The following is a 72,089-nucleotide window of genomic DNA, read 5'->3' as shown; positions in this document are numbered from 1 at the left end:
GCCTCTTTCAGCAAGGGATCTCCCTTAGATCGGGTATATGTCCTTCCTGCTTTGAGGCATTCCTTTCTCAAGGTCTTGCGACTAGGAACATTCTGTCTCTTTCCTCCTTGTGTGTCTCCCATCGAGACTGAGAACTCAATGTACTGGTGGTCACTTGCGGTATATTCCTCAGAGACCCGCCAGTCGCTTATGCGGCTAAATAGTTTAGTTGATGCGATCGTTAGATCTATAATTGATCCGATCGCACCTCGTCTAAACGTCCATGTATTGCCTCGGTTTACAGCCAATAAGTCGTTTCTGGAGATCATTTCTCCAATACAAATTCCTCTCTTGTCGAGTCTCGTCTCACCCCACTCTGGCGACTTTGCGTTAAAATCGCCAGTGATGATGACATCCAGCCTGGATTCTGTGAGGCTCGCTTCTAGGTCTTCGATATTGGCTTCGAAGTTTGTCAGTGGGTCGTTGGGTGAAAAGTAGCAGCTATACATACGTATATTAGCCACCTCTATCCACACGAACCCACTGCTCGTCTCCAGAAACTTGTCAACCCGCAATTCTGGGTTGCACAGCTTTATGGCGGCTCTCTTCGCCTTATCCTGATACCAAGGGGCGAGGTCGCTTCCTTGATACTGCTCACTGCAGAACAAGATATCGACCTCATTTTCCCTTGCTGTTTGCATTAGGAGCAGCTGTGCATCCTTACTTGTATGCAGGTTGACCTGCAAAAATTTTAAGGATTTGCCCTTTTAATCTTTTGCAGTTCTTCCCTGTAAACCGGGCAGGCTCTCTTTCCGGACTCATGATCCGTTTCTGGCTTCCCCAGGTCCAAGCAAGTAAGGCACTTCGGCTTAACGTTACAGCTCTTCGCGAGGTGACCCTCTCCGCCGCATCTCCGACAGTTTTTACTTCTGTCGGGGCCTTTGCAGGATAGGGTTCTTTGTCCGTAACCTAGGCACTTTTGGCACCTAGCTACTTCAACATGCTCGCGAATTGGAGCATTTATCCAGAGGATTTTTATTTTACCAAGCTTTAGCAAAGTGTTACTCTCTGCCTCTGTCAGACGTACCAGAGCAACCTTAGTTCCTCTGTAGCGCGGCAAAAGTCGACACTCCATCGTCAGGTCGGGTTTACACAGCTTTTCTCTCAGTGCTGAAGTCACCTCATCTTCTGTGGTGGCTTCATCCAAATCCCTAATCTCTAGAGACCTTCTATTTACTAGAGGTGTGACCTCAGCCTTGCCATGCAGGGCCGAAGACAGTGCATCTGCAAATTTTAAAGTCTCTCTACCCTTTTTCACTATCACGAGAACCTCCTGTTTAAAAGTTCTCCTGATTTTCCGGATCACGGTACCCGTATCTTCTGGGTTTACCTTTGCTTTTATCAGCGGCAAAATACCCTCATACAACTTTGGGTCTCTTGCCGTGATTTTAACGGCTTCCGTGCTCCTTAGCTTCAAAGGGGGCTTCGGAAACTCTTTTTTCTCACCTGAGGGCTTTTCTTTTGGAGCCCGTTTCTTTTTGTTTTTAACAACTTTGAAGCCGTCCAAATTGTCCGCTCCGTCTTTCATGACTGTCGCAGCATACGACTTGCTAGGACTATTTGAGGGCGCTTCTTTAGTTCCAACTAGCGACTCCGAACCAAGCTGTGGAGCGTCCTTCCGCTTAATTCTTTTCCCGCCTTGAGTCACCCGTTGTGGGCTCGCATCTGGGCTTGCACCTTCCCTGGGGCGTTTATTAACGCCTTTTGCCTTATTAGCGCATGTCGTTGCGCCGTTCAGAGCTGCAGTAGTGCTCTCTGTCTGCTGTGGAGCTCCCTCAGTTGGATGTTGCGGCTCTTGGTCTTTGAAAGGCTGGGGGATAAAACGTAAATTCTTACAGATTATATCGAACGCACTTTCCAAAACCGTCACGCCATCCTGGATGTCACGACTGACGTTTTTCTGGCGCTTGAATCCTTGGCGCAAGCTTTTAAAAATTCCCGGAATAGCCAGGAACTGGTCTGAGACATTTGTCTCATATATTATCGGCTTATTATTGTTTTGGCCCCCCCCAAAATCCGTGGGGCCTGCGGCGGTGTTCGAAGAGACACTGTCGGGAGTATTGTCCCCTTTCGGGGTTCCTCCTTGGGGTAATTCATTGATATTATGATTCATAATCATATTTTTTTTTGGTTTTAGAATCAGGGTACCACCCTGTTGGTTGTCCTTTAGTGAAAAGCCCCGCCACCACGGCAAGGTCTACCGAACATATCCAAGATATAACCAAAAATAAAAATTATAATTTATTAATAAAATATCAAACATTGTATTATTTTTTGAAGAACAATTTTTATTTAACACCTTCAAAATAAAACTGATAAATAGTTAACGCCGTACAGACGTAATGGATCGTAGTGACGCGACGTGGCGGATTTGTTACTGCTCGTTCAAAGTCGGTTAATTCAGGCAAGTCTCATTCGTTCAACTTCGGCAAGTTTCGAAAATTCTCGTCAATCTTTTCTTATCATTTTTCGTGCATTTTCATATGAACTTTATCAAAATTTAAAACTATTACGAACTTAAATAGAATTCTAACTACGGAGTTTGAAATATTTGCTTATAATATTTCTTAACCCTTTAAGGCCCAGCGGTTTCGATTGAAACCACTTGTGTTCGAACATTCATAACTTTGTCTAAAATTAATCAATTTTTCAGTTCTAAACGCCAAAGATCCACAAATTTATATTACTTTAAAAAAAAAAATATAGTGCAATAAATTTACAACAATCTTATAATTATAATTATAATCTTATAATTATTATTTTTATTATCTTATTATTATTATTTTTTATCTTATTATTATTTTATTTTATTCTATTTTTTTTATTATTTTTATTATTATTATCTTTATTATTATTATTATATTTATTTATTATATTATTATTTATTATTATTATTTATTTATTTTTATTTATTCTTTATTATTTTTTTATTATTATCTTTTTTTTTTTTTTTTTATCTTTTTTTCTTTTTTTTTATTATCTTTTTTTTTTATTATTATCTTTATTATTATCTTATTATTATTATTATTATATTATTATTATTATTATTATTATTATTATTATTATTATTATTATTATTATTATTATTATTATTATTATTATTATTATTATTATTATTATTATTATTATTATTATTATTATTATTATTATTATTATTATTATTATTATTATTATTATTATTATTATTATTATTATTATTATTATTATTATTATTATTATTATTATTATTTTATTATATTATTATTATTTATTATCTTATTATTATTATTTCTTATAATTATTAATCTTATTATTATTATTTATTATCTTTTTTTTTTTTGCTTAGGGAATTTTGGGAAATCTGCCTACAGATACCATGGATTCCGCACTCCAAGGTTATGTGGGGTTGGTGTGATAAAACAAAAGGAAATATAAAAAAAAATAAATATATAAAATAGAAAATTTAATAAACTGGCGACCTACTGCCAGCCCGACCCACTAAAACCCGTAACCCTTCTTCTGGAGCCCTTTACCCTCCCTCGGAACTGTCGTAAGACTTTAGCCTTCGAGGGTTGCGCTCCAACTCTGTCGCCAATGCGACTTTTTGCCTTTCTCTGCGGTTATCCTGCGTCTTTAGTTAAAAATTTAAAACTATTTAAATAAATAAAATAAATAATTAAAAATTATTCGCTCCTTTTAATATTCTTTATTTACTTTTAGTCCTTGCGAGAGTCTTCTTCGCCTCCTCAAGGGCCGTCCTGAAGACTCCGCATCCTCCACTTCCTGCAACATGGGTGGTTGACACCTTATTGCCAATCTTTTCCCTGCACAAAAAGCAACTTGAGTTGTTTTTACAGTTGGAGAACCTGTGACCGGCCTCACCGCACTTAAAGCACGCAGCCGATCTGTCCTCCTTCTGGCATTTGGCTCCAATATGGCCGTATCCCAGGCATCGATGACACCGGACGACCATTACTCTTCTTTTGATTGGGCAACACATAAAACCAATTTTTACGTGTCCCAATTTCTCCAGCCTGTTCGCCTCTTCCAGGTTGGTGACCACAACCGCGAGCTTCATCCCTCGGCGGTTGGGTCCTAAGACCGTCACTCTCCTGTTTACTGGCTTACCCATTGCTTCAGACAACACTTGTTGCACCTCAGCTTCTTGTGTAAGGCAATCCAAATCACGGATCTCGAGTGTAACTCTTCGATCCAATGACTGCACCTTACCCATGCTTCCAACCGCCTTGGTGACCTCAGCGGTGAAAACGTCCTTATCGGAGTCTCCTCTGAACTTAATCAGAAGGTCCCCCTTGTTTGTAGCTTTTGCTGCTACTATTCTTGTATGGCTGTCCTCTGGGTTGACCTCTTTGCGAAGCTTACCCAGAACGTCAGCATACGTCAATCCTTCACCGACTCGGATTAGAACTGTGGATCTTTTTGACCCAATTCTTTCCAATTGAGGAATCTTTGCATCTGGTACTTCCGTTTCCATTGGAGGAGCTTCCTCCTTCTTCCTCTTATCGGTTTTGGTTCGAGTCTCTTCTGGACTGTCACCCTCTCTCTTCCGTTTCTGAGCATCTCTTAAGACGCTTTTGAGATTACGCCTATAGAAACGCTCTCTCTCCTTCTTACGGTCCTTGCGGTTGCATTCCGCACCGCTCGCCAGCCCGACCCACTAAAACCCGTAACCCTTCTTCTGGAGCCCTTTACCCTCCCTCGGAACTGTCGTAAGACTTTAGCCTTCGAGGGTGGCGCTCCAACTCTGTCGCTAATGCGACTTTCTGCTTTTCTCTGCGGTTATCCTGCGTTAATAGTTAAAAATTTAAAACTATTTCAATATAAAGCGGAATTAACAGCACAACAATAATTAAAAATAACAAATGTGTAATTAAGTGTAAAAAGTCAGAAGATAAAATTATTTTTTATCTTATTATCTTATAATTATCTTATAATTATATAATCTTATCTTATTATCTTCTTTATCTTATTATTATCTTATTATTATATTATCTTATAATTATATAATTTTTTTATTTTTATTTTTGTTTGTTTGTTTTTTTTTATCTTATAATTATAACTATATTTTTTTAAAAAATTAATTAATTAGCTTAAAAATCGTTACTCGGGAGTTTGTAGGGTCGCTGATTACGAATCCGATGTCAGTTTTTCAAAATTCGATTTTCAAGCCAATTAATTTTTTTTTTTAAATTCGGCTGCCATTCTGGATTCGCTATTTTGAATTTTGAAAAACTAACATCAGATTCGTAATCAGCGACCCCAAAAACCTGCAAGTGGTAATTTTCATGAGCCTAACTCAATTTTCAAATATTTTTATCCGCCATATTGGATCTGCCATTTTGAATTTTGAAAAACTAACATCAAATTCGTAATCAGCGACCACACAAACCCCCGAGTAACGAATTTCAAGTGAATCGGAAGAAATTTTAAAAAAGTCGTCCGCCATATTGGATCCGCCATTTTGAATTTTGAAAAACTAACATCCGATTTGTAATCAGCGACCACATAAACCCCCGAGTAACGAATTTCAAGTGAATCCGGTGAAATTTTAAAAAAGTTGTCCGCCATATTGGATCCGCCATTTTGAATTTTAAAAAACTAACATCAGATTCGTAATCAGCGACCTCAAAAACCCTTAAGTATAGAGTATGACGAAAATCGCATCACTTAAAAAAAGTCGGGCCTTAAAGGGTTAAAGAGCGTATCAGAATTTGACATTTCGAGTTTTAATACAATCATTTTGAATTTTGTGAAAATTATACTAAATTATCTTTTCAAATATATTATATTTCCTTATTTTACTTCTAAGCATTCTTAAAAGTAGTAACGAAAATCCTTACCATACCAAAATGTTCTACACTTGTAACTAAATATACTAAAAAGTGACCCTAAAATATTAAATATTGTAACAAAGTTTCTTTCAGTGTAAAAAGTTAGACTGCTTTAAAAAATATTTTTAAATATAATAGGGAAATATAGTCGAGGTCGGCCCACCTTTTGACTTTTGTTTATAACTTTTTTTTAAAAATGAATTTGGACAATTGAAGTATATTGTTGGAAAGTCCTGTTTAATAGGAACATTTTTTCTGTACAAAGTAAATTGATTGGTTTTAAAATGAAAAAGTTATAAAGATTTTAAAAAAAAATTTTGTAGTCCAGGTTGGTCGTTACAGTCAAGGTCGGTCCATGTTTAAAATTCAAAGGGCATTAATCGTTAAAAAATAAAATAACATGTTTGGAGTTACGGAAAATTGATTCTTTATTGTTTACAGCTTGTAACTTAATGAAATAATAAAAATAAACAATATAAAAAAATAAATATAAATAAAAAAAAAAATTTACACGGAAATATTAATAAAATTAAATAAAAATATTAATAAGATTATCAATTATATTATGAGTTATTCAGAATTGCAGTTTTTGCAAATGAAGTAGCTCGTCCTCATCTTTGCACATTTTAAACACAAAGTGGCCGACCTTGACAGAAAGTAACATTACCGAATTGTTGTAACCATAAAGAAATACGTTTCGGGATTCGATTTTTCACTTTGTTTTTCTTTCAACCATAAGTCCCACAAAATTTCTGCATGCTTGCCTTGACGATTCAATTTTTTTTATCTTTTATTAATGGTTTTTCACATGATGCACAAAACTTTTTTTGAGCTTTTTTTGTACCGACGTCACAGAAAACAAAATTTTCGATTCTCCGAAAATGTACACTCAATAACATATATGCTTTCCTTCCGGTTTGGACAACTTTTTGAAAAGTGGTGTTCCTTCTATAAGAATGTTTTAAGTCTATGAACTTAAACCATAGACTTAAGCCATAGACTTAAAACATTCTTATAGAAGGCACACCACTTTTCAAAAAGTTGTCTAAACCGGAAGGAAAGCATTAAGCATATATGTTCTTGAGTGTAATTGAACAAAAAGTTAGGTTTCACTAAGACAAGCTTCGACAATCATGCGCGTAGGTGGCGCTAGTGAAATGTCCAAAAAATCGCGAATGGCCTACCTAGACAGTGGTCCAACCTCGACTATACTCCTCTATTTTTTTTACAAAATTTATATAATTTTATTATTCGGTCTAAAATTTTCAAAAAATTGTTGTTGCCGAGGCCCCCTGTAAAAACAATACAATAAAATCATATAAATAAACACATGTACATAGATCACGTTTGTGCTTAGATTAAGTGGTTTTAATTGTATTTAAGTGGTACAAGTAAAGTTTAGATTAAAATAAAAAAAAATCCTATAACCATACGGGCCGTACTATAAAATTATTAATTAGATTTCTTTCGCTTTTCTTTAACCATCCAATACTTGCGCATGTATACTAAAATCATCCTGCTTTACTATGTACTATATACACATATACACAACAATAAAAAAAAATTTAATCACTTAGTAAACATTTCTTGGCAAAAGTTGATATTTAAACGATTAAAACATTCAAAAGATTGACTTTTTGGACAGAGACCAACATTTTAAATCGGCAATAAATTTCCCCCGCGACGATCACTTTTCCCTTGAGATTTCCAACAAATTTGAATATCAACTTTTGAATAATGATCAAATGGAAAATAAATTTTATCTCTCGCCTGGTTCATGACAGGAAGTTTACTCACGCGGATCTGTTGTTATTATTATTTTTAATTTATCACACACACAAAAAAGAAATTAATATTTATTATTTTATTTACCTATTTAGTTTTGACATTTCTTCAATAATCTAATTAAAATTCTAATTAAATTTAATTGCCTTTTTTTAACTCATAAATTACAATGTATGTAAATTTAATTAAATTTTTTTTATTTAAATTTTTTTGTGAATCGAATTTTTTTTTTCTAAAATTGTTTAGCATTTTATTCTAATTATTGAAAAAAAAATTTTGCACAATTTTTTTGAAATTTTTTTTTAATTTTTTGAACAAATAAGAAAAATTGATTTTATTCGACCTCAATTTTTTTCCAATATATGGGTGATTCTCCGCGTAGCGCACAATTTAGATTTTACTATTATTGATAAAATTTTTTTTAAATTAAGTAAAAGTCGATATAGAATTTTAAAGTTTAACATTCAAGAACGAACTATTCGTGGTGGGCTAGACAAAATAATTGTAATTTTCTTTTTTACAATAAACACCCATGTAAAGTTGATTACACCATGACGGTCTGATTCGACCATGACGCACAAGAAAAACTAATTTTTTAAGCAAATTATTATCGATTTCAAAAATTCTTTTTTCCACGTCTTTTGTTTTCACTAACCTTAGACTACTAAACTTGTTTTGACGTAAAATATAAATATTTATTTATTTTATTGCAAATTAAAAATATATTATGATTCGACCATGACGATTCTGTGACTTCCTATGCAACTTTCATGCTTGTAACACATATAAATCAGAAAAAAAAATTTTTTAAATTAATTTCTCTTTTAATAATTGATTTAGGAGAGTTTATTGCTGCTTTTTATGAATGTTGAGCAATTTTTCGATTTGATTGTTTATGTAAATTATGCAATTTTACAAAGTGATTATACCATGACGCGAAAACGAGGGACAAGAAATAACTACAAAAATATTAAAAAATAAATATTTTTTCCACAAGTGTTTTGTTTTTTTCAATTCTACTAACTTAGACAACAAGAAAATGTCAATATTCATTATATTTATTATTATATTTTACTAAAAAAATAACATTTTATATATGAAATGTTAGTAGGGACTGATTACACCATGACGTTTTAGCACCATAAAACAGATTTTTAAGCAAAATTATAAACTTTTAAATAAAAACGACAATAGACTTTTATTTGTCATCATGGAAACTAATTTTCCACGTTGAATTCATTACAATATATGAAACTGATTTCTTAAAAAACACGAGGGACATTAAATTTTGCGCTACGCGGAGAATCACCCATATATTCTTCACATTTTGTGATATATAGGAATTTGTTATTTTTGGTTCGAAAATATTCTGAAAATTTTCTGAAGATTCATGAATAAGTGAGTGTCATATAATTTAAAAATAAAGACGAAGGAATTTTGAGTTGAATGACTATTGTTAAATGGCATTTGAGCGTGAAGCATTTTTAAATTATCTTAAATTTATAATAATAATTACTACAACAATATAATTAAAAAATAATAATAAATAATGCTAAATAATAAATAACTTAAATTTACGTAATAATCATAAACAATAATAAAAATAATAACAATAAATAATAAAAAATTGAGTAATAATAATAATAAAATGATATTTTTTTAATATCAAAGTGATATTTTTGACAACGAAAATAATCTTGAATCATTCAATTAAATTGTAAACAATGGATAAACTGCTTTCAGTTGACTTTATGCAATATTAGCATCAATAATATTATCACTGCGCTGTTTATATTATTATTAATTATTATTGAAATACTAGCCAAACTATCCGCGCGCAAGCGCGCGGGAATGTTCTACTGAAATGTTTATTTTAAACAATTTCAACTTTAAAGTTTAAAGTTTAAAGTTTACAAAAAAAAATTTAACAAATTCGAACTTCCAATTTTTTTAAAATTCTAATAATTTTCCTCAATGGTCTCAATTTAAATAGAATTTACATTACTGGACCTAAACTATGGCTAAAACAATTCCAATTAATATCTGGGTCATAAAAATGAATTTAATTCACAATAATAAAAAAAAAATCCACAGCCGATAATCATGAGGAGGTGAAAAATTATTTTTTGAGCGAATTTTATCTTTTGTATTGCTTATTTTAAACAATATAAAGCCATTTTAATTTAAATACTTTTTAAAGAAATAATAATAACACACTGAAAATTTTTTTACTTGAAACAGCGATAATTTTCTCTAGAATAGCAAAAGTATTAATTGAAGCACTAAATTAAAAAATTAAATTAAATTAACATCAGATTTTGTACAGTCAAAATAACGCATTCAACATAGACATTAATTATCTCAAAACTTTACCAAATTCACCTCAGAAATCATTGAATCCGATAAATTAGAAAAAAGTCATACAATGGAAGTTCTATTTTGAATTTCTAAAATTTAATGTTATGTTTACCGCATTAGAAATAAATTTCAAGTAAATCCGATAAATTTTGTTACTTTCTTGTAGTACAATTGTAGTAAAATTGAATCTCGCAAAAATTGTTACATATTTTTATTTCAAAAATAATTTTGATTACGAACATTTAAATTATTCTAAAAATTATTCTAAAAATTGAAAAAATAATTATTTATTTAGCTTTTTAAACAAAGAATTACGCATCTTTCGAAACTAAAATAACTGTTAGTTATTTTTACAAATGAAGTTTTCCACAAGAATTCAATTATTTTAACTAATAACATTTTCATAATATTTATTATAGGGTAAGTGTGTTAATTGTGGCGGGTGCTCCAATTATGGCGACTTTGTAAAAAATAGAATTATTTACTATTTTAGAATAATATAGTTATTTGAAAATGATAGAAAAAGTTATTTTCGACCGTACTCGATATAATTGTACGAAAAGAAACACATTTGAACTATTATTGGTTTAATTATTTAAGTACAAAAATTGTGCCCCGCCATAATTGGCACATTTTCATTGAATGTGCGTGCTCCAGTTATGGCGCGCAACACAACCTCTAAATACACGTTATTTTCCCCGCCGTAATTGGCGCGCCGAAATTGACTCAACCGCGCCATAATTGACGTTTTTAATCCTAATTCTTATTGCTTTAATTTTGTTTAAATAATTAATTTTTATAAAGTTTTTATAAAAGTTTTATTATCTATATGACACGGGCTTTTAGTTTAATAAGCCATAAATTTACTTCTTTCATTATAATTTTTGAATTTTCTATTTCAAAGACGGCTAAACCAGAACCGCGCCATAATTGGCACACTTACCCTATATCGAAAAAATTAATTATTATTTAAAACAATGTTCATAAAATTCTTATGAAGAATTCAATTACTTTTAAAAATAACAAAATTTTGCACAGAAATCCAATTCTTTTTAAACATTTTAATAAACTTTTCCGCAATAATTCAATTATTTTCAAAAATAATAAAATTTCTCAAAGGAATTAAATTATTTTTGAAAATTTTAATTAAATTCTTAGCAACTATTCAATTATTATTATAAATAATTCTTCAAAAGAATTCAATTATATCGATAAATAAGAAGATTATTCCCGAAAGTTAATTTATTTTGAGGTATTTTAATAAAATTCTTTGCAAAATTCAATTATTTTCATAAATAACAATATTCATCACAATAATTCAATTACACAGGACCACAAATTTTTTTTCGGGAAAATATATATTGATAGCACTTCGTGTTCTATATACGTATTTTGACGCGCTGAATCCAAATCTGGGTCTACTTTTGCCCCAACACGTCACAGTTTCGAGATAAATTAAAATTTCTCCAAAAAATAGATCAAAAATAAAAAAATATATTTTCAAATTTTTATAGGGATGCAAGTTTTTCTCATAATTTTCTTCATATTTGTCAGAAATTTCAAGTTTATTTGTAAGAATTAACCCTTCATTGTTCTCTAAATATGTATTTAATGTTACAAATAGTGCAAGTAAATAAATAAAATATATTCAATATATTAATGACTTACTTCACAGGTTTTAAATACTACGAGATCTGATATTACTATCCGTTCTAATTAAAGTTAAACATTTTGTTCATAGATACAAAAATCTCAAGTATATTTAATTACATAGTATAACTTTATATAAATGGAAGTAACCATCTACTTAACGATTTTTTCCATTAATTTATTTAGTATTTTCTAGATATTATACAGATTTACAGGTGTCAATTCTCACAAACAAACATGAAATTTTCAACAGATGTAAACAAAATTATCAGAAAAATTTGTCTCTTTGTAAACGTTCGAAAATAATGGTAAAAATGTCTCTTTTTTGGAGAAATTTTAATTTATCTCGAAACTGTGACGTGTTGGGGCAAAAATAGACCCAGATTTGGATTCAGCGCGTCAAAATACGTATAGAACACATGTGCTATCAATGTATATTTTCCCGAAAAAAATTTTGTGGTCCTGTGTTATTTTTAAAAGTAATAAATTTCTTCAGGGAAATTCCATTATTTAAAAAAATTTTAATAAAATCGTTCGCAAGAATTCAATTATTTTCATAAATAATAAAATGTTTTTTAGGAATTCAATTATTTTCAAAAAAATTTAATAAAAATTTTACAAACTTTTCACAATTCAATGATTTTCAATATCTACTATTTTCATAAAATTTCCAAACAGAATTTAAATATTTTAAAAAAATTTTTCATGAATAATAAAAATTTTTCAGGAATTCAATTACTTAAATTAGAATTTGCGTAAAATTAGTCGAAAGAAATCAATTATTTAAAAATTTTTATAAAATTCTTCTCAAGAATGACATTATTTTTATAAATATTAGTTAAATTCTTTCATGAATATTAAAATTAATTGCAGGAATTCAATTTATTAACAGGATATAAGAAAAGATTTTTTTTTATTTACCGCCATGGAATGTAGAGCTATCGATAGAGAATTCGATATATCGATATATCTTAACTTGTCAAATTAAAGTTAAATATATTATTTTTTTTATTCTCAAGTTATAAAATTAAGATTTTTAATAATGTTATTCCTAGTAAATAGAATAAAATGATTAAACATTAGTTTAAAAATTAATACAGGATGTTTATCTTTAATTTACCACACTTTAAAGTGATTTTTAAGAAGGTGTCCATCTTGGGGCCACTTTTTTTCGGTCAAAAATTTTAACAATTAGAAAAAATGCTATAAAAAATGTTTAAGTTCAAAATAAAATTTTATCTCAGTGGCCATAAGTTACCTAATAAATTGTACTTTCATTTAGTATAAAACATTTCAACATATCTTATTCGGTTTGGATTTTAGAGCCATCAATCGAAGAGGTGTCCATCTTGGGGCCCTCTCCCCTAAATAATATTAAATTATGGACACCAACCTTTAGACTAAATGATAAAATTATTTAGTTAATTAAAAATTTAATTCAATATAATAGATTGTATATAGAATTAAATATTGAGAACAGGAATGCGTCTTGTAAATTCTACATAGGTACCTAACCGTTAAAAAGTTTGACATTAAAAAAAATAAAAAATGCCAATAACCCACAAAAATTAATTTTCAAGACAAGCAAATGAATGCAGAAAATTTGCTAACGGAAAGGAAACTTACGATTATTATAATGTATGTATTCATGTTTGGAGTGAAAACAAATATATTATATTTTAATTCAAGGTTCACAAACATTCCAATAAAAAATTAACTAAATTTTTCAGCTTTTATTATTATTATTAATTATTATTATTACTATTATTTTTGAAAAACAAATTTAGAATTATTAAGAAGCAGGTTTTTGTATTTTTGTATTTGTAATAAATAAAATAAATTGTAAATTGAAATTTTTTTTTGTAATTCCTTAGGGAACGTTTATAAACTACGTAGACCAATTTTTTGGAAATTTTAACCCCTCCCCCACGTAGACGCAATTACATGTATTAGCGCCATTTTTTCCTCTTATGGTAGACAATTGCTTGACCCCCCCTCCCCTTGAAGTGCTACGTAGTTAATGAACGTTCCCTTATCATCAAACTGAAAAATCCTCGAGTGACAAATTCTAATAAAATAAACTTTTTTTGTAAATATAAGCATTTTTTGATTAATAGAAATTTTGTCTTAAATTTGTATTATATTATTGGCTCAGGTGTGTAAGGCACTGGTTAATGGCTCGGTCGAGTGTTCATAACGGTCGTCAAATCGGGTACTGGATAGAATATCTAGTCGGAAACTAGCAAGTAAAACTAGCTGCTACCCCAGAAGTGTAAAATAAACGGATCCTCTTATAGATTTGTTATTTGTATTAATTATAACTATATATAAATTAAAATTATATTAGTTTTAATTATATCTCGTGTAGAAAATTTGTTCACTAGCTCTTTTACCTATCCTATCATTAATCTAACACGCACGCACGACACACTGCATTACCGACGCGATACCACACGGCGCTCTTATATACTAACTTCTCACTTTTTTCTGCGCTTGTGAGAATCGTTATAAATTAATATTCTATATTAATTCATCATCTTTTTAACAAAATTTTATCTTTAAATATTACACTGCAAAAAGAGGTGTCTTGGGTGGAGACGTTTTTGGTGTCTTAGACACGAAAAACGTCTCAAACCAAGACACTTTTGGTGTCTGAGACACCAAAAATGTCTCCGATCAAGACACCTCTTTTTGCAGTGATATACCTACTATTTCCATATACTTAAGGTCAATTTTTAAATTAACAAAGAATGTCATAATTTAATAAAAAATCACATTGAAAAAGATTAAAAAAACACTAAAAAATAATCTAAGCCCGACTCCGGGCATCTTTGACCAGAATTTAGCAAGGGTCTAACCAGTAATTTCTAATCTGAATTACCTCTCTAGATTTTATGCGTAATCTAGCTAGATATTTCTAGTCCGAATTTCCTCACAACCCGTGTAGAAATTTATCGTGGAAGTATATGAGAAACTGCTTAGTTGCGCTAGATTCTGTCCATGAACTTGAAGGGAAATCTGGGCAGAAGCGAACTAGGAATATGACGCTAGAAACATCTAGAATATATACAACCTGGCTGTCTAGTCTCTTTCTATTAAAATTTAACGTTTGTGGACAAATCCACGATATTAAAATATACCGTTCCTATAAAGGTTCAATTAGTACATTGCGTAACAAGTGTGAACTAGCGGCCTTTTTGGAACTCGTCTCCGGTGAGGGCGCCCTCACCTACGACTCGTTACGAAAAAGAAGCGCGAGTTCCAAAATGCCGCCACACGTGTTGCGCACGATACTTTTCATAACAAAATCATAAAAAGGCGTTGACACTGAAAAACATATATAACTGAAAAGAATGTTGAGAAACGCATACATAAGATTCGGAACACAGAACCACTGTCAAGCGTACTTACTAGCTGATCGCGCGGGGGGGTTCGGGGGGTCTCCCCCCGACGGGGTCCAGGGGCGGAGGCCCGGTCAGGGGGTTCGGGGGGCGAAGCCCCCCGACTACGAAAAAACCAACTCAAAAGAATAATAATAATATTCGACATTTCAAAGAATCGCATTTTATAATACCCCAAGCCACCGGACGCGTCGGGGGGCGCAGCCCCCCGAAACCTAGTCGTGTACTTCGACGTATTAATAAAAATAATATCATTAAAGAATAAAAACAGAATTTTTCACACGAGTGATCACGAAAAGGAGGTTAGAAACTCTCAGTATTTGACAGATACTGTGTTGCTGCTGTAAGACACGGTAAATGTAGTTAACTGAACGAAAACATAATCACGCCTCTTCTGGACGGAATTGCAACTACTCGAGCGTTACAAAAATACTCGAACAAGCACAAACAAAGCTCTTTTTTGAACTGAACTGTCATTCGCAGTATTTTCGTAACTACGTACTAAAAATAATAACTGTACATTGGCCTACGGAGAGAAAAATAGCGCCATTTTTATGATTGCGTTATGAAAATTTATATACGTTAATAATAATGAACATACATATTATGTATATGGAAGCGTTAACAAATGATGTCACGCTTTAGGGGGTAGGGGGGGTCTTACTAAACGTGACACAATGTATTTTTCTCATATGAAATTGCAAAAATTGCGTGACAGGGGGGGGGGGTTCGAAAATCTCCAAAAATTGCGTGACATCATTTGTGAACGCTCCCTATTTAAAAAATCTTTATTATTACAAATAAATTACAAAACTATTTGTTACATATGACAATTTTTCATTCCAGTTAGATTATTATATTTCACGTACATGTTATTGTTGTCTAGTTGATCATCTAAATTTTCAGAGTTGATATCTGGATAACTAATGTATCAAAAATAACTTTCTCCACATCTTTCTATGACCCTTCCAATCTTTGGAACTTGTTAATATACTATTCCTAGAGTTCAATAAGAAGATTTATCAGTAAATTTCTTTACAAATGACACTGATTAACAAACTTTTCTTTAACAATTTCTGCATCACACACGCTGACACGCACAGCTATCGCGATCAGCTTATCCATTGCTGCCAACTGTCGCATGCACAGTAACACTGTCGTCTGCTACTACCACTGCTACCAACTTATAATATTGTTCAAAAATAGTCATGTTTGTAAAAAATGTCAAAAATAATAAAATTAATAAAAGCTTATTTCTTTTTCGAATCTAAAAACAGCACTGTAAAAAAAGAGCGTCTTGGTTTAAGAAGTTTACATGGTCACATTTTAGACGTTTATAAGCGTCTTATTTGCCTTCTAAAATGCATGTATTTGGAGGTTATGTTTTTCATTTAAGACGCCCAAATAAGACGCTTATTTACATAAGACGTTTATAAACGTCTAAGGCTGGAGTCCCATGGTAGCGTTTTGCGTTGCGTTTTGTAACTAGGCCATGAGTGCAAATAGAGTAAACATATATCTCTATCTCTCTCACTCATGGCCTAGTTACAAAACGCAACGCAAAACGCTATCATGGGACTCCAGCCTAAACGTCTTATTTTTCAACGCCATTTTTTGCAGTGAGGTAATCCATATAAACAATTAAAACTTCTTTACTATGTAGCGATATAAAGCATTCACGTATATAAAGGTATAGATATGTATATGTATTGTATAAAGTCTGAAAACTAAAATGGACAGTCGAGTGATGAGTAAAAGAGGTGTCGCTTGAATTCCCGAAATTTGACGTTTGCCCCCGAACTCTTATTCGGTTTTATATTAAAGAATAAGTGGGGAAATGTACAAACGTGAGTGACCGGGAGAATTAATACGCAAATTATAGTCGTGCGATTACGACGATCTTCTCGCCATTTTTAATGTCTCGCCGAGAATATTGAGGTATATATATATTAAAAATCTATGCGTTAATAAAAAATTAAGCGAAATGAAAGTGGTGAGAATTTTGTATAAAAGAAAAATATATATTCATAAAATTATTGTGTATTAATAAAGTGGCGGTTTTTACGTGAATGGCGAGGAGCTATCTATGAAAAGTCTTCCTTAATATATCCTTGACAACGAATTGTAATTTCAAAGATTGATCTCCCCAATTCCGTGCAAAAATTTACCACATCATGGAGATAAATAATCTAAATTCATCAATTCGTCAATCAAATATGTCTCATTGACTGGAAAAAGACTCAACATCACCTCGTCTCTCTACCTCAATCAAATCGCTCGACTAGAGGAGAGTACTTTCAAATTTGGTCCGTATTTTATTTATATATTTATTCTCATGAGAATTCAAATTGATCTTTTGAATAATTGCGCATTATATTTATTATCGACTCGAGTTTTATTGTTATGTATGTGTGTGTTTGTGTTATATGTGTTGAGGAATGAATAATTGAACTTTTTATATTTATTGTAAATTATTTATGACTGGATTTTAATAATTATAAAGCTTGATTTCTATTTAATTTAATAAATCATATATTTCTCGATTCATTTTGTGATTTTTTTTAATTAAATCTTTGATTTTCAAAATTAAATCTATTTTATTCAATTTTGCTTTATATATTCATTTCATGTGTAATTTCGATTTCAATATTAAAAATATTTTAATGGTTACAACTATTATCTCAAAGTCTTGATCTTAATGAGAAAAAATATAATTTTTATAACATTTTTATAACCTATAATCTGTCTTTAAATTAAAGAATAAATTATCCAAATATAGTTCTAAAACCTTTACATTAAATGCAACTGTAATTTTTACAAGGATTTATATTTCTTAAAAGTTCGTTTCAAAACAGAAAGAATTTGTATTACATACGCAATAAAGGTAGAAGATTTGGTATGCTAGCTAGTTACAATAACGAATTTAGTGACACCTACTAGACGGACTTGTTCTAATTCCTTATGTAGGTAACCTAGACAGCATCACGATAATTTTACTAGGCAGTCTCCATATCGAGAGAAATGAAGGGTAAACTGTGTAAAACTGTACATTAACTTTACGGGACCAGGACAGTTATTTAAGAATAAAATTCCACGACAAAAACTGTCTAGCTGTAGGCAGTTCTAGTCAGATTTTTCCAAACTAGCTATTCTAGTGTGATTCTAATCAGAATCCAAGATTTGGTAGGGACACGTAGGGAAATTTCTTTATGGGCTGATAAATCTTAAAATATTAGTCTTAAATTACGCGAAGGAAAAATTACGGACTTTCAATAAAATTAGCAAATGAAAGGAAAAACAAAAAATATGCTTAGCTTTTTCGTATTTGCAGCGTAGATGCAGAGGAGCCTGGACACTTCAAAAATTGATATGCTCCATCGAAACTGACACTGAAACAGAAATTAAAAGAGAGGATTAAAAACAAAAACAGCTGCCAAGTTGTACATTTTTATAATTTTGGTGTTCATTTCATGAACACTTTGCTTCCCCATACACGGAGAGACTTTTAGTTAGAAAAATTACTTTATCGTATTTCGATATTTCTAATAAAACGTAAGAATTTAGGGATAATCGAGGTATAGTTAGAAGAATTCTAATAAAGATTATGAAAAGACATAGTCAACGTCACTTTTGGTAATAAGTCTCAAAGTTTTTTGAATCTTTTCTAAAGCTTTATACTAAAAGTGAAGATCAGGTGACGCTACATATATATAGCATATACAGGGTAGGGGTATACAAAATGCGTTACTATAGGCACGTGTATACTTATATAATACATATGTATATAAATATATACATGATTTATTATAATATTATTACACAATTCAATTGTTTAATCACTAATAACTTTTGAAACGTTTTTAACAAAATACTTTCAAGACGATGATGACGCTCGGTTGTTTGCTGAGTGTTCGCCTAACTGCGCCTAACATTAACTGGTCTTCGGTTGTGGACGGAACTGTTCGGAAACCTTCGTGAAAATATTCTAATAAAATTTTGTAAAAATTTAAACTGCTTACCATTTCAGAGCGTGTTAGTATTGAAAATAATACAGTATATAAAAATTTTTTACATTTAATAGTATTCAAAATAGTGGGTTTACAAATAAAAATATCAGAATGTATTATAAATACACGGAGAGAAATTTATAGTAGTGGGTAACATAATTGTGGTTAGGGTGACCATCTTTAATGCTACGTATACAGACAGCTATCTAGATAGTCACCTTTACCATCAATATCATCAGAAGTAACATCTTGGTAGTACGGGGTAGCATAACTATATTTTTTTAGCATCTGTGATGGTTGGCAGTAGCATAATGATAGTATCGTGTAACATCATCTTTTTAACATCAAAATCTGACTATCCATTTCTCTCAGTGTAAGTTCCATATTCTCGTATTTGCAATTGTCTTAACATAAAATGATATTCTTTCTAAACTTTTATACTAACTTCTGTTCCCTAAAAATTACAATAGTAGATAAAAAAATAACACTACTTATATTATTATAATAAGAACTATCATCATCGTACCTCGATTATCCCTAAATTCTTACATTTTATTAGAAACTAGCAGAGCTACGCGCGCGCGATATTTCTGTTTCTGTCTTATGATACTCAAGACCTTATTTTATTGTGTGTATATAAAAATGTGACTAAGACCTTATGATCCGTTTTTTTCTTCTTCTGAAATATTGGAAAAAGATTACAATTTTTTTTGAAGAATTAAAAAAACATAAAACACGAAAACCAAAAATTAAATTTATCACACTGAGCTATATTGTAAAATGTTTATAAAACGTTAAGGCAATTACAGATTTTCTCAAGATAATAGAAAGGTTTTTTTGCAAATAGAATTAACATTACCAATTTGTTGAAATTTGTACCACTGTCAGATAAAAGTTTTTAAAAAATGTAGTTGAATTTTTTAGACCTGTGGGTACTTGTGAAAAAAGTTATAAGCGTCTTTGTTTTTAACTTTTAACATTGAGTTTTGTGGGAATTGAGTACATTTTCATACATATTTACTCACCACAAAGTACTTAACATTAAGAAATTAATAAAACATTTTTTAATACGAGACAGATATATAATGGTTAAATATCTGTTAAAAAAGTGTCATTAGGTACCTGTGAGAGTTGCAATAAATTAATTTGTAAAAAAATTTCATGTTTTATACGCAGTATATTAAACAGCTGTTTAAACATCTGGAAACATTGCACACAATTTTCTACTCAAAACTAAATGTAAACAAGTCATATTAAGCATTTGCAACACGACTTAAGAAATACTGTGTTGCCAGACGTTTCAAAGTACCAAGCAAGTCCAATTACAAAATAATGGTTTTTGTTTTGATTAGTTCAGTCAAGCGATAGATAAACTTTATATATATTAATATTATACATCAGAAGAATTATTTTATTGAAGTATTCTTCCTTTTTTGTCAAAACATTGACACCGAGATTTATTGATAGTCATGATATAAGTCGAGGTATAAGCCGTCCATAAACCACGAGGACAATTTTTTATTAATTGTTGACCCTCCCCCCATCCAATATGGAACACAAATTTTTACTTTAACGCTACAAACTTGGTGGGGAGTTGTTCCAAATGACTTTCAGATTCCAAATTTTCAAACCGATAAATCGTATCTGATCCTCTTTTCGAATTATCTCTTTTACAGATAGTCGGAAACTTGAAAAATGTATTATCCTAATGTGGAAAGCTTTGATTCAGAAGACTGCGGATTTTTCGTTATTAAAAATTTTATAGATAATTATGTTCATGATTTTGAGAAAAGTGGGGGTAGGAGAGAATGGGGCAAGACGGGGTACTTAAGGTTTAAAGCGCAAAAAATCGAAAATTATCGAAAATATATTTTATTATTTTATTTAATAACCATCTTTGGGAATCAGTCTTTAGTAATAACGGCGTACAAAGGCCATCTGTTTTTTAAAAAATCATAAAATTAATAATATGAAAAAATTGCAAATCTCCCCATCTTGCCCCACCGGCGCGGTACTAAAAAAGCAACCTATTTCTATCGACAAATTTTACAAGTAAAGGTTGTATCTTCATCTTCGTCATCGACACCATCACAACTGCACAAAGCCCATTAGCCGCAAACAGAACAAGCAGCTCAGCTTTCATTTGAGTCTAAATAATAACCATTACAATAAAGACAAGGTGTATTTTCCACTTTACCATCCCTAATTAATGATTTAACCTGACAAGCTTTTTTCTTTTTGGTCACTCTTATTTTATTCAGTCTTGATTTTAGTAGTTTTCTTAACTTCTCTTATTTCTCTTTTTTTTGCTTAATTTGTGAACCCCGTCTTGCCCCACTCTCCCCTACCCCATCTTGCCGCACCTACGAAATTGAATAAAACGATTAATTACTACAATTTACGATTCAACAAAGAAAAAACATATGCTTCCCTTCTTCTGTAACCCTTGCCAGTTATAAAAAATTTTACATAGTTCATTAACTGTTATTATTAAATAATAAACACCTCCTAAAAAAAGTGAAAAAATCACAAGAAAATCGTCGAAAACAGTTTTTTTAGTAAAACAGATAAAAAATTTGTTCTCATGGCTTTTAGGTTTTGTAAACAAGAAACTATAGTCTCGGTGCAGTATTATGTAAAATATAATCGCAATTGGTTAATTCGTTTGTTAAATAGGGCCGGTACCCCGTCTTGACCCACTCTCCCCTACCCAACGGGAAGTTGCCAATGTTAACGATTGGTTCAATAATGGGCCATGCTTGGTGCCCAATGGTTTTTTCTTGGCAAAACAATTGGCAACCATCATTGGACCACCAATGGTTTAAACTTGGGATGATCACGCTACTGCCAATGATCGGTAGCCAAGCATCGGGCCAATATTAGTTGCCAAGGAATTGCCAAGGAAACAAAATCGATTTTCAAAAGCTTGATTTTTTATTGGCAGCCAACAAAAAACCAAGGTTTTAAAAATTGGTTTTTTTTAATTATTAATTAAAATTTATTTTTCAAAAATTTATTTTTTAAAAATATATATTTTTTTAAATTAATAGAACATATTAATTTAATTTGTCACCTCTGGTAAAACAAAAATGAAAGACTGATAAATTCCCTCACTTTATATCTTACAGTGGAGGGATAACTGTGAATGTCTTTGCGAGAGAGGAGCAGGTACTTATATAGAGCCAGTGAAACAGGTCACAAGCGAGAAAAAATCACTAGCATGCACTCTGGCGGCGCTTGTCAGAACTGTTTTCTGGCGCGCATGCATATCCTGACGTTATCGACACAGCGCTTGGCAACCAACGTTGCGCCACTTCCGACAAGCGCCGCCAGAGTGCATGCTAGTGATTTCTTCTCGCTTGTGACCTGTTTCACTGGCTCTATATAAGTACCTGCTCCTCTCTCGCAAAGACATTCACAGTTATCCCTCCACTGTAAGATATAAAATGAGGGAATTTATCAGTCTTTCATCTTTGTTTTACCAGAGGTGACAAATTAAATTAATATGTTCTATTAATTTAAAAAAATATATATTTTTGAAAAATATATTTTTTTAAAATTAATTTTTGAAAAATATATTTTTTGAAAATAAATTTTAATTAATAATTAAAAAAAATCAATTTTCAAAACCTTGGTTTTTTGTTGGCTGCCAATAAAAAATCAAGCTTTTAAAAATCGATTTTGTTTTCTTGGCAATTCCTTGGCAACTAATATTGGCCCGATGCTTGGCTACCGATCATTGGCAGTAGCGTGATCATCCCAAGTTTAAACCATTGGTGGTCCAATGATGGTTGTCATTAATGTTCCAATAATGGAACGGAGTTCGCCAAGCATGGCCCATTATTGAACCAATCGTTTACTTCCCATTGGGTATAAGTCCCAAAAATTACTTTTTAGCAGTTTTTGAAAATTTCTATCGGGTAAATCCGACGTGCTAGACTTGATTTAGGAGTCACATTGAAGCTTTACCCTCTATTCTATTCTATTTAACCCTCTATTCGTTATCAGCGATCCCGAAAACCCCCGAGTAACAAATTCTTGGCGAATCCAATCATTTTTTAAAATAGTTGTATTTAGGTCAATTTGTATGCAGGACAACTGTTGAAAAATCAATTTTGACGGTTAATTTAGTTTGTTGTTGGCAATATCGCTATATTTTCGTAAAGTAGACAGGGGCGGATCCAGACAAGGTTCTTGGGGGGGCATCTGCTAGACGCTAGCTTGATGACCTATTATGAATGAAATTTTTATTTAAAAAATTCCAGGAAGTTTGAATTATCGGGGGGGGCATTCCACTGTGGGCCCCCCCTGGATCCGCGCCTGAAAGTAGAGTAGGTTTTGTTAAATGTTAATTTGGATTTAGCGCACCAAAAGCTACGGTAAATGACTTCTTGATCTCAGGCAACGGATATGGGTGATTAAAATTAAAATGTCATTTTCATGTCCTGCCCAAAAATTTGGAATACTAGTTCATATATAAAAGTTTTGTAAGTCAATTTACTTTCCTAATCACTCCTACTTAAATTCATAATTCTTAGTCGCTAGAAATTCTCTGAAAAAATTTGGCAGAAGAATTAGAAGCAAAATGTCTAATAATAAAAATTTTGATTCTCACATTTTTAGTACCGGAAAAATTATGTTGTACAGATAAGAGTCTATATTTTTACATAGTAATTATGCTAACAGAATAATTTTGATCCAGTGCTAGAAAAAAAATCAAAATCGCCTGTCCGTACTCTCTAAATTTGAATCAGCGAAAAGTCGCTGATTCACCAGCCCAGAGTATGCAGCTGATGAAACAGCGTATATGCACTGATTTTCCAGCGTATATACGCTGTTTCATCAGCTGCATACTCTGGGCTGGTGAATCAGCGACTTTTCGCTGATTCAAATTTAGAGAGTAAGTTTCATATTTTTAAGTAATAATGGAAAATTTTGAATATCATACCTGATATTTAAATAACCTAGTGCAGATAATTGCCTTATTAAGCGTTAATAGTATAGTATAGTATATATTATATATATATATATAAATATATATATGATATGTAAAAATAAAAAAATAAATAAAAATATGTTTTTCTTAAAGAAAAAACATTACATCATTCTATCACATCTATAACTTGTACGGATGATGGCAGAAAGCAAGTATCAGTTTGTCGAGCACACCATGTCAGTGGTGTCCCCATCGAAAAATTGTTCATAATATTAATATATTTTAAATATTATTGTGTCTCGTTTTCAGTTATTAGACGTACTTTGAATACCGCAACGATTTTAGCTTAAAAATAAAGTCTTTCTTTTTCGAAAGTAAAAATTAAGCAAAATGTCAGTGGTGTCCCTTGTCAGTGGTGTCCCCTCAAAATTCTGTTTCTTGCATCTTATTATTTTATTTTTAATAAATTTGTGTTAAATTTACTCCTTATATGCAGTTAATGAAGATTTGATACTGGATTGTAATTTATAAGCTGATTTTATTCTCACTATTCAAAAAAAATTATCAGTAAAATCTTTCAAAAATGTCAGTGGTGTCCCTCAATGTTCATATGTTTTTTTGGTCTTCAAAAGTATATAATTTATGGCAGAACTCATTACAAATATTTTTTAAGTCATGTTGAAACATTTATTATTGTAATTTGAAATATTTTAACTTTTTAAAGTTGTAAGAATTTATTTCAGAAAAGAATAAACGAAAACATAAAATTTCTTATCATTTCTGCCTATCGTTTTTCACAACATCGAAAAATCAAAGTTAGTAAGATCAAAAATGACATTTTAATTGTAATCACCCATATATTCATATATAGAACTTTAACATGTGACAGACGTGTCCAAATTCAAAAAATCAAAAAGTTTTTTGAAGAAGAGACAATTCGGAACCACAATTATCTATAAAATCTTTGTCTAAAAAATTTTTAGTAACGAAAAATCAGCAGTCTTCTGAATCAAAGCTTCCACATTAAGATAATAATTTTTTCAAGTTTCCGACTATCTGTATAAGAGATAATTCGAAAAGTGGATCAGGTACCATTTATCGGTTTGAAAATTTGGAATCTGTAAGTCATTTGGAACAACTCCCCACCAAGTTTGTAGCGTTACATTTTAGAATAACCTGCCGACCTGTGTGGGGTCGCTGATTACGAATATGGCATAATTTTTTTTTAAATTAAAAATGGTGGATGCAATATGGTAGACGAAAAAAAAATTAAAATAAAAAAATTTTCTTTTTTGACATGTTGGATCCGCCATTTTGAATTTTGAAAATTTGATATCTAATTTGTGATCAGCAACACCAAATACATTTTTGTTTGTCTTTTTTAAAAAATGCAAATAAGAAAACATTTAAATTATTCGATTGCTTAACCGCATACAAAAACATCTTTGACATGGCGAAGAATAAGGATGTATAACTTTTGTTGTCAAGAATTGTTGTCAAGTATTCTTGACACTATAAGAAATCCGAAAATAAAAACAAAAAGAAAATCAATTTTTTTGACATTTTGAACTGGAATGTCCCATTAAAAAATAATAAGTCTTTAAAGGCCAAATTAAACATGAAAATTAGCTTCTAATTTTTAAAAATTCAATATTTTCAGTATTTTTAATTTATATTTCCAAATAATCTAAATAGGGTAAGTGCGGGTTTAGTCGGACAGTACTAGTAGTCGGACACTTTCGTGTTTTTTGGCAAATAAATAATAATGCATTGTGATAATTACTTTTAAAAATATACTGGACGAATGTGTAAAGTTTATATTTTATGAAATTAGTGTTATTTTACAAAATAATTAAACAAGAAATATTTTATTTAATATTTTAAAAATCATGGTGTCCGACTATAGATACAACCATTTTCGAGTAGCGCAATGAGTAGCACAAAGTTTTGTTGATAATTATTCATAAATATTAAAACTTATAGGATTTAAATATTATATAAATAACTTCTAATTTGCTTTAATTCCATTTTCCAGCAGACAGCAATTAAAAAATTATCTGTTTTACTTTATAAATCCAAAATATCTGACAGATGTCCGACAATAGAAACCTCAATATCTCGTTCTGAGATATTGAGGCAAATGTAATGTTAGTATACACACACACATCGGGACATTTTTCTAAAATCCATTTTTTGGACTTCTGAGATGAAATTACATCAAAATTTTTTTTATTTATTTATAAGATTTATACGGGCAATGCCCATTCGTGCATAAAGTACTAAAAGATTAGGTATAATGAAAAAAAGTTTTTAAATATGTCAAAAAAAAACAATCGAAAATTTTGCTAATACAATCCTTCCTCCATGAGGAAGCAATACGAAAATAGTAAAAGAAAATATAATCAAAAAATACTAAAATAGAAAAGGAGGTATAAAAATTCTAAAATGCTGAAAAATATAGCAAAATTGCAGATCTTACGAATTTTAAAAAACACTGAATTGCCCGTAAATTATTGCAAATAAATAAATAAAAAAGTTAGAAAAAAATTTTAAATTGACTTAAATAATAAAAACATACAATAAAAGCATGCTATGTTATTTATTTTATAAATTTAGTATTTTTGAATTTTTTTTCTTGCAAGAAAGAAAATCAAAAAATATTGAAAATGAAAAAAATTGTACAAAATACTAAAGTTGTGAAAAATATATATACTACAAACAGATGAGTTTATGAATTTTAAAAATCACGGAATTGTCCGAATATTTCAAATAAATAAAAGGGTTAGAAAAAATTTCAAATTGTCATAAATATTAAGAAAAATCAAAAAATTACTATAAAATGTAAAAAAAAGTCCAAAGATACTAAAATTGCAGAAGTTTTTGAATTTTTATAGATCACGGATTTGTCCGTAAATAACAAAATAAATAAATAAATACAAATGTTAGGAAAAAATTCCAAAAAGTCTTAAATAATAAAAAATATCAAAAAAATACTGAAATATAAAAAAAGATCTAAACATACTAAAATAACAGACTTTTATAAATTTTTACAGACAAAGCAAGAAAAAAATTCCAAAAATACTGAAAAGGGAGCGATCACAAATAATGTCACATTTTTGGGGGTAGTGGGGGGTGGGTCTCTACTAAACGTTACACAATGTATTTTTTAAATCTGAAATTGCATGAAACGAAAAAAATTGTACAAAATACAAAATTGTGAAAAAGTTACACTAAAATTTCAAATTTCATTAATTTTAAAATTCACGGAATTACCCTAAAATTACATACATCATAGTAAGAAAAAGATTTAAAAAATTCTGGAATAGAAGAGCGTACTAAAATTGCATATTTAAACAATTTTAAAAGCACGGATTGCCCGAAAATTGCAGTTTCTATTAATTTTAAAAATTACGGAATTACCCGAAAATTGCATATAAAATATAGAATAAATGTTCCAAAAGTTCTTAAACCGAAACTCGTTCTAAAATTGCAGATTTTATTAATTTTAAAAATCACGGAATTGCCCAAGAATTGCATATAGAATAGAAAAAAAAATAATTCAATAATTCTGAAATAGAAATACGCGTACGATATTTGCAGATTTAAAAAATTTTTAAAATCGCAGAATTGCCCGAAAATTGCAGTTTTTATTACTTTTAACAATCACGAAATTTGACCGTAAATTGCATATAAAATAATAATAAAATTCTCAAATAAAAACACGTAGTAAAATTGCACATTTTATTAATAATTTTAAAAATTACGGAATTGCCCCAAAATTGGATATAAAATAATTAGAAAAAATATCCCAAAAATTCCGAAATACAAACGCGTACTAAAATTGCAAATTTTATTCAATTTAAAACTCACGAAATTGCTAGTAAATTACATATGTGTATAAAATAGTTTTAAAACATTCAAAAATTTCCAAAATAGAAATAAATGTCCAAACCTACTAAAAATGACAGATTTTACAAAATTTACAAAGCATCGATTAACCCTCAAATTGAAAATTAAACAGAATAGTAAAAAAAAATTCCAAAATACAAAAACATTACTAAAAGTATAATTCCAAAATACAAAAATACTAAAAATAGAAAATAAAAATGCTAAAAACAAAAAAATTCCAATCTCCAATACGCAAAAAAAAAAAAAAAATAAACACAAAAAGAACCGCGCTTTTAGAAACCACGTGCGTAGAGAGCGAGGAATCTATAATAGTAAACACAATTGCGTGAACATCAGTGACAACAAGGAATTGCGAACAGTGCTAGAAAGAAATAGAAAATGGTACATACGTACTATATATATGTATATACACACAGAGTGGTGAATGCTGGGTACATATCTGTTTTACTAGGGTGTTCCAACGGGGGGAGGGGGATTTCGGATGACGCTCCCCCCTATCGTAATAGCGGGGGGGATGCGTAAAGCAGTACGAAAAGGGTGGTTAAAAAGGGGTCGACAGAGCGAAAGGTGAGGGGAGCGCGGCAAAAGGGAATATTCCCCCACCTCTCGGGGGGAAACTCTCGCCACTAGGGCACCGAGTAGGGCACGGATAGGGTACAACCAGGGCACTGTGAGAGCTTTCAAGGACGATTCTCACATCTATATGGGTTTTTTTCATTTTTTTCTTTTCGCTCTTCTCCCTAGGTTTGTGTGAGTAGGGGATCGGAGGGATAAAGGCGAGTGAGCGAGGGGAAGGGCGCGGGGGACAAGAGTTGGTTAGCGTGTGCCGATTGGTTGACGCGCGTGGTTGTGTGTGCTTGCGAACCGCACAACCTGGGGTTGTGGATGAGTGTGTATGGAGAGTTGTACTCTAGAAAAAAAGTGGTGGGGGGTGTGTTAGAGCGCGCACAGCTGATGCAGCGCGACCACAGTTTTCAAACTCGGTTGGTGTGTGCGTATACACTGCAATCGTCTTCCCGTGAGCGAATCAGTAGCACACGAGCGCTCGTTCAGCGAGCATCGTAACCGAGGCTCGAGTGGAAATGTCACCTCGTGAACGTCGTCTCATCGTGAGAGTTTTATCATTATAATAATTTTTGTCGAAAAAGAAAATAAGAGGACAAGAAGATAGAAAAAATTTTTGCAATATTTTTAAAGGAAATTTTTTTTCTCTAAAAGTGTGTTCGCTATTATAGTGTGCAAAAAAATACGAGTATCGCGAAAAAAAATATTTTTTTTTTGCAAAATACTTTTCGTGTTGTTCTCTTGGAAAGAGAAAAAGCGCGAATTGTTTTTTTTTCCTTAAGTGTGGTGTTATTTTTTTTTTTGGAGCTCTGATTTTTTGCCAAAAAAAAGTGCAGTGTCTCGAGGGGGAGAAAATTTGTTACGTTTCTTCCAATCGGTGAAAAAAGATTTTTTTTTTTTGAAAATGGTGCCGCAACAACAAGACAGCCCTTCGAGTTCGGGGATGCCGTTATTCGGATCGCTACTGGTGGATAAAAATTCATCCACACCTTATTCGGATGCAACGCAGGTAAAGAGATATTTCTCACTTGCTGGCAAAAGTAAAAGAGATTTATCTTTTTTGAGAGAGAAAAAAAAAGTGTCTTTTTGATCTTGTCAACGATATAGAGGAAAATGCGGTTGAAAAAAAACACGTGCGACGACAATATAACTACTTTGACATGTCTTGTCAATGAAATATCGAACCTGTTGATTTTTCCCCAACTATTTTCGAGTCGTTTTTCACGCCCTTTCCGGAATTTTCCAATATTTTTCTCTTTCTTTTTGAGAATTTTTCACTTTTTCTAAATTTCTTCAAATCAACTTCCTCAAATTTTCAATTCAAATTTGAATTCGAACGTTAATTCAAATTTCAATTCCATTTCTATTTTATTTTAATTCGAAATTCAATTCAAATTTTAATTTGAATTTTAATTTCATTCAAATTTAAATTCAATTTCAAATTTCCCAAAAATTATTCATTTCCATTAGAAATTTTTGAAAAAAATCGACTATTTGAAATTAAATTAGTAAAAAATTGGTAAAAACCCGAAAGTGGAAATAAATAAACAAAAAAAATAGGAAGAAAATAAAACAAGAAACAAGAATCAAAAAGTGAAAATTAAGTGATTTACAAGAATTGTACTAAAAAGGGTAAAATTTTCGAGCATCGGGAAATTCCGTGACATGAAAAATCAATAACGAAAAAAAATGTGACAAATTGAAGAATTAGTTGAAAGTTTATTATTTTATGACTAAAAAAAATTTTTACAACTAAAAATACTTTTTCACAAAAAAAAAATTATAATTGAAAAATACTTTTTAAAAACTAAAAAATACTTTTTTGAAAACAAATTAAAAATTTGAAATGTTAAAAATTGAAAATTAACTTAAAAATAATTAAAAGAACAAGAAATCTATTTAAAAACACAAGAAAATAAAATTGTGAAAAAACTAAAAATGTGAATCGTAAAACTAAAACCAAAACCTTAAAACCTTCTACTAAAAAATTCAAAATAAAATTTGTTTAAAAATAAGAAAATTTAACCCGGAAAAAGTAAAAACTTTGATAATTTCTCAATTCTTTAAAAACAATTAAAATAAAAAATATTTTTTTCAACTCCAACTTTAAAAAGTTTCATTTCTTTCTAAAAAAGTGAATTTTACCAAAAATTTCAAGTATCAAAAGTTCAATGACTCCGCCGGTGATAAAGATTCAAATATTGTAAAAGTGAAAAAGCGTTAACACGTACGATAAAGTTAATTCATTTTTAATGGTAGTTTTAGACAATTTTTCACACCTCTAAATGATTTTGTGGCTAAAAATATAAAAAATACCAGCTATTTTTAGTATTATATTCGATTATATATAAATTTATCATTATCATTTAAAAAGTGTCACCAAAGGCAAATAAATGTTGAAACTAAGTAGATTGCCTCAATAAAAGTTATTGACGATAACAGAATTTTTCACATTCGCGGTTTTGAGCGATAAAATAAATTAAAAGAGAAAAAATACATTTTCATTTTTTCCAAAATTTTTGTCTTTAAAACTTATTACAATTTTCATTCAAATGTTCTTGAATTTTCATTTTAAACTTTAGCGTTAAACATTTTTCAAATTTACTCTAAAAAATTTTTCAAAAATTCACTTTTCAACATTTTTTGAAACTTAGAATTTTTTGCAATGCTTCCAAAATTTTCCAAATTTACTTTTTTAATATTTTGCAAATGTTTAAAAAATTTTTCAAATTTTCTTTTAGAATTTTTTGTCATTATTTTTGAAATTTTTCAAATTTCCATTCATTTTTTTATTATACCCAAAAAATACAGAGGAATTTTCAAACTTTGTTAACTTTTTTTCGAAATAAATTTTTACTGTAATATTATTCAAACATTAACATATAAAATATATAATAAAAAAAGAGCGAACGATAAGAAAATAAAGAGAAAAATTTCATTGGGAAAAAATACGAGAGGAAAAAAGAAAAGAAAAGTGTTTGGCATTAATGTTTTTTCAACGAATTAGAAACAGTGAAACATTTTTTAAACATCCTGGAATGGTGTTAATTCGATTTGACATTCAAATGATCATAAACCGCGAGAGCATAAACAATTTTTAGTATTCTTCTCACATCGATTACGCATTTTTATTTATTTTCTTTTCAATGTTTGCCTCGAGTCTTTTTTTTTTCTTTGAAAAATTTGTAACTTAATTTTTTTCTAAAGCAGTGAAAACTAACAGACTAAAATTTTTCGAAATTATATAAGAAACTCATAAAATGAAATTGAAAAATATACCCAGATAACTGAAATAAGAATAAATTAAAAATAAATTAAAAAAACAAACAAAAAAGGAAAAAATAAATATAAAAAATAAGTAGACAAGAGAAATAAACTAAACAAATAAATAAACAAGAAAAATATACTAAAGAAATAAATAAACAAAAAAAGTTATTATAATTATTAATACTTAATAAAAATTAAATATTTTTGTAAATTAACAGCAAAAAATACAAAACCACCACCAAAATAACAAATTTAATATAAAATTAACAAAAATTGTTAATAAAACGCTGATAATTTATTCAAAAAAGAAATAATTTAAAAATTTCCCTAAAAACAAATATTTTTTTCTAAAAACATTGAGAATAAAAATGAAGCTTTCGTCCAGACCGGTTTCAAAAGGGCAACGAACAAATAATCCCTCGATAATTGTATCAAATCGTTAGAGTAAACTAATCATTTCTTCCAACGCTGTATTTAATTAAAACAATTTGTTTTAAATTTTTTTTCTCATTCCTACTCTTTCTCTTTTAAATCGACTCTAATCGCATTACAACTTCCGCAACAAGTTCAATAATCAGTTTAAAAATAAAATTCCACAAATGCATGCAAAAGCAGAAAAAAAATTCGACTTTTATCGTGAAAACCAAAGGGAAAATATTTTCAAGTGTAAATAAAGTGTGAAAAGTGCAAAAAAGTGATAAAAAGTAACAAAAAATAATTAAAAAAGTAAAATTTTAATGAAAATTAAAAAAAAAGCTTAAACTGAAAAATAATTTTTAAAAGTAAATAAATATAAAGTGAGTTATTTTTAAAAGTAAAAAGACATTTTATTAAAAAAACTTTTAAATGTAAATAAATATAAAGTGAGTTTTTTTTAAAGTAAAAAAATTTTTAGTAAATAACTTTTAAAAGTAAATAAATTTAAACTAAATAATTATTAAAGGTAAATAAATTTAAACTAAATAATTCTTAAAGGTAAACAAATTTAAACTAAATAATTCTTAAAAGTGCGTAATTTTTAACTAAATAAATTTTAACAGAGAAATAATTTTCAACTAAATAAATTTTAAATCCAAGCTATTTTCAAAATTGAGTAAAATTAAAAACAAAAATTTTCAGTAAATAAATTTTAACTACAAAATAATTTTTAATAAATACATTTTGTCTACAAAATAATTTTTAAAACTGAATAATTTTCATCTAAATAAATTTTAACTGCAAAATAATTTTTAAAAGTGAATAATTTTCAACCAAATAAATTTTAACTGCAAAATAACTTTTAAAAGTGAATAATTTAAAAAGTAAATAAATTTTAACTTCAAATTAATTAATTAATTAATTAATTTTAATATGTAACAAATTTTTCTAAAAATTACCAAGAATCAAAAAAGCGAATAAATAATGGACAAAAATTATTTAAAAATTAAAAGCAAATAAACAAAAAAAAAATCGGAAAGAAAAATAAAAACCACGTGTGAGGAAAATGACCTATTTTTTCCCACTCAGAAACCGCAAAACTTGCATTCGCATTGACCTCGAAAAATTATTGGATTATTTATTCATCGATAAAAGCCCTCGAGTTTCAAATATTTACGCTCAGACAAAAATATAATTATAGAATCAATTCAAAAATAAAGATCTCTGTATATATAATAATGAGAATCTTAAAAATCAAAACGCAAAAAAAGATAGTGCGCACAAATAATTTCTCCGATCCTCAAAAAAAAGAAGAAAAAGCCATTTTTTCAAATTCCTTGTAAAATTATTATCGACTCCGCAGTAAAGTTTACACTTCATAGAATTCACTCTGGGGTCGTCCATATACCACGTGGACAGTTTAGGGGGGAGGGGGGATTCGCCAAAAATCCACGAGGGGGAGGGGGGGTTAATACAAATGTCCACGTGGACACAAAAGTTTAATTTTATATCTTTTTTAGGGTTTCGTGGCCAAGGGTTAAAACCCTTATAGCGAGACTTCGGTGTCCGTCCGTAGTTTTTACGTCTTAAGTCTTAAGTCTTATATAACGAGACTTTGGTATAAGAAAGTCTTAAGTCCTAAGACTTAAGACTTAACTTTCAGTATAAGAAGGTCTTAAGTTCTAAGACTTAAGACTTAACTTCGGTATAAGAAGGTCTTAAGTCCTAAGTCTTAAGTCTTAAGACAACATAACAACCGTTGCCATGGTAACCGTTGCTATGTTAATGGTTGACATAACAACCGTTGATATAGTAATGGTTGCCATTACAACCGTTGCCATGGCAACCGTTACTATGATAATAAAAAAAATTTCAATCTTAAGTACAAAAAAATTTCTAAATAAATTATTATTTATTTATTTTTTTGTCATTTTAGGCCACGAAACCCTATGATGTAGGCGCATTGCGCCTGCTTCTCTGACTGATTTTTTTCTTTTTATTCAACTTTATTATTAGATTATTATTAGATTGTGATCAGACAAAATCATTATCGTAAATGCACAAATATGAATATATGCAAATTTGACAATTATAGGAATACAAAGCAACCTCTACAAACTCTTACAAATTCTAAAAAAAATAATTTCTATTATTGTTTATGTGAAGGCTTAAAGCTATTGGATTTTAGAAAATTTAAGATTTGTTACCGAAGAGATTAAGTATTTCTACTAATATAATAATTGAAGATATATTGCTGCCAAAGTCCTCTCCATAATACTAAAAATGGTATTTACCTATTTAATAATATTTTAAAATAATTTAATCTTTATTGAATTTTAAAGAAGTTTGTTATAAAAAAATTTAAAGAATTTTTTAATTGTATTTCTTATTAATTATCTTTTTATTATTCACTATTTTAAAATAAAAAACCCGATTGTCCACGTGGACAATCAGGGGGGGGGGAGAGGGGTTCGTCAAAAATCCACGATTGTCCACGAGGGGGAGGGGGGGTCAAAAAGTGTCTAAAAAGTGTCCACGTGGTATATGGACGACCCCTCTTTCGGTGCGTGTATGACCTTCTAGATTCTATCGACATCCAAGGAAAGTATCTGGTTACTACTCTAATCACTAAGAGCATCAAACTGAACCTTTTCTTTCCTCTCTTTTTTTCATTACTAAATTTTTTTTTATTCCAATCTTTTTAACTTTTTAACCTTATAACTGTATCACACTCTTCAAGTTCTAATTTTTCTCTCTCTATCACTTTTTTCTTGCTGTCTCCCCTTTTCTATTTTTTCTCCTTTTCTTTCTCTCTTTTCCTCTTTTTTTCCTCTCTAGTTTTCTTCCTCTCTCTCCCTTTTTTTCCTTCTCTCTTACATTGAACCTACAATTTAAAAATGTAGAGGCAAGAATTTAAAAAGGTTTCTCTTCGAAAAAGGACTCAATTTTGTTGGGGTATCGAGGGAGGGAGGGGGGGGTCAGAAAAAAACCATTAGGTACCGAAAAAATAGTTCAATATCAGATAATAATATAAAAATGTTTAAATGCTATTAGAAGATCATTAGAATGTAGAGGGAAAAAAAAATTTAATAATTTGAGGAAAATTACAATTTCGGTAAATTAGAAACTAAAAAAGAAGAGAAAAAAAAGTTGAGTGTATCTCGAATTTGAAAATTACAAAAAAAATTATTTTTAATTCCCTAATTAAAAAACTTAGGATTTGAAAATTAAAATTTCAAATTACGTTTAAAAAAAAAATCCAAAGGAAAAATTAATTGAAAATATAAAAAAAATATATATAAAAATATGAAGGTACATGTGAAATTTACAGTTTTATCAAATTTTATTATAAAATTTAATCAAATTTAATGAAATCTTGTCAAATTTAATAAAATCGAATCAAAATAAAATTTAATATAATTTAATGGAATTATATCAAATTAAATATAAAAAATTTAAAAAAAAAATACAAATAAATGACGAAATTAAATCAAATAAATAAAACTCAAAAAAAATTATAAACTTATAAAATAAAAAAATACAAAAATTCTACAAAAAAAAATTGTGGGTCTAAAAAAATAATTTACAATACTTTCTTTTCTTCGTAACTTAAATATTTTTCCAAAAAATTTAATTTACGACGACAGAATTATAATATAATAATTTCGGTTATTTTTTACCATAAAAAAATTGGGAGTCAAGTAAAACTTTTTACTCCTCTTTATACTTCGTGAAAGCCTATTAAAATGCTCCTCGACTCATTAAAATTCAAAAGTTTAAAAAATAACCCGGATAACTAAAATTTACTTCAAATTTTATTTATTTTACTTTACTTTATATTGTTAATTAATTACTCTTATCAAAATAAACTGACTTATGCAAATTAAAAAAAAAAAAAAAAAAAAAAAAAAAAAAAATTAATTTCTAATTTCTTATTCTTTTTTAAAGTTACATAATTATATTTATTAGGATTTGAAATGAAAATAAAAAGAAGTTTCACCTCGTGCCGAAAATTTCCCAAGGGGACATGTCATCCACCAAATTTTCTTTTTTTTCAAGAGGCTTTGAAGATCAATTCTTTTGTGTCTTTGACCACAATTCAACTTTTCTATCTCTCTATACACATATGAATATATATATATATAAAAGGTCATGCTCCTTTTCGTACTCGATCAAGCAAACTCGCTTTTATACTTACTCCCATTTCTATTATATATATGTTGTCCCCCTCCTCAAACTTATGTTATACATATATGACAGGTCAATTTTACCCCTCGACCAAAAAATAATAATAATGAAACGACAAAAAAATAGAAATTCTCAATCTGGACCAAAAAATTGTTCTCTATATTTTTAAAAACCGACTTTTCCTCGTCATATTATGCATGATTCATTTTGTGGTTTCTTTTTTGAAATGCATTTCTGAATCAAAAGGCGTGTCACTGTCAAATAAAAGTCTTATTTTCCTTTTCAAAAAAAAAAAAAAAAAATAGAAAAAAAAGTGGAAAATTGATTCCTTTTCGGTAGATTTTATTTTAAAAATTTGCCAATCATTCAAAGGGAAGGCGGATTTTTTTCACAATTATTTTTCATTTTTACTTTCATTTTATAATAAAAAAAAGTTGATAAAAAAATTATTATTATTTCGAGCAAAAAGGGCTCGTCCAGTATATACTATATATCTTAAGTAAAATAAATTATTTTTGCTTTGAATAATTATTATCAATTTTATTATTATTATTATTAATTTATTATGTAGAATAATAAATAATCATTACGATTATTTAAATTTAAATATTTAAGTAAATATCATTATGATAATAATAATTAATTACTTGATTTAAAACAAATTTTTATTTTTACGGTTATTGTATTTTTAATTTTAACCTAATTGCCTGTTAGCATAGTTTTCTTTAATCTAATTTGCCTAATTAATTCTCAATTCAACTAATGTTTAAAAAAAATCTTCTTTCCCGATAAAATCTCACCTGATATTATTTTTGACTTTATAAATTTGAATTTAAAGTGGAACGAAATCAGAGAAGGGAAACAAGGGCGGGGTATAAGATAGAGTGGTGTGAGGCATTTTTTTTCACTCCATAATTATTTGGAGCCGAAAAAATCATTTTTTTCTTCCTTCTCTCGACACTTTTTTTAAAAGTCACAAAACCCCGAAAAGAAGGATCCCGAGCCAATTATCCTTTTTGGACTTTAATGGTCCCTGCGCCTCATTCTAATATAATTCTAGACCTTTGCCTTTCTCTCTCTTTCTCTCTCACTCACCTTTTTCTTCCCATTCGCGCAGGTAGTTTAATTTTTGTATTTATTTTTAATTTTTGCCCCCCTTTTTTAAAACCCGTATATAGCTCGAGGGAAACCGCTTTCCCCTTTTCTGATTCATCTTTTTTTAAACTATAGTTCAAGCAGGATAGTTTTTACCTTTGAGTTTAATAGAAAAAAGAACATTTTTTAAAAATTATTTTATACTTTTTTTGAAAATGTATTTGATTCTTTTAAATTGTTCACTCGAGAGGAAGAGTTTAAAAAAAATTTGTTCATATTTACGAAAGTTTGTCAAAATTATTCAAGTCCAAAGTCTCGAGGTGGGGAACTTTTTCGCACATAACATATTTTTCGACTGTTTAGACTCATTATTATAGACCTGAGCCGGAGTAATCGATTTAATAACTTGATTATTACGACGATTATCATTAATAATAATATATAAAATAGTAAATATATTTGTTACAATTTTTACTATATTTCTCTACTTTTACCATTAATTTAGTAATATTAACAAAATAAGTAACAACACAAGTATAACCGTTTTTCTCAAAAAGTTGATCGAAAATAATAAGGAACAAATTAAAGAATTGAGGGGACGGCTTCTAAAAGGGGATACGCGTGGATTCTCACGTATAAGTATTGACGAATAGTGTGATTTTAAAACATTTTCAATTTTCAAATTCAATGAAATAAATTTATACACAATGAAAATGCGCATCTTTTTTCTTTAAGAAATAATTTTATATCTTTTTTAGTTTATAAAATAATGAGAAAAAACTAAATTTTTGAAAACCAAAAAATTTAAATGTTTTACGTCTTTAACTCGTGCTGGTGTTTTTGATTTTTCATATTTTGTAATCAAACAAAAACAAACTCACAGATTAAGGTTTCCTGAAACCAACTATATTTTTAAAACTTCAAAATCTTAATTAATAAAAAGTTTATTAATTTTTTCGAAAGACATTGCAAAAAATGTTTTTTTTCAACTTTCAACGCTTCGTTTATCTAGGAAATTTCAAGGTACGAAAAACTTTCAGTGAGAAAGTTTTTTATTACGATACGGACAAGTTTTCTCTAAAATTTTATTAAAATGATATGGATATTTACAAAGTTATTAATGTTTAAAGCGTATGGTGCGTCAGATTTCTTGCGCCTGGAACGCATTGAGTCCCAAATTGTTCGTTTGCAACGCGTTAAAAATGTGTTTGTCAATATATATATAATAAAATTTATTGAAATTTATTTTTAACATAAATATTTTATTTTGTTATATATGTACAAAAGTCAACTAAAATAATATTTCTTATTTTTAAGTTTCTTGTTTCATTTAGTTCAAGGTTTCCACTCTTCGTCAAAATGATCTCGTTTACTACATTTAATGTTTTTAAAATAATTATTAAAAAACTCCTGTCCGTTTGGAGAAAGATATCGATTTCCTTAATTGTGATAAAAAAATCTCGAAATCCTGGGAAAATTGTATTGGGTTTTACCGAACCCTTTTTTTTGCAGTCAACGGTCGCGGCAACCGCGACTCATCTGGACACCATATTTTTCCGTAGAGTAAAAACAAATGACAACTTTGAGAAAAATAGCATATAAAAAAGGCTTACTTCCTTGAAGTGCACATGATAACAAAAAAAAAATCTATTGTATGAAAATGTTTGCCAAAATACAGATATAAATAAAATAAAAATTGTTTTAACTTCAAGTATTAAATACAATATGGAATTATTGTACAATTTATTTTGCGAATAATTCTGCAATATTTTTTTAAAAATAATTTCATATATCTTTACGTACAATACATGTTAGAATAAATAAACTGATGCTACTGTTATATAAAGTTAGATGAATCGTCATAATCCATAGTTAAATATTATTGAAAAATAATTACTTTGATATTAAAAAACCAGTCAAAAATTAAAATAATAATATTTTTACTATTCTCAATAAACTTTTATTAGTTAAATTAACATTACATTTATGTCAAAATAACTGTGTACTAATTATTTGTATGTCAGTAAATTTTAACTATTTCCAGACGATTTTGGCTAATTATTATTGGTTACTTCTTAATAATAATAATAATAATATTGCAAAAATTTATCAGTGACTTTAATAAAAATTGTATTTATTTTAAGTAAACAAATGAATAAACTAAAATAGTCTTAATATGTTCCATGCAAACGAACAATTTGGGACTCAATGCGTTCCAGGCGCAAGAAATCTGACGCACCATACGCTTTAAACATTAATAACTTTGTAAATATCCATATCATTTTAATAAAATTTTAGAGAAAACTTGTCCGTATCGTAATAAAAAACTTTCTCACTGAAAGTTTTTCGTACCTTGAAATTTCCTAGATAAACGAAGCGTTGAAAGTTGAAAAAAAACATTTTTTGCAATGTCTTTCGAAAAAATTAATAAACTTTTTATTAATTAAGATTTTAAAGTTTTAAAAATATAGTTGGTTTCAGGAAACCTTAATCTGTGAGTTTGTTTTTGTTTGATTACAAAATATGAAAAATCAAAAACACCAGCACGAGTTAAAGACGTAAAACATTTAAATTTTTTGGTTTTCAAAAATTTAGTTTTTTCTCATTATTTTATAAACTAAAAAAGATATAAAATTATTTCTTACAGAAAAAAGATGCGCCTTTCCATTTTCCACAAACTTCGGTAATTCAAATTGCAATTTGTAATACTTTCAAAAATTGACCAAGTGGACAAAACTTAAACGCGAGAATCCACGCGTATCCCCTTTTAGAAGCCGTCCCCTCAATTGAAAGAAAAAACTTGATTAATAGCCGCGAGGGATGCGGCGGTGCATTTTTAAGAAATTAACGCTCAAGGCTCGATTCCAGGCGGGTTTTGTTCTGGTTTTTTTTCTCTTCTGCCTCTGAATAACCAGGATGCTCGTAAAAATCTTTCAACCCTAGGTGTTTTTTTTCATATTGTTAAAAAAACGAGAATAAAAAATAATTCTGACTCGTAAAAAAAATTTAGTTCAACTTGAAAGAACTTTACCTTGCTTTTTTGTTATTATCATTTTTTTTTATTACCTATGAGAAAAAAAGGAAAAAGAAAATGCTAAAGATCGTGACAGTTAATGATCTTATAACGGGATAATGAATGCAACTTCACGTATAGACACATTTCTGTCATCGCAATCAATCCGGATTTTGCATACGTCTTTGTCGCATATTAAAGAAACGCGTGACTTTTTGTTAATCCCCGAGATATGCTTTTTTACTCTCTTCTTTTTTTTGATTTCTTCTTTTTGAAAATAAAAACTAAAAAATTCAAATAAGGGAAATAAATATTTAAAAAAAAATTGAAAGAAACTTTGCGTGTGTACCAGAAAAAGTTTTCGTTGTTTGGACTAAATGCGACTAATAACGGTTCTTCTTCCGCTTAAACGAATAATCCTCACTGAATATCACTGTTGAACCCCTCCAATAAGGGGTCACGGACCTTAAGGAAAATAATGTTGCCAATGTCAAAACAAACCATTTTTCCCTTGTTCAAAATAGTCGAGAGGGATAATTGTTGGAAAAGTGAATGGAGAAAATGAAAAATTGTCTTTTTTCTAAGAGTGTGACTTTATTATTCGAGTGGTTGATTTATGAATGCATAGATTATTTATCGACATATTGAATCACGTTAATTACCTACTAAGTACCTTTTTCTGAAAAGAAAAAAAAACACTTCAAGTTTACAGGTAAATAAATTATCGTTTAATTTTATGCGTAAAATTAGTATTTTCAACGCGAAAACAAAATAATTAACTTCTTTATTTTTGTTGGTTAAGCAATAACGAAATTTTTGTTTGTCAATGTTAAAAAATAATAAAAAGGATATTGATAATAATAATAGAACTAAATAAACAAAATCAGAATTCGTAACAAAAATTAAAATACTTTATAAATATGCGAATCGATATCGGGACTCGAACTGCAGACCGTTCAGCGTTACACGGAGAAAAATAATTGGATAGATTATATTGATATTTTAACCAATTCCAATAGCTAGGAGAAATATTCTCTTGATTGCTTTGTCCAATTCTCTAGTGCACATTTACTTTCGAGTTAGTTAGTTCATCTATTTTTCACTGGTAGAATATCTACCTTTTTATTTAATAATATTAATAATATTAAATATTGAGTATCTAAGAAGTATAAATATGAAAAACCCTTTCATAACTACTACGTTAATTTCAAGTAGGCAAAAAACTTACATTCTTCTTTTCAAACATAACTTAATTTTAAATAAAATTTAAAAAATAATGAGTCTCCTTCTAAAAGTTTCAACTAATAAACTGCAAATTAGTTTCAAAATCACATACATAAAAGATAAATAAAGTAGGGTTAGGATAAAACTTTTGTGGAATTTTCACTGTATTAAATGTATATATATGTAAACTACCCTTTAAATGAAACAATCAAAACTTCGGCATTGACTGGAACAGCTAGTCGAATAAAACTTTCAGTGTTTTCGTCCATTTATATGAAGCGAAAACAATTCACGAAAACGCAATGTCAAAGACGCCTTCACGACAAGAACCATGTGACATCCATTAGTTTTCTGTACACAGCGCTTGCGCGTCACGTGACTGACCCGGTATACTTGCGAATTGGATACTTTATCCAACACGTTGGATAAAATAACCAGTTATAATGATGGAATATCTAACTACAGATTAAAATTTTTAAATGTTGTAGTGACCATCCCAGTTAGCTGATCAAACATTTTTGATAGATAATGCAACTAATTTTATTTTATCCAATAAAAATTGTATACATTATCCAACCATTTTTCTCCGTGTACAACATTTCTCATTACTCCGTACCCATTGAAGTATTTTAAAATTTTTAACTCTCAAAAACGAAATCAAGTCAATTTTAACGCTAAAAATTCTTGTTTTTCGTAGAATTTTTTGCATTTTTCCCTTAGCTATTTCTTTTATTACAAAATTTTACTTCTAAATGTAAAATCTATTTTTTTCTATTAGAGTCAAATAATTTCTTCACTATTATTCAATGAGAGAAGGAAAAATCGAAATATATTCTTTTTCATGTTATAATCTTATTAAAATAGAAAGATTAGGCTTTGAGAGGATTAAATAAGGAATTATTGTTGGACCATCGTTAATAGTATACTGGTAAAACGGACGGTGCTCTCTGTCGGTCTTGCAACACGTGCAAACTGTCATGCTTTAGTAATATTGTTGCAGCTGAGTCTGCGGCAATGCTGCAACAATCTGTTTATATATATATATATATATATATATATATATATATATATATATATATATATATATATAAACAAAAGTGCAGCACAAGATGCTTTTTGACGCAAATGCACGTGCAAGACTCTCTAGAATTATTATTATATATGTAAAACATGTCTAATATAGATGCTGACAAAATAGAAATTTTCTACTTATAAAATAAAAAAAAATAAAAATGAAACTTATTTTTCCCGCTAAATTTACACCAATTGTCGTATCTAAGTTCCTTATGAGAGAAAGAGAGAGATAGAGAGAAATTAAACTCATTTACACTATATATATATATATATATATATATATAAAAGACAGGAGAATGTGTTATAGTCGTTAGTTTTAACGACCCCTTTTAATAGTGTCATTAAGGCATTATTGTTAAGACAAAAAATTGCCGCGGAAACTCGACAAGTCTTTATTTTTTAATTGCCAGCGAATCAAAACAATTTTCTTGTTTACCGCATATATATCCTTTTTCCGGCCGAAAATTATTCCCTCATTAACATTTTTTTTCTTCAATTTTAAATACGCTATTATACCCACAAAAAATATATATAATAATTACAAAAATAAAAAATTCTATACTAATTCACTGGAAACAAAAATAAACGAAATGGTGCGTCAATTATTCTCTCGAGAAGAAGCCAACTGTTTAATAAAATAATTTTAAAAAGCATGCAGAAGGAAATGCTTTGCATTATAAGGGTCACAAAATATAAAATATAAATATTCGTGAAACGACAAGAACAATTATATTTTAATTGTGCTCTCTAAATTTGAATCAGTTAAAAATCACTGGGTTAACTAACAATAAATGACTGACATTTTACTTCTGCAATCAGTTAAAATTAACTTATTGACAATGACAAAATTAATGGTTATCAGTAAAAAACAACTAAAAAATTGGTCAAATTTTATCAATCTTTCAGTGTATTACAAATTATTATTATTATGAATAAATATTCGGTATATTATAGTATATAATGAAAAAATTAATATTATGAGCTACTCACTAATTAATCTCATTAAGCTTAATATTAATAATTCTTATTTAATTATAATTGAATCAGTTAAATAAGACTAAAATATATATCAGTTATTTTTAACTGACAATCAGATATGCTTTTCTGAAAATTAGTTATTGTTAACTAATTCAAATATACAGAATGATCATTAAAATAGTAAAGAGAAATTTATAGCAATACAAAGTTAAAATTTCGGTTTTCTCTTAATATACTTCTGTACGTCGCTATCCTTGTTTTCTTACCTGTTCAAGGGCTCAATCGGTTTCACCTTACCGACTTTTCATTATTTGTGCAATTGGTTTTTAGTACTTTTGGTACCTGCATATAGATAGAGCTATTTAATTTGTTACCAAGTCTGCTTCTGCTTTGGACCATGTAAAATTCCAGATCCGTTTCAGATCTAGAATAACAGGTCTGCATCAGATCTGTACTTTGGTAGCGACTTGGATTTTGCTACCCGGGATGTAAAAAAAATTTACTTATTTTTATCAAAGTTTGTCACAATTTTTCAAGTTCAAAGTCTCGAGGTGGGGTACTTTTTAGCACATAACCTATTTTTCAATATTTCTTTTTTGTATAGTTCATAATCCTTTTCTATTTTTACTTTTTCTATTGTTACTATTACTATGGTAGAAAGTAAAAATATTATTTATTAATTATAATAATAATAATAATAATAATAATAATAATAATAATAATAATAATAAACCGCTGCAAAGTTAAAACTCAGATTTTATTGAAATTAAGTAATAAAAAAAAAATAGAGTACATAATTGCATTAATAATAATAGTATAGTAATAATAATAGTAATAATAATTTTAGTATTAAAATAAAATAATAATAGCAATATTAATATAATTATTAAAAATAAACATAAAATTTTAAATTTAAATGATTTGCATTAATTAGCAAAAAAAAAATGAGAAAATGTTGATTCACAATTTAAAAAAAATGTTTTTCTAACTTTGTCTCTACAATCGTGAATAACATTTGTATTTTTTTTTGCAACAACACATTATCGGTTTCAATAGGTATATAGATAATGTGTAATCTGAAACACTCGAGAGATTAGATTCTTGGATATATTGATAAGAGTGCAACGGCATTTTAATGAGCAATTTTTTCCTTATTAAAAGTTCCGGATGGATTTAGATAAAAAAAAATTAAAAAAAGAAAAAAAAATTCAATATTTTATTTTGAACGATAAAAAATAATAATGCGGTATACAAAAAAATATGTTTATTAAAAAATTAACTATATTTTCTATTATTATATATTGTGTATAGGTATAACTTGCAAAAGGGAAAAAAATACTATTTGAATAGAAATACTATTTTCAAAAAACTATTATTTTAAGGGCATTTGAACCATTATGACGTCATAATTTTAGAACACATGCTTTGCACAAATTGTGACGTCAAAATGGTTCAAATGCCCTTCAACAAAATACTATTTTCATAAAAATACTATTTTAATAGTACTATTATTTTATAAAAATACTATTTTACTATTTTAATAAAAATACCATTTAGATAAAGATAATATTTTATAAAAACAATATTATAAAAATACTATTCTAATGAAAGTACTATTTTAATGGAACTACTACACGGAAAAAGAAGTACGTGAAATTTTCATTGACTCCGTGCTTGACTTTTGGATACGACACAGAATACTAGAATCAGTCTAGTACTTTTTCACGACTTGTGAGACATGATATTTTACTGAAAACTGAGACTTACATAACATTCTGTTTTGTGAGAAATACAAAATAAAAAATATTTTTTTTAAAGTCAATTCTTGAAGACAAATATATATTAACACTATTTGTTTTTCATAAAATAATAGTATATTCACATCTGAAATTAACACAAATGGAAACAGACGATCAGCTGTCATTTACCTTGGATAAAAACGCGCAACGCACACTGCGCATGCTCTACAGAATTTTCAAGCTTAATGGTTAAACATTTAATTTTCAATTTTTCACGTACTTTATACAAATGAACAAATGATTTTTGGTTAAAATTTAAAAAACACTGTTGCCCATACTAGTACTAGAATAATTCTAAGACTTTGTTATATTTTCTAAAAAAAACTATATGATACAGTCTAGTATTTTGTGTCCTATCCAAAAGTCAAGCACTTTCAAGGAAGGATTCACGTACTTTTTTTTCCGTGTATTTTATAAAAATTCTATTTTAGTGGAAGTACTATTTTAACATAAGTAATATATTTTTATAAGAATACTGTTTACATAAAACTACTATTATAATGAAAATACTATATTTTAAGAAAATACTATTTTAGTAAAAATTGTATTTCAATTAAAAAGCAGTTTCAATTTTTTTATCTAATACATATATTTAATACTTTAGTTTCAAAAATATTGAATTTACAAAATGTGCCGTTATTAAAGCTGGTTATATTAACCATTTAAAAAAAATTATCGCGATTTGATTTAATTAAATTAAAGAGAAAAAAAATGTATTCTTAAAAAAATGAAATAATTACAATGTATTTATACACACATGGGGGGATTATATTAATTTGTTATCTCATTCTATCATATATTATGGTTCTTGTACTGCGCGCGCAGGCACACGCGCTCTCACTCTCTCTCCCTCTCCACTTGCTATATACAATTCCTTTTTCTTCTTTTACTGATCGAGGATGCTTGCACGCGTATCATAATAATTATGACGCGCTCTGTCTATTCTGTTATGTGAACGCGTGCAGCATGCATCGCTTTCAGCGAGTGAAACCGCGAAGGTTCGCCCCGCTCAATTCACTGTCACTTTTGTAATACCGTTGCTCCTTTAAGCGAGACGCTAATCGACCAATATTTTGCAACCCGACCTTCTCTCTCTCTCTCGGCCACCGCACCGCCGCCAGTCACTCTCAAAAAAATTATTTATTCATGCGGGAGGAGAAAGAAAAAAAAACTTTCGATAATAATTTAAATCATCTTTTGAATAAATTAAGAAAAAAAACGGAAGAAAAAAAATTAGTCAACAAAAAATAAATAAATTTATTACAGTAAAAATTAAAAAAAAAAAGTATTTAAAAACAAAAATTATATGAAAAAATGTTTATAAATATTTAAATAAATTATTAATAAATAATTAATCGAACCTATTAGTTATTAATAATAATTAATCATAATTTATAAGAATTAATAATTAATTATAAATAATAATATAAGTAAAAAGTAAACAATACTAAATAAATACTGAACATTAAATCGTTTTAACAATATCAAAATTAATAAACTAGAAAATTTTACGAAACCCGTTATTTTTTCTGCTCATAATTGACGCAATTCCTGCAAAGAGCAAACAGTAGTCGTATTATGTTTACAGTAGCCGCGGGGATTAATTCGCCGCTCAGTGACGCTAACACAAGTCAAGGTTCGAATCCAAGTGACGATTAAAATTTTTCGCAAGTCATTTAACTTGACTAAGCGTACGTTTTTCCGTCTCTCATTTTCATAATGGAAAATATAATTTCAAAAATAAAAATTTTTGGCTTCAAACACAATATTCTCTTGCACGAGTGTTGGAATATTATATACGAGTGTGTAGGACGTTAGACGTCAATCAACAGTCAATTTTATTTCTATGAGGTGAAAAACACCACACGTGTGTATATATTATATAGAGAAAGAGCATTTTTTTTGTCTGACCAAAGAGACAGAATGAGAGAAAATACGAGAATTTCCGATAGTAGAAACGGAAGTCATTCCGTAATTTCCTTGGCGGCTCGCCAATATTTTCCCATTTGCCTCGCTAAATAATATCTGCACAAACTTGGCGTCGTATCATTCGCTTGTTTCTGACGCAAAATAACATATTGTTATCGCCACTGTCCCACTGGCCCACATTGACATTTATTAATTTTTTCTCTCTCTACTCCTTCATGCAAAATTAACGAAAGTTTCTTTGCATATTAGAAAAAATAATATAAAATAAGACAGTCATATTTTTTTTATGAGAATGTAAAAAATTATAAAGAAGAAAGTAAATAACCACGAGTTTTGTATAAAATTACTAAAATTCGTAATTTAACGTCCCGTACAAAAAACGCTCCACCTCGAGATTTCTTTTCTCCCTAAATTTACGAAAAATGATTCTTTTTTCTCAAAACTTTCTGGAATATCTTCTACTCAATGGCACAAATTGTCTACACCGTGTTTTGCTTCTACTTTTCGCTACTTAACACCACTTTCCCCAAAGTTCTAAGAAATCGCTCCACTTTGAATTTTCACAACCTTCTAACTTTTTTAAAATTAAAATTCTCTCCTCAAAACTTTTTCCCCTCGTTTCTACTCGATGGCACAATTAAACTTGATCCAATTCCGAATAAAGACAACAATCTCCAAATGTCGCAAAAACCAACTAAGAAGAATTGACATAACCTTTAAATGCACAATTTTCCAAATGTCAATTATCGGCTCGATAGAAATCGAAATATATTTCAAAATCGCTTTATAATATAAACGATTCATTTGGAAACTTAATTAAAGAAAATGTTTATATTGAATTAAGATTACATTAACCTTAAACGATTGAATATCCCTAGTGAGGGAATATTTTAATGAAATTCATAGTTTTCACTTGGAAGTATTTTGAAATAAATTGCGCTCGATCGGATTGAACTTCTCTCTCTCTCTCTCTCTCTGTTTATTGGGCCTAACTCACAAGAGTCTCTCTCGGGAAAAGGTGAGATGGTCGCTTCGGTAGAATTGGAGATCGAATTGGAAATGGCGATTAAGACTCGGGAGTAATATTGCCTGGAAATGTCGGTCATACAACGTAGGCGTGATCGTTCCCACGATCTCCTGTGCACCGTGAGTGCTCATATACACATCCCCATGATACTCTTGTGTCTCTACGTTCGGCATTAGAAAGATGCATATATGTATGCATAAAAAAAATATTTATACACGCGGTATATATAAAATTTCTCTCTCTTTTTCTCTCTTTGCCTCTCCCCCCTCTCTTTCTCCTTTTCCACATGCATATTTATATGCATAGAGGAAGAGAGAGAGAGAGATGGAAATTTTCCAATCGTTAGATGTGCCCAGCAGTCCCAACAAGGTCGACCCCTGTCGAGAGAATATACGATCCTCACTCAAGATTAAACCTTTTACCTTGTCAAAAAACACCTTATAAATCACTTTTTCTTTCGATAATCAGACAAAAGTTATTCTCCGAGGTAGTCAAATTTCATTAGCCACGTGTTTTTTTTCATATTATGAGAATTCATTTTAAAATTTCGCGATAGCTTCGTGGTAATGTGAATTGCGCACGGTGATTACTCGCACCGGGGTTCGAGACTCGGAACCTGTAGATTTTTTTTCTCACGATTTTTCCACTCCCGTAACTACTCTTTTTATAAATTATCAACTATTATGTAACAATATATAAAAATAATAATAAATAAATAGTAAAATAACAATGAAAATGAATAATAAATTAATTAAACAAAATAAATTTAGTTCAATTAATTAATATTTTAATATTCATTATTAAAATTGTAACATTTAGTCCCGTTTATAAACCACGTAGCCTTTTGAGAGGGTGGAGGAGGTCAAGCTATTGACTACGATAATTAAAAATTTTTAATTATTGAATTTTATTTTCAAAAATTAAATTTTTTTTTCAAAATTCAATATAAAATCGCTTGAAAATGAAATGGGAGAAAAAAACTCCTTTTCCTAACTATGGGTATTTAAAATATTACAATGTAATAGGGGAGAGTGGGGCAAACCGGCCATACTAACGGTTTTATTACTCTTGCACTGCAAAAACAGGTGTCTATATTTGAGACACTTTTGTCCTCATTTGTAAGACGTTTTGGGATGTCTTTCAGGAAGACGTTAAAAGTGACTATTTTGGAGACGTTTAAAGTGTCTTCATTCAGATGAAATTTCTGCTTGAATCGATACATAACCTAAAAATGCATGTATGCATTGATATTGCGCGGGAAACTTTCATCGAGACGAGGCAAGACGAATATTACCGAAGATACTCGAATACACAAAATGTCTTTTATTCAAAGTGTCTTACTTCGAAAACGTCTTAAATTAGCAAAAATGACTTAAATGTAGACATTTTTACCGTCTACATTATATGTCTTAAATTATAAGCACTGAAAGTGACTTGTTTACATTTGTAAGACGCAAGAAGTGTCTCAAATTTTTAGACACTTTGTATGAAAGACAGATGAATTAGTCATTTATTCCAGACTAGACGTTTTCAAAACGTCTAATGTCTTAAAATAAGACGTTTCGAAGACGAGAGTTTTTGCAGTGTGTGACAAAACGAATCAACCGATTTCATTTTTCGATGGCTTGTTTGAAAGATCATTTAATTACGCAACTTTTTCCCAGAGACACCTATACTTTATCTTTTATTGTTTAGTTGCTGTGTTAACTTTAAAAAAAATTTGCAAACTGTCCACCCCCATGGGGCAAACCGGCCAATTGGGTTTTTTATTTATAAAATTGCATTTGTATAATCTACAATAACACAACAAACATAAAGAATCATGTGAACAATGGTTGTAATAATGTAAATAATAATACAGGATTGAATTTTAATTAAATAAATAATTTTTTTTAATAACAAAACAAAAATGTTTGAAATTATCAGGGAAACAATATTAAAGGGTCTACTTCTCATTGGAAGACAATTATTTTTCATTGAAAGTAAATATTTTAATGAAAAAAACATTCTAATTAATAATTTTTTTGAAACTCTGATACAATGAAAATATCCTATGGCCGGTTTGCCCCACAGGCTCATTTTGAGAATTAATATTTGTTTAAAAAACCGCTTTGCAAATTCATCAAAATTTTTGGAGGTAAATATTCCTGAGGTGTGTACCTTCAAAACCTAAGACCTAATATTTGGAAATATTACACGATTTCCTCAGAATTTTCTTAAGAAAAAATTCGTAAAAGTGTCGAAAAAAACGAAAAAAAAAACTTTTGCTCCCAGCGTTGCACAAGCAAAAGTAAAAAATGTCAAATTGAAAAAATAAGATATACTACACATGGTTGTTTCAAATTTCTAAATAGCACTTTTGTCAATTTCGCCATTTCGGAGATATTGACACCTGGCCAGTTTGCCCCACTCTCCCCTACGCACACGCGTTTCGCACACAGCTATTATTAAATATATTTACGTTGTGAATTATGAAGTGTGTTTATATATGAGGATCGCTCTTATGGTTTAAAAAAGTTTTGCACGCATTCGTGATCATTCTTCTGGTACAACGACCGTCTCAATTTGAAAGTATAATTTCACACCATATGTGCTTGGGATATACGATTAGCATACACCGCCATCTAATAATCGACTTAAATCGTGTTGAGATCAGAAAAGCGCGATCTTTTTGCACGAGTGAGTGCGCGCGAGCGAGAATATATATATATATATTTCATAAAAAAAAAACAGTTCCAGAACTCAAGGTCTTATTCTCGTTAAAAAATCGAAGGAAATATATCATGATGATGCAGAAAAAGAGATGAAAAATTTTCCCGTCAATCAAATCGACATTATCATTTTGAAAGATGACCAATGTGAGGAATTTTATGAGTCCACGTAATGGAATAATTATAATAAAGCGCGCTATTTCGTAGAATTTTTTTTTCATTTTTCTGCACGTGGGGTAATTCTTTTATTTTCTAATTTTTATTACGTATGCGGATAATTTTTTTAAAAATTTTAACCGTTTTTTTAATACATATTCTTTAAGAACGCTTCTTACATTTTTCTCTCTATACATTTAATTTCTCTCACACGCTTTATTGTTCGTTTTTATGAATCATTAAAATTGTTTTGCCGCTTCGAAAACTCGGGAGGAATAATTAATTTATTAGGTTTGCTAATAGCAAATAATTGAAGTTTATTGCTTCGAATTAAATTTTTTAATAAAAACTATTATTTAATTGCCGTTTTTAATGTTTATTTAATGTTTTTCTTTATTATTTTTTTTTAATTTGCAATATTGTGTGTGTGGGGAAATTTGCATTTTCCATCGAAAGGAATATAAATTAAAGGCTAAAGTTTATATTATAATATACAGTAAAGACTGTATAATCGGGAATGGGGTAAAAATAGGGGATTTTCGATATTATATAAAGAGAAAAAATTTTTTTAAATGTAAATAGTGCGAAAAAATATTTAATTAAAGGGGGAAAAACTCATCCGAAGAGAAGTTGGGAATAGGAAATCGAATACAGTCTTCTCTCGATAAATGGTCATCATGGTTTTTTGATTTTGACTCTAAGAAGAAATTTAAAAATTTTTAAATATTTAAAAAGTAAAGAATATAAAAATAAATTTAGGAACTACATAATTGAATACAAATATAAAAAAAATAGATAAAATAAAATAAAAAATAGATAAACGAAATAAAATAAAAAATAAATAAACGAAATAAAATAAAAAATTGAATCAAATGAAAAGACCAGATAAAAAAATAATAAAAATCTAAAAAAGGAATAAATGTAAATAATTAAGATAACAAAAATAATAAAAAAACAAAAAATTTAATTTAATAGTAAAAAAAACCACGTAGAGATAAGAAAAATAATAATACACATGAAAAACAAAAACTTTTTCTAAAGTAAATACGAAAATGAAAGCAAAAAAAAAACATTTATATATATATATATATAAAGGGAGACAATAAAAAAAGGAATGTTGAAAGGTTCGTGTATAACGATTTTCTCAAGTTAAGAAAAGTTAAAAAGGAGAGGCGAACGTTAATCTTGGGCAATGGCTAAAAGCCTTGTTAATGGTTTCTCGATGTCAGGAGTATGTAGATTTATGTAACGCGTTTTATTGACACCCCCCCCCCTTCCTTTCCCGGACCCCATTGCCCCCCTTTTCAATTTTTTTCAATGTTCTCTCTACCATCGGTAGAGTTTTTCAAACACTTTGTTTGTAATCGAAGTAAATGATTGTAACTGACATATATACAACTACATTATATTCTTTCTCTATTTCTCTCTTACTCTATACATATAACTATTTTATTCCTATTTTTATTAAGTTAGTTATTTTATTTTTTTAGTATCTATGTAGTTATACTTAAATTTTTCTCTCTCTGCCTCCCCTTTAAATAAAATATTTTATATCTTCACCACCCCCCTCTTTCCTTTTATAAAAATTTTAAATTTTAATTTTAAAAAGAACAAATACTTATTATTATATATATATATATATATATATATATATATATATATATATATAGCGAGAAAAAGAGAGGAGCGAAAGGGTGAAGAAATATATAAATATATTTATATACATTTTTTTTATATCTCACTCTTTCAAAGAGCCTATTCTTTTAAACTTCTCGTCAGTGAGTTCACGATTATTATGCGTTAAAATGACTAAAAGTTAATGGCGACACAAAGTGCTCGGGAAAAAGGAACTCTTACCCACAAATGTACCCGCTCGATGCGATGGAGTGGATAATTGGAAGGCTCTTTCGCTTCACGAATGCAGCGCGTCGCGAACACTTCCCAGAAATTATTGTGACTCGGAACGAATTTTTCAAGGTCTGGCATCTCTAGCGAGCGCGATTATTCATTCGCGAGTAGGAAGTTTTTTTTCTTACTGTTTTTTTCTCTTATTATATATATATATATACATATTTTAACATCTGCTTCTGGCTTCAACCCTAGACTGATTTTCATCTTCTATTATTAAATTTTCTTTTTCTCTGATTTAATTTAATTTCTTAGTTTTAAAACGTAAGTTTCATTTTCGATGTTTTCTCATTATTTTCATTGTTAATTACTCTTTAAACCATTTTTGTTTCACTATTTACAACATTCGTTTTGAAATATTCGATTTAGTTCGAATTTATCAAAAAAGTATGAAAATGAAGTTACCAACGTTTGTTCGTCGAAAATTATAAAACGTAACAATTTCCCCGCCTCAGATCCAATTTTTTTTCCACATTTATTATAGATACTAATATTAGAAGCCATTAGAAATTATTTTCAAGTGGAACCAGGTCGGGGAAGGCAACGATTTTGATTTTTTGGCACGGATTTTTCGGATTTTTTAAAAAATCCGCGACAAAAAATCAAAATTATTACCCTCCCCGACCTGGTTCCAGTTGAAAATAATTTCTTATGATTCCTGACATTAGTATGTTTAATAAATGTAGAAAAAAAATTGGATCTGAGGCGGGGAAATAGACATTGTTTCGAAATTTCTGAATTTTCGAAAAATCGGTAACAAAAAAATGTCAAAATCGTTGCCCTCCCCGACCTGGTTGCACTTAAAAATAATTTCTAATGTCTTCTAATATTAGTATCTATAATAAATGTGGAAAAAAAATTGGATCTGAGGCGGGGAAATAGAAATTGTTTCAAAATTTCTGAATTTTCGAAAAATCCGTGACAAAAAGTCAAAATCATTGCCCTCCCCGACCTGGTTCCAGTTGAAAATAATTTCTTATGATTCCTGACATTAGTATTTTTAATAAATGTGGAAAAAAATTGGATCTGAGGCGGGGAAATAGACATTGTTTCGAAATTTCTGAATTTTCGAAAAATCGGTAACAAAAAAATGTCAAAATCGTTGCCCTCCCCGACCTGGTTCCACTTGAAAATAATTTCTAATGGCTTCTAACATTAGTATTTATAATAAAAGTGGAAAAAAATTGGATCTGAGGCGGGGAAATGGAAATTATTACGTATTATATTTTTCGTCGAACAAACGTTGGTAACTTCAGTTTCATAAAAAAGTGAGGTTAGGTTTTTCTATTTTCCTAATAATTATTGTAAATTGGGTTATTTGGGGATGAAACCTTATGACTTTGATTCTTGCCATCGTTTAGAAGTTCGCAACAAAATTTGCACTTATTATAAAATACGGTTGTGAATAAAATTTTGAAATTAAATCTCGAGGTGGAGGATTTTTGCCATCGTCAAAAGTGTTCCAAACCATTTTTTTCGGTGCTTTACCAAAAGTTCTAATTTCTATCCCAAAAGCAAATTTCGAGGTGGAGAAGATGAAAACAATGAATTTTTAAATCACGAGCGAGAATTGACTCCCTGATTTTAATTTATACCCGATTCCCAACCGACATTGTTGATTATAATCAAAGAGAGAAAAAAAGAAGAAATGGGGTACTGGAAATTTCTCAGAGGCCCACAGCTGTGCGCACAGACCTTGATTATTACAAGTAATAATTGATAGTTGAGTATTTAATCGCTGCTCTCTTTTTCATTGCGCACGCATCTGTTTCTCCTTCTCACTCTTTTTCTTTCGCAGATGCTCGCAATGGTACTTGTCTTTTGTTATTTTCCCATCAGGTATAAAGAGGATTGAAGGGGTGGGGGGCAAACAGCAATGGCGTTTTTGCCCCCTCGGGTCATACAACTCTTTTTTCCCCTCAATTCTTTTTCTTTTTCTCTTTCTCAAATGATTTTTCATAAGGCAAGTACTCAGAGAGAGAGAGAAAATTACAACTGACTCGCATTTGCATTAGATATTTTTGCTCCAAGTCAATCGAACTTATCGTTTCGATCGATGGTGAAAAATATAGACCATATGGCCGGCGTGTAAAGTTTCCTCTTGTTGAGAACTCCGCCTCTTACAAATACACCCCAAGAGCCTTATTTGGAAAGCCATCTGGAAAACTAGATGGTCAAGTGTCCAATTCCAAAAGAGATTTCTCTTCTTTTTTGCCCATAACAGGTAGCAGGGACTTTTGCCAAAAGAAAAATAAACCCCTAACACAATGAATTTCAAAAGACCTTAAAATGGAATAAAGACATTTTTCTTCGCGTGTAACGAGCGGAAAAAATGCCCAAATTTTCCAAACAGGTGTCAAGTTTCTAAAGAGAAAACTTTTTTTTCTATTCAAATCAGAAAAATTCCGTTGGAAGAAGGAATTAACAAGTTCGAATTTCTTTTCCTCAAAGGAAACTAAGCTAACGAGAAATATTATTAACAGAAAAAGATGGTTTAATTATCTATAGATTTTTGTTCGTTGAGAATTTAATTATCTCCTTTCCTATATAATAAAGGTATATCCATTTCTTTTCTAAATTTCCAAGAGGTGTACAGATGAAGGAATATCTCTAATGACTGGAATCAATCTTCATTAGCTACCGAAAGTCTCCATCATTGGGAGTTTGTAATTTATTAACATTAAATCTCGGTTTCTTTTTTACAAGCACTTTTTTTATTCATTTATTCTTTTTTTGTGTTTTCGTTTTAATGCACAACTCGAACAGTGGGTTAAGAGCCACTCCTCCGATGACCATGTATTGCCTCACGTAAACCGCAGACGCCAAGTATAATTTAACAGCGCATGGAAAAATGAACGATTACAGATTCAAGGCCTACACCAAGAACGATTACCAGACATTACACGCACGTTGCATTTCGACTTGAATCCTATTCGACACATACACACATATATACGAAGACACACGTGTGTGTATATAATACCACTGTCATTGGAAATCTTTTTTTTTCTCTTCAAATCATCTATTCTTCATTCCCAGAATTGGCTCATTAACATATTTCACCACGTCATTTCACGCGTTGAGAACTATAAATTAGCTCAATTTTATTTTTAATTTGATACCTCGAATCTCATAATCAATCGAATTTGTAATTTTTCTAGGTTAGGTTAGACGAATTTTTAATAATTTCAAATAATTCCGATTCAAGGAGATTAGATGAATCAATTTAAAATGAAAACATGCCATTGTTTAGAATCAATTTAAAAAAATTATGTCAATTTATATTCGAAGGAGATAAATCGTTAAAATTCGTAAGTTGAGAAATCGAGTTTTTCGAGCCAAACCTAAAAAATTGTAAATTCTAAAACGTCGAGTTTTTACTCGACAATTCCGTGTTGTTCTAAGGACACTCTAGTCAATTGAAAATAGTATAACGTTCGCCTCTTTAAGTACAAGGAAGCAAACGTAGACCGCAAGAGAGAGAGAGAGAGAGAGAGAAATTCAAGAACAAGGTGCTCGTTGCGTCAACGAAGGATCCTTGGGGTTTCAGTTATTTCCTTACATGCCTCACTTCCCTTATCCAAATGAAAAAAAACTACACAAAACTTAAACATGACGTCCTATCTCTCTCCATTTACGTCGAAAATTAACCGCAAGTATTTAATTCCGTTGGAATTTCCGGTCTTCCCGATTCGGTCTTTTAATTTCTGCTCTGTTGATTTTGAAATTCTATATTTATTCCCCGCCATCAATATCTTTCGCAGGCAAAGAAAAAAAGGTAAAACTATTTTACAGTAGAAACTCGATAAGTGCGTCTTACTTTCATTTTCGTGTTACGGAACGTCACATCACTGATTTCGATTATTATCATCATCGACGCTCACATTTTAATCAAACAATATTCCAATCTTATTATATAAATCATTACATAAATATCGCGAATCTTGCAGATCATTGCAATTAACGATAAATAACACTAAATTGTAAAATAATGAAAGGAAAAAACTTAATAAAAAAAAACTACTCAAACACAAAAAAAACTATTAAATAAATACTAAAAAGATATTAAAAATACACTACTTTTAGCTACTAAAACTACACTATAAATTGACTAACAAAATTTGATATTTCAGTTCAAAATAGCCTAACGAATAGAAATCGAAATTCAAACTCGAACCTAACTCAAATGTCAACACAATCCTATTTCCCATAGCCTAAAAAAATTCAAAGCTAAACTGCGGCCTAAAAATCAAAATCAACCCAAATTGACAAACAGCAAGAGTTAAAAAAATTAACAAATAAAAATAATAATCGGAGAGTTAATGAAGAATATAAATTTTGTGGAGAAAAAAAAAGAGAAATAAAAACGCGGCTTATTTTATGATTTATAGATTGAAAAATGATTGCGAGATTGGAGATGAAAAAAAGTTGACAGGGACAGTATTAAAGAATAAAACAGATTGTTTTGATTGAAAGAAATATATACATATGAACACACGTATCTTGGGAACCTGACTAATGCTATTAAAGAAGATATAAGTGGATGGGATATAATATATTATTCGCTATTAGCCTGCAGCTGACGGAAGTAAAATATACTTAAGGTCAAACCGAGGAGGCAGGTTCGCATCTCAACGCACAAATACAAACACACACACCAACAATTCTTGTTCGCGGCCTTCATTCACAAGAGTGACAGTTTATCTCTCTACGTGTGGTATACATTCGCGATTGGCATCACTACACTTTATATTTGTGTATGCGTGAAGAAAAATGTTCCATACACTCAAGTTCATAATACCTTATCGGGAAGAAAGAATCAAGGAAAAAACATCTCTCATTTTTTCATGATAACTCTTCCTATATAGTTCTTTTCACTATTCACATCCCTAATCGCAAATGAATCACGTTTCTTCGAAAAAAACTCAACTAAATTTAGAATTAGGTTTTTTGAAAATTCAAAAAAAAAATCTTGCCTTTTAACGGTTCTCCGTTCTCGTTATGACGATAGGGCTTTTTAAAAAGAGGTCAAAATTAATGTGGAGCGCAATATTTATGTGCGGCGAGGTTTTTACGATGTTGAAACGTCCCGAGTTGAATTTATCATAAGGTTATAATACCATCGCGTCTCGAGAGCGCCTAAGGAAACCGCAGAGACCCAAATTTTTTGAAAATGAATTGATCAAAAAGAGAAAAATTGAGTGAAAAATTCTTTTTTGCAATAGAAATAGGATGAAGGGAGCTAAAAAGTTTAGTTTACTCTCTATTGGGATCATGATCATGGTTTATTGATGTGGAGAAAATGCGATTGGTATATACGAGTAATCGAGATTTGCTGCAGGGGTTGCAGGTGGTTCTGCAAATCCGACTCTAGTCGGGAACTAAGTACGTCAAAGGGTTTAAGCTCCTCCATAATAGACATTCATAGGGACTTGCATTCACGTTCCATTTCCGCTGATGTGTTATATGAAGCCAAAGGGAATCAGAGATTAACCGGGAACTCAAACGTAAATGTCCGCACGTAAACCGTCGTGTAAAGACCCATCGATAATTCGTCTATTATTATTATTATTATTATTATTATTATATTGACACCGGAGATTTTCTTAAGTGCGTTCCCGATCGTGAGAAAAATTAAACCTTCTATCGCAAAAAAGACTCCCTCCAGAAAAACAAATCCACCAATTATATTAATTGCCGATTTTATCTAATTCTAATATTGTCGATTCTATTATATTTCTTTCGGTTGAGAGAAAAATCATTCCCGACTCGCGTTGTGAAAATAATTATTAAACATATTAGCCATCTTGAACTTTCGATTACGCGCTTGTCCTTCGGAACATATGGGCGAGGTCCTATAAAAGCAACCGGCTAAGAAACGCAGTAAAAAATGTTATGGCTACACTTCAGTAATTGACTTGTGGGCGTCCAATAACCGAGCCGTAAAAACCGAGTAGTTCCCAGATTCTAAAATCCGACGAATGTTTATCGAAAATTAAAGAAAAAAATTACAGGATATCTTTGGTTTCGCGAAACTAGTTTGGTTAGGTTACCCCCCTCTATTATTAACTCCTCCCATATTTTCCTCTCCCATCCAATTTCAATATTAAATTGTCTTTTCATTTTTTCGAAAAATACCTTTTTTCACTTCGATCCCTCTTGACTCTTTTAGTCTTGTTTATTATTAAATTGTCTTTTTCATTTTTTCAAGAACCTTTTTTTTCGATGAGACACAGCAGAATCTGAAACAGAAAACATTAAAAAATTAGAAATCAAATTTTAGTCTGAAGTTAAATTTTACTTTAGAGTTAAATTGCCAAGGGGAGGGTAAGGGAACCTTTCTTTTCCTCACAAATTAACCGTGAATTGAACTTTTTTTGTTACAGACGAAGAAAAACAATCCAAATCATATAAAGAGACCGATGAACGCTTTCATGGTGTGGTCGCAAATTGAGCGCAGGAAGATCTGTGAGATTCAGCCCGATATGCACAATGCGGAGATCAGTAAACGATTGGGACGCAGATGGAAGACACTTGATGACGAGGCGAGAAGGCCATTTATCGAGGAGGCCGAGAGACTACGACAATTGCACATGGTTGAATATCCCGATTATAAATATCGACCAAGGAAAAAAACGACAAAACCATCGCCCTCGCCAAAAACAAAGGAATTAAAGAAGACCAAGAAATTATCAATCTCCCAAGTGACACCAACAAAAATACGCAACGACTCCAACAACAATAACACCCAATCACCAATCAAGAGGCTTCAATCGCCACCAACGACAAATCCAGTATCGAGGCTCAAAATAAAGCTCGCTCTCGATAAAAGGCCACAGGATTACACACCCCTACCGCCAATAATCACTGCCAAGGTACCAAGTAGTCCATCGTGTGACACACCCGATTCACCAGAATCGGCAAGTTTCTACGATGATAATTTCATCGATTCCACCTGTCTTCCAACGACAACATCGACGACGACGACGACGACAGCGGCTAAAGTCAAACAGGAAGCTGCCGACTTGGAGTACAATGAGTTCCTCAATGACAGGTTACTATCGTCGGTGAGTTCTTTTGGTGGCGATCTAGCAACATTAGCACGCAGCTATCAACGAACAACGCCATGTCGATCATTGGACAATGTTTTTGTCAAAGAAGAACCACACGATATCACAACTGGTACGACGACAATACAATTAAATTGTTCACCATTAACCGCAACAACAACAACGACGACAAATCAAAATCTAAAACTCAATGACGATACAACGAATCATAATCTTGGCGATCTTGATTCCCTATTGCAAATCTCATCCACCGATCTCCTTCAAATACAACCGGATTTTAAACTCGATCTCGATATGGACACAATAACGACTGATCTTGATTCATTTGAAACATCAAGTTCCAGCAGTGGATCACATTTTGAATTCACATGCACACCCGATGTCACCGATATGTTGTCATCAATTGGCGTTCATAACGAATGGGGTAGTTTTTAAAGAAAAAGAACAAAATTTTTACAAAGACGATCGAGGTCAAAATATTACTTTTTTTTGTAAAGGGGATTCTTCGAGAGATTTGCATCACTAATTTGAAGAAAAAAATTTTCTTTCAATATTTTTTTTGGAGAAACTAAATTCGGAAATTATTTATTTTGTCGTGATCAGAAAATTTTGAGGTGACGTTTCCTGCCTCTCTTTCCTTAAAGTATTCTGCGGTTTCTGTTTGAAAGAGGAGGGAGGGGGATTTTTTTTCGCGTCCCAGGCTTTCATACTAAAAACCGGTTACGCTATTGGAAGCCCTGATGAGAGAGTTTGGCCAAGGTGAAGAGAATCACATCCTTTGGGAAAAATCTTTTTTTGCTTTCATGTCCAAGGCTTTGCGGTCGGGACACTTTTTTTCGAATTTATGAACAATTGTGAGAAATTTGCCTGCTTTTTTTTTATTGGCAAATTAGCAGCAATTTCTTTTATATACCAGAAACATAAAAGATTTCTTTGATAAACAAAAATTATATATACCAAAAAAAGAAAAGATTCAAAAATAAATTCAAAACGAAAAAGATTTTTCCAAGGAAAATTTGTACGTCTTCTTTAGAGCAAAAATTTGTAAACCCTTCACAAAAAAAATTCTGAATTGAGTTTCTCCAAATAAAAAAAGGGCCAGTATTATGTTACTATATTTAAAAAAAAAATGAAACCGGAAATCGGTTTCTCTAGATTCAAATCTCTTGAAATCAAACGAATGAGAAAAAAAGTGTTCCTCCACATTTTGAAATCTGATACTAAATTTCCCCTTTGGCTTATTTTTGAAAAAGAAAAAATTCTAAAGGAACAAAATTTTATATAAATTTTGTATTTTAAAGAAAAGGATAATTTATATTCTTCTATGTAATTAAATTCGTTTTTTTGTAGTGTGGACTTTTTCTATTTAAAAAAAAACTTAAAATTTAATCGTTTTTTAATGGCATTTTCTCTATATTTATATATAAATACATATTAATTATATTAATAATAAAAATCTAATCATTTTTTCTCAAAGAAATTTTTTTCGACGTATTTGCGTATAACTTAGAAAGTAAATTATTTAAGTTTTCGTGTTTTTTTCTTCCCAATTTCTAGGTAATTAAGTATATATATATTATATATTTATATAAATATTGTATTTGTATTGTAGAAATTTTTTCGGCAAAAAAAAATTCAGGATAAAAATGTGGAGAATAAAAAAGAAACGGAAATTTATTTTTTTAAAAGTACTCGATCGTCTTACGATTTGATATAATAATAAACAAAAAAAAGTCTTTTTGTTTTTTTTAAATATTAAAAAAAACACACACACACACGATATATATATTCGCGCCGATAAAAAAATTATAATATAAGCGTTTTTGTATATTTACTGTAGCATACTAGTTTTGTAACGCTCTTTTTCTACGAAAAAAAAGTAAAGAATAATTGATCAAAGACCGCCGAGCGTCGATTGGATTACTGATAGAAAAACTTTCCGCTTGTGAGAGAAAAAGAAAATTTCAATTTCAAACTACTACTTGATTATTTATTTATTTAATAAATAAATAAACGCAAAAGAAAACAATAAATTTATTTATTTTATAAATAAATAAAAATTTAGTCAATAAATTTATTTTAATAAATAAATAAACATAGAATAATTTTGTTTATTTATTTAATAATTAAATCAATGTACAATACAAATAAATGTATAATAAATAAATTTATATTGAATAAATTAATTTAATAAATTTAAAAATAAATTTGTTTACCTAATAAATAAATATATAATAAATGAATTTATTTACCTAATAAATATATAATAAATAAAATTATTAAATAAATAAATAAAAAAATTATTTATTTCTTTAATAAATAAATAAGTATAATAAAATAATAAATTTATTGGAAAAAAAATTATAATAAAATATCGAGAGTAGAAAAACGTGCCGAGAAATTTTGTTTCACCGATTGACGCTCGCTGATCTTTAAAAAAATGTTGTGTATATCGGTATATTTAGTAATATATAACACTTGTAGTATATATGAAAAGCAATCCTACGTCGTAAGTCAGAGGAAATGAAGGCGTTTCGAGGTTATGGAACTCACTAAAATACGAAATTTTAAATTTCAACACTCGAAACTCGATAACTGGTAATATTTTCTCCCTAATTTTAAAAATAAATTTTTTCGAAAATTAAATAAAAAATAGAAAAAAAATTAATGTGCAAACTAATAAATTCGAAAAAATCAATCGAACCTCGATAATTGTCATTTGTTTAATAATTGGACAATTATCGAGGTTCCACTGCAAAAGGCATTTCCCCCCCAACTTTTACAATAGAAAATGTTTCCAAAAATTAAATCAAAAATAGATTAAAAAATCAATCAGCAAATAAATCAAAGAGAAAAAAAATCAATCGAACCTCGATAATTGTTACTTTCTTATAATTGACCAATTATTGAGGTTCCACTGAAAACTGTTTTTTCTAAATTATTTTGTTTGTCAACTTGGAGACGTTTCTTTAATTCTTGAAGGGGTAAAGAAATCTTAAAAACTCTATAAATATCGATGTCATTTATTGAGGTTCTAATGTACAAAGCTTTTTTTCATGAGTTTTAAAAATATTTTCATATTTTTCTTTCACATCAACTTGGAAACATTTCCCCCCCCCCAAGGGTTAAAAAAATGTTTTCTTTAAAATTCTCCTCTCGTAGGTTAAAAAAATTCTAAAAACTCAATAAGTGTCGAGAACAATTATCGAGGTTTTACTGTATTATTAAAATAACGTCAATTAATAGAAAGAAAATGTTTCCAAGTCCTAGGGAAAAATAGTGGTAACAAAAATAAATAAAAATCAAACGATTATCATGTTTTCTGACATTTTCCCACTTATCAAGGTTCGACTGAAGATAGAAAAATTTATACAAAAAAAAATTCGTCCTCTTTTTGTGAGTTCCTGACTCTCTTGTCAAGTCATAAAAACACGCAATACAATACCAATAATAAAATAAAGCAACAGGATGATTAAAAAAAAAATATAAATTCAATCAATAAATTGAAAAATGGCGAAAAATTGTCCTTTCTTCGAAAATTTTGCATTTTAATTTCGACGATTTATTGAATGAATCGTAACATCCTGGTCAGAGAAGGAAAAACTAAATGTAAACTTGTGCAACAAACTCGAAATTCGAAGATAGATTTTCATACTGGGATTGATTGTTTTTTAAATATTAACCCTCTTTACTGTATTAAAATACAGCGTCAGGAGGGAAGTGCAGTTTTTTTATTATTATTATTTTTGTTCCTTTTAAGGAACTTAACAATATCAAACTTTGATCTCATGTCCTTTTACATTTACTTTAATTACTTAAAAGTTATTTTACGTTAGAACTACTAATACCAGCGAAAGCCCACTACCGTTATTATTTTTTTTTTCGTTTCCTCAAATAACTAAGACTTTCTTTTTGTCGTTTCTTGCTTTTTTTGCGAGCCCAGCAAAAGGGGCCATTTTCATGCCATTTATACTTTTTATTTTTGTGTTCCAGACGTGTCAGGGTTAAATATATAATTATTGTTTTTCTTTTTTCTATAGAAAAAAAATATTTATCGCAAAAAGAAAGGAAAAAATAAAATTGTGAAAAAATAGAAGAAAAAAAACAGTGCCTGAGCACCTCCGATCAAGGTTTTTTTTTGATAAATAAATAAATAAATAAATAAAAAAAACCGTCGTACAAAATCGAAAGCAGGGCCAAGAGATAAAAATATTTAATAAAAATTTCTTTCTGGGTTTAAAATAAAAAAAAGAGGGAGAAAGAGAGAGAGGGAGAGAGGGGAAACCACATCTTCTATAAAAATTAACAAAAAACAAAAAAAAAAAATCAACCGCTACATTTATACAAAAAAATACTGCAGGCTGTGATGTGATGTATCTCTGAGAAAAAAATTAAATAAAAAAAATTGTATTATAAGAGACGTTTAATAAATTTCGAGATTCCGTGTAAAATAACCACTAACTCATCCAGAAACTCGTACCACCAGTATTCTATACCTGAAATTTTGGAATTAAAAGTCTGACTTAAAAAACAAACTGACATTGTTTTTTGGGTATCAACGAAAAAAAAACTATTTTTCTCAAAAAAGCAAAAAACATATCAGGCTTTTTTTGTAATTGCATGTCCTCCCGCTTTTTTTTATTTTATTATTTTTTAAACAAAAAAAATTATATTTAAATAAGTAAAAAAAATGGCAATTTTGCGACACAAGTGCAAAGTAGAATTTTTTTTTCCAAAAAGAAAAAAACTTCAAGTGCAAATAAATCTCAAGACTGTCTTTTATAAACAAATTATGCCATTAATAAGAATCTAATTGTAAAAAAATTTAATAATTAGTTACAACTTACGGTGGTTTTATTCGCAAATGAATTCACGAGATGGTAGTCGCCATTTTTTCTTTGTTTACGAGTAAATACCTCCCTCCCCCACTTTTATCCCCATGCAATTATAATTTTTATTTTTCAAATTTTTTTTCGCTGAAATTCGAGACCCAAACAAAAAATTCTTTTGCCAATTTCAATTTTTCTTTGGCAAAGTGCGCGTGAAATTAAAAATTCGTGGTTTTTTTTTAAATAAGAATTTCGATATTTAAAACTTTGAATTTAAATTTAATTTAAATTTAAAAAAAAAGAAAAAGAGCGAATTTTTTTTCAAATTTGTTTTCGTAATAACTTTGTGACTAGTTTTTTTTTATTCATCATGTGTTTATTGTGTGTGAAAATTTAAAAAAAGGGGGGAAGATTCGCTCAATATAAAAAGGGAAAAAAGAATTTTTTTTTAAAGAAAAAAGTTTTCTGAAAAAAAACTTTCAGAGGAATAAGTGTGTTGTTTCTTTGTTTAAAAAAAAAATTATACTTGAATTTTTGAAAATTTAAATATATATAAATATATATGAATATTGATGTCTTGAATAGTATTTAATCCTTGCTTTTTGAATTATAATATTAGATTTTGCATATATTTAATATTGAATTTGATATTTGAAAATATTACAATTAAAGTGTTTTTTAGATGCAGTCGTCTCTCGATAAGTGATCGTTTACTATTTTTCTTAATCGAATCATTGAAAATAAATTTTAAAAAAAGATAAATAAATGATAAAAAAATGTAATTCCACGGATTTTATATCTCAGGTTCAAATGTATAAAAAAACGACCACTTATCGAGGTTTTACTGAACCTCGTTATGAAGAATTTCGATTTAAAAAGAAAATTTCAACTTTTATCGAACCTAGTTTTTAATTTTTTTTAAAAATTGAGGTTTAACTGAACCTGGTTCTGAAGAGTTTAAATTTTTTTTAGAAATAATCCCACTTATTGAGGTTCTACTGAATCATATAAAAAAATTAAGACTTTTATTGAGATTTGACTTTTGAGGTTCAGGACTAAACCTGATTCTACAGAAGTTGAATTTTAAAAAAATGTTATTAACAAGATTCACCGAAACGACCACTTATCAAGGTTCTATTAAATGTTAATTTTTCAATCGAGTTTTTACTCCAACTCAATATAGAAGAGTGCCATTTTATCGAATATCAATTGATCCTTTATTCATGAAATCTATCGTGTATTGACTCTCAATTCCCACGATGTTCATTTATCAAGGTTCGACTGATTTTCAACTATGAAATTCGGTCATTTATCAAAGTTTTACTATATTGAACGCAAACTATGCATAAAAAGAAACTTCAGAAAATTATTCCTAATATTATTAAATAAATTATTTATTAAATTATTATTATTATAAAAAATATGATTATAATTATTACAATTATAATTCTGATTATAATTACTATTATTATTACTATTATTATTATTATATATAATTGTCCAGTTTCCATAATTACAATTATATAATAATTAAAAATATAATTATTTATTCTATTAGAAAATAAATATTAAAAATTTATTCTAAATTTAGTAAAAAAAAAAAATTCCTCTGAAGGTTTGAAATGAGAGAATATTGAAAAGACGAAAAAAAACTAAAATTTTGTTGCAAATAAAAAAAAAGTGAAAAACTATTAACAGATTTCAGACGACGGAGTTTTATTTGTTCTTTCTTTCTTTCTTTTTTTTCCAGTGGGAGAGACGAGGTCAAATTTCTGCTCATTTCCAGGCCTCCTTTCTCTCCCGCACACAAGGGGTCAAATTACGTCCAAACCATTATTTTTTCGAGGTCCCTCGGTAATTTGTCAGGACCGTATATACATATATATAGGATTTTTTATCTCCTCCCCCCTCCCTGCCCTTTGCTCCACAAAAAATATAGAAAAATTCAAGGGATTTACAAAAGAAAAGAAAAAATAATAATGAAAGAAAAAAAAGATATCGATGCTCAAATAAATATTAAGTTATATAAAGATTCTGGTAGCCCTGACAATCTGCCGATGTTTTTTTTCATTCATTGATTAAGAAACAAATTTTTTTTTGAAAAAATTATTTTTTTTATGAAAACATATACAAATATATATTATTGTATTTTGTACGGCAGAATTAGGTGTGTAGTAGTTTTTTAACAAATTTTTAGCGTGTATATATGTCCAATTTTCAAAGACGATGTTTCAGTGGTGAGAAAAAATTGCCTTTTTCGAAAAAAAGTGTCATCCAATATTTTTTCTTTTAATATTGTTTTTTTTCCTTTTTTCTATTTCGAATATTTCTCTTTGTTGTACTGAGAAAAATTTGTCTTACCAGGAAATTTTTTTTATTTTCTACACTTAATATTTTCTACTTTTTCAAATTTCTATACTTTTTATTTTTAACATTACAATTTTATTAAATTACAATTTTATACATTTTTTTTATTATTCACTAGAAATTCTTTTCAATAATAAAAAATGTAGAAAAAAGCAGAAAATGAAGTAGAAACTTTACAAAAAAAATAGAAAATAGAAAAGTGGGAAAGACAAATTTTTTAAAGATAGAACCCACAGGAGTATTTCCTATTTTTCTTTTTTATCCACGACTTCTAAACGGTTTTTTATTTTTTCCTCTTTATTTACCTAATTATTATGCAAAAAAAAAGATATATCTATATAAAGATAAAAATATATTTCTATATTTTCAAAAATACTTTAAAAAAAAGCAAAAAAAATTGTATTTAAGAAAAAATTTCAAATTTTTAATGAACAAAAAAAAGACTTTAAAATCAAAGAATTACAAAAAAGAATTTTCTACCAAAAAAAAAATTTCTGTTCAAACACTAAAAATAATTTAATTTTGCAAAAAAAAAAAATACAAATTAGATAAGAAAAAATATGGCTCGCTTTTAGCCAAAAATGTCTATTTTTCGGATTTCAAAAATAAGAATCATTTACAATAAAAATGGAAGAAATAGAAAAATTGACAGAAAAAAATATTTTTACACAAATTAAAAAAGAAATGTCCCCCTCTGTTGTCGAAAGAAAAATTTCTTTTTTATATATCACACACGGGCAATTAAATCTTTTTAATCTCCTCTTTTTAAAAAGTGTTTGCGTTTTCTTTTTTATCGTTTTGGAACAAAAACCATTATTATTCTTATTAATTTTTCTTTTAATATTGTTTTTGAATAATATATATATATATATATATATATATATATATATATAACTGATGTACTTTGTAACAGATTTTATGATGAATATTTGAATTTATAAACAAAACAAATGAAAAGAATGAAAAAAAATAAATAAAAAAAAAGATGAAAGAAATATCGAGTAAAGAAGATACGTCTGCGTAAGTTATCTATTCTAGTTTTTTAAGTTTTACAACATTTTTACTGTTTAAGAATAAAAAAAGTATGTTGCGCTAACGCCTAACTTTAACGATCCCATTGTACATTTGTATTTAGTACCCTTGTTTATAATACTTATTATCTTGTTATTAAGTACACGATTTATATCATTTTTTATCGAAATTATTAAAAAATCTTTTGAAAAATATCATGCATTTTTTTCCCTACTTTTAACCCATCCTCCATATTATTTTCTAGATTATAAGTTAAGTTACGCTCGTTAATTATGATAATAATTTTTTCTTCTTTCAATATACAAATAATTTGTTTATTCAATTTATTTATCAATTTTCAATTTTATTTATTTATAAATTTGTATATTTCTTCATTTTTTCCTCAAGTTACGATTTTGTTAAGAAAAGTAATTTATTAACAAATAAATAAATAAAATAGTAATTATTAAAATAATTATAATATTAATATTAATTATTTATATATAAAAAACTAATGAATTTTTAAAATAAATTAATAATTTTCGCAATTTTCAGTTCATTAATTTCTGTGAATAATTTATAATTATTTCTTCAACAGTCATGAATAATCTATAATCTTAAACTTGAGAATAATAAATTAAAATCTTACAAAACCTTGTAAATTATTTAATTAATTAATTTGATTTTTATTTATTATTTTATTTATTGAAATTTATTATTATTATTATTATTATTAGTATTATTAATTTAAATTCACTAATGACAATAAGAAATTAAAATTTTATGCATTATTTAATTAATTAATTCAACGCTCACAGAAAAAAAATTATTATTAATTATTAGAATTCAAGGTAAAAAATATTTTTTAATTACTTAATTCGAATTGAAAAACTAATTAAGGTACGTATAATTATTTATTATCTACTGCAATTTAATTTTATTAATTCAAAATTTATTGTGAAACAAGAATTGTCCAATTAAATTGTTAATTTATTTATTTAAACAAATTGTCACTAAATGTTAATTCAATCCATAATCTTTACAAAATATCAATTACCTTAATAAATAATTGATTTGTTTCATGTAAAAATGATTTGTGCAACTAAATTGTTTAATTATTTATTTATTTAAATAAATTATCCAATTAAATTTTCTTTTAAATTTCTTCAATTTAATAAATTTATTTATTTTACAGAAATAATAATTGTTCACTTATGTTGATTACTTATTTATTTAAATTACATTGTTTCAAAAAAATTAATTTTATATAATACATGCATAAAAAGTCCCACTTCTGGTGCAAGGAAAATGTGCGAGAAAGGGCGTTTTATAGCGAACGATCATATAAATATTTCCGCGCATGCGTATATTGTTCCTAGTCTCTTTATTTCACACTTTTATTTCACAGTTTTCGCTCGCGTGAAAAATTCTGTTTTTATTCTTTTATCATACTTTTTATTGATACGTCTAAGTACGCGCTAGGTTTCCGGGGGGCTTTGCCCCCCCCCCGACGCGTCCGGTCTCTTGTTGTATTAGAAAATACCGTTTTTTGAAATGTCATAAATTATTATTCTTTTGAGTTGGTTTTTTTGTAGTCGGGGGCTTCGCTCCCCGAACCCCCTGACCGGGGCGCTGCCCCTGGACCCCCCGAACCCCCCCGCGCGACCAGACATTTATAAGGACTTGATAGTATAACAGTGCAATTGTTTGTGTTTTTCATTGTATATCAGTGCACCCAGGCGGAAAAGTCGGACGAACGTCGGAGTTTACAACCGGCTGGGATCCGCGCCCGTACAGACCGCAAGTACCGACGGTCTGTACCGATTCGGATCTGAAAAAGCAACCGGCGCGGTACAGATTATGCTCCGACTGTCGGAACCGTCTTCCCACTATTGTCAGTACTGGCTCAGTACTGGATTTCTTCCGCCGGCGGATCTTATTCTTCTGCGGCGTCGGAAGAATGACGGATATGTTGAGTCTGTACTGGCTCGGTACTGGGGCGTATCCGACTGCGGATCTCGTCATTTATTGTCACATTATAAATTAAATAATTATTACAAGTAATTGCATTATTTTAGAAAATAATTATTAATAAATGAATTTAATCAATATATTAAGTAATTATTTATTGAGACTTTTTTAAAAATTAAATAATTAAAAAAATTCGTTATTAATTAATATTATATAGTATTAATAATAAATTATTAATATTAATAATAATATTAATTAATAATATCTCAATAATAATTGAATAATTGTTTCTCAATATAATAATATTGAAGGTAATGATATTAATAATTTTAATTAATATCTTAATAATAATAAATTTATTGTTATTGATATATTATTAATTAATATTAATAATTTATTATTAATTCTCAATAATATTAATGTTAATTAATAATATCTTAATAATAATAAATTTATTATTATTGAGATGTTTATTAAAATTATTAATATTATTACGTTCAATATTATTATATTGAAAAACAATTATTCAATATATGTATTATATAATAATAAAAATATAACAAGTTTCTTTTTTAACGAAATATTGAAATAGTCCTAAATATACATTCAATTAAGTATTGAAAATATGGCGGTATCATTGACGCGTAGTAATTCTGCAAGTTTTATTTGAGCTAGTGACACTTGAGAGTATTTAAGATTTGAGAGTCCCATGCGAGCGTAGCATAGTGGTTAGCGTGCGAGATTTCGGTGCGTAAATATTCGGTTAGGCGTAGGTTCGTACCTCCAAGCGTTAGGATTTTTCAAATGTGTATGTATAACAAAATTGCGTTTAAGTGTATAAAAAAATAAAAAAAATGTGTAAAGTGAACTGTCAATGAATTGTCATCAGTATTTGTCTTTTGCAATTAATTATTATTTTTTTTATTGATATTTGTTGAAATTATCATTTGGATCCGATCCGGTTGTCAGTCGGTAGAATGCCAGCGCTCAGCTGGCTATTAAATGAAAAATCCGCGGTCGGTAGAGTGCCAGGTCCCAGCCGGTTGAATTATACACGGAACGGCTTCTCCCGGCCGGTCAGCGGGCGGTAGAATGCCAGTTCCGAGCCGGTTGCCAGCGCGCTCCTGGCCTAGTCACTATTCGGTAGAATGCCCGTTCACATTCGGTTGGCAGACGGTTCCGAGCCAGTACAGTTACACCGGCGTCAGTACGGGCTAGGATCCGCGCCGGTTGGAAATTTCCGCCTGGGCAATTTCTTTGACTTTTTATGCATTTATTATATATATAAAGTAGTATATGATAAAGTACGATATTTAAACAAATTGTTACTAAATGGTTAATTCATTCAATAATCTTTACAAAATATTTTTCTAAATAATTTATTCAACTTATGAAAAATAAAATTCTTCAATTAAATTGTTTATGTATTTATTTATTTATCTATTTAAATAAAATTAAAAAATAAATACTTTTACTTAATTTCATTTAAATTAATTAATAATTCTTAATTTATTCGATAACCTTCACGAAACATAATTGATTGATTTTTTTATGAAAAAAATTAATTAAAAACGT

At 29.2% G+C, this 72,089-nt stretch overlaps 1 protein-coding gene across 2 annotated transcripts; it reads left to right on the top strand.

Moving 5' to 3' along the window:
- The first annotated feature begins 16,942 nt into the window (after positions 1–16,942).
- LOC122498796 (transcription factor Sox-11-like) lies at positions 16,943–61,588 on the top strand. Of its 2 annotated transcripts, none has more exons than XM_043606716.1 (2): positions 16,943–17,002; positions 59,653–61,588. In XM_043606716.1, exon 2 carries the CDS (start codon positions 59,689–59,691, stop codon positions 60,769–60,771), a length of 1,083 nt encoding a protein of 360 aa, XP_043462651.1. In that variant the 5' UTR covers positions 16,943–17,002; positions 59,653–59,688; the 3' UTR covers positions 60,772–61,588. The 2 variants fall into 2 exon arrangements, with proteins under 2 accessions (XP_043462651.1, XP_043462647.1); XM_043606712.1 differs by lacking the exon at positions 16,943–17,002 and adding an exon at positions 28,886–29,489.
- The last annotated feature ends 10,501 nt before the right edge of the window (positions 61,589–72,089 follow it).

The sequence above is a fragment of the Leptopilina heterotoma genome, unplaced genomic scaffold, assembly GCF_015476425.1.
Source record: "Leptopilina heterotoma isolate Lh14 unplaced genomic scaffold, ASM1547642v1 Lhet_100, whole genome shotgun sequence".
NCBI lineage: Eukaryota > Metazoa > Arthropoda > Insecta > Hymenoptera > Figitidae > Leptopilina > Leptopilina heterotoma.
This window is presented reverse-complemented; position numbering and strand designations above follow the sequence as displayed.

What these genes read in the sequence shown, in the direction of transcription:
- LOC122498796 (XM_043606712.1), top strand. Translation starts at nt 29,385, where the DNA reads ATGGTGCCGCAACAACAAGACAGCCCTTCGAGTTCGGGGATGCCGTTA. An exon ending in CTTATTCGGATGCAACGCAG is followed by an intron (nt 29,490 to 59,652) that starts GTAAAGAGATAT and finishes TTTTTGTTACAG; the next exon opens with ACGAAGAAAAACAATCCAAA.